This window comes from Malaya genurostris, chromosome 1 (genome assembly GCF_030247185.1).
Source record: "Malaya genurostris strain Urasoe2022 chromosome 1, Malgen_1.1, whole genome shotgun sequence".
NCBI lineage: Eukaryota > Metazoa > Arthropoda > Insecta > Diptera > Culicidae > Malaya > Malaya genurostris.
The window spans coordinates 92,451,249-92,517,544 of record NC_080570.1 but is presented as its reverse complement, the minus strand read 5'-3'; the positions used below and the strand labels follow the sequence as shown (position 1 = coordinate 92,517,544).

At 37.0% G+C, this 66,296-nt stretch overlaps 1 protein-coding gene across 3 annotated transcripts; it reads left to right on the top strand.

The window, feature by feature from the left end:
- The first annotated feature begins 6,005 nt into the window (after positions 1-6,005).
- Positions 6,006-48,917, top strand: LOC131440733 (phosphatidylinositide phosphatase SAC2). 3 transcript variants are annotated; one of them, XM_058612262.1, is made up of 11 exons: positions 6,015-6,225; positions 6,281-6,383; positions 6,567-7,484; positions 7,542-7,734; positions 8,620-8,947; positions 9,006-9,076; positions 31,714-31,941; positions 32,030-32,269; positions 43,208-44,272; positions 44,335-44,476; positions 47,352-48,917. In XM_058612262.1, exons 2-11 carry the CDS (start codon positions 6,284-6,286, stop codon positions 47,457-47,459), a joined length of 3,393 nt encoding a protein of 1,130 aa, XP_058468245.1. In that variant the 5' UTR covers positions 6,015-6,225; positions 6,281-6,283; the 3' UTR covers positions 47,460-48,917. The 3 variants fall into 3 exon arrangements, with proteins under 3 accessions (XP_058468247.1, XP_058468245.1, XP_058468246.1); XM_058612263.1 differs by lacking the exon at positions 31,714-31,941 and having other exon boundaries at positions 6,016-6,225; XM_058612264.1 differs by lacking the exons at positions 43,208-44,272; positions 44,335-44,476; positions 47,352-48,917 and adding an exon at positions 32,339-34,533 and having other exon boundaries at positions 6,006-6,225.
- The last annotated feature ends 17,379 nt before the right edge of the window (positions 48,918-66,296 follow it).

Here is a 66,296-nt window from a genome sequence, read left to right as displayed (position 1 = left end):
CGTCGATGTATCCGTCTTTATTCTGTAGAATCCGGTTATACAGTTTTCGCGCTCTTCGCCCTTATTCTGAATAACGACGTATTGATTTTTCGATCGAATGTGGTTCGATCGAATCATAGCTACCTTTGATTTTGCTAGCGTTATGGGGAATACAAATGAAATACGAGTGAAAAAACGATACGACGTTATTCAAAATAAGGGCGCTTGTTTTGGCCTGAACTTGCTGTACCAGGGACTTTTTCGGCACCTTCTGTTTCTTGTACGTTTTCAGGGAGTTCCGAACTTTGATCCGTTGAATCATCCCGATGCTGGTTTTGAACTGCTTGGCCAAATCCCGCGTCGACGTCGATGGGTTTTTCCTGATGTACTCAACCACTTTTAAGTCCCGACCGGGCTGACTGGGACCCGTTTTCCTACCGGATCGGCGCAAATCCTTCATGGAAAGGGTCTTACCGAACTTCTCGATAATATTTTTGACACTGGTGTGGTGCACTTTCACGCGTTTCTGAGCACCAAGTGTGCAGAATTTTCTTTCGCGTTTCCGGATCAATTCGACTCATCATTGAAACGATAAACCGTACCGAAACCAATCGACGGCGCAGCTGTTATTGACATGTAAACAAACAAGTCACTGCAAAAAATTAAGCCGTTTCAGAGTAATAACTGTTTGAATGTTGCTAACTACTTATCGATACACTCCTTATTATCAACGTAATCCAATAATTTATTGTGACGATTCATTTTCAAATATTTTTATGAAATCAGGCATCTCCATGTTATGTCGTTTCGCCTGAGAAATTGACAACTACCCCATGGTAAATTTGGAGTGCATTAGATTAATTTCCAATTTATATAAAATGAACTCGATTGATAATAAGAAACTCGCTTCAACCGAAATCGCAGAATGGTTGCAATGGTAGAGAAACGCTATAAAAATAACTGCTTGCATACAAAACTTGAACACAAGTTTGGCGAAGAGAAGCTTAAATATCGATATCCGTATCGCAAGCTTAAATATCGATATCCGTATCGTGTACAAACATATAATTGCATACATTTGGGCTATTGGTTTAATTTTGTCGGCTACAAAACAAATACAAATCACGACAAATGAAGTTTATATTCTGGGTTCGCGTGTTCGGTTTTGGTTCCTAATAAAGTTCAATCTAAGCAGACTCTCATGTATTTGCGAATTCAAAAGTGCGACGATTGATTGAACTGTTTGATTGCAGATTATTAGAAATTTTGGTTGCCTTGTTCCACATCAATGGTTCGAACAACCCCACCCAAGTAACATTTTTAATATTATTAAATACTTGTAGCTGTCTTCAATGCTACATAATAAATCTTGCAATAAAACTTTAAACTCCACGAAAGTCTACTGAAAACCTCTATAAGAGCATGTTCCTGCAAAGTGGACCATTCTTCATAAGGTTTATAAATCAAAATGAAGAATCAGCATAAACCTGCTTTAAAACTCCAAATTCAAGAAAATTTTGAAAACAGGTTTACGATCAACATGAAATTTCTTTGGATGGAATGAATTCCGCTATGAATAAACTGTCGTTTTGATGATATTTTTCTTGACTATGTGTGTCATGTCTACTTTGAATGCAATCAGTAAGAATATATTATATTTTAATTACGAGTTTGAGAAATTTTCCGAACGTAAAAACTTCATGCGCTTTTATTTTTATCGTAAATGCAAGGATAAAAATAAGAATTATAACTAATCGCCTTGAAATAAATGCGGTTTTTGCGAAAGTCTCCATGATTTATGAAAATTATTTTTTGTGATTCATCGTCATTTTTGTATAAAACTATTCTGTGGCGATAAAATATGTGCATACGATCTGAAAATGAATCATGAAAGTCCAACATATTTCCTCGTTTTTGCATTTCGAAGTTTATTTGATGTCAATAAATGCTACGGTATGGAACATCATAATGGCGGCCATAAAATTTCTTTTAATGCAAATTACACTTAACCTAAGAAGCAATAAATCGAATAGCCTACAACTAATGTGTCATAAATGTACTTTAGAACCCTCAAAATTACTCTGAGTGAAATTGTCATAGAATGAACACGCACACACACAAAACTAGATTTATGAAAGAATTTAACGGACAATAATGTTTTAAAGAAAATGTTTGAAAGCAATATTAAGAGTGTTTGCATGGTTTTATTCTAGTGCAAATTGTTTTATTTTTATTTTATTTTTAGTGTAGGTAAAGGGTTTTATAGAAGCTTTAAAAACTATGATATTACTGGTTAAAAGAGATACTTATTATAGTTGTCATAAAACCGGTAGTGATGGAGAAATCAATTACAAAACTCCTATAAATTATAATCAAAACCATAAGGCATTCGAATTGTTACTTGGGCATGGGGCTGATCCTTGTAGTTTTTTTTTTTTCTAAATTTTGGATTGCTGGCTTTTATTTCTTAGAATATTTAGCCTTCTGGTTAGCAGCAAACAGAGATCGCCTTAAACATTTTCTTATTTACAATCTATTTCAGTCTTCGAGTCTTCGAAAAACAACAGTTTTCGGTCTGGGTTGCTATTTTCAAACTATCTTCAAACGACGACATTAGCAGTTACTGAAGGGTAGTTAAATTTACGATACAGTTCTGATGGACGAGAGGCAGGTAGACCTGTGCCCCGCCGCCACCGATAATTTCGACACCGCCAATTTAAGAAAACGATGATCAACGTGACGGCTGACACATTTTTATCATGCCGCCGAAAAATCTTATCAATGTGGAAAATTGTGTAGTTTTCATGAAAATTTATTGAAATAGTGAATACTATTCATTACTAATTTTCAAATAATCACACTCATATTCATCTCAATTTCTCCTCTAATTCGCTGCTTTCGAAACCATTTACCATCTCTAATCGCTACGTTGGCTTAAGTATCCATAAACATTGGGATCGTTGATTGTAGGTCGAGTAAATAATGGAATAGAAAAATTGTCCTGTGTGAATCAATATCAACATTAATAATATGCTTATAATTGATTACATTGAATTGCGCCGTCGATATTCTAAGGAAATGGCGTCACGCCGATAGCCGCCGATGTTGACAATTTTAATCGGTGCACAGGTCTAGTGGCAGGTCGTATCGTCGATAAAATGATGATTTGCATAGAACTGATAGATTGAGAATCATTAGTTTCATCATAACATTTCATAAACCCACCTAATGAAAAAGATATAGTGTTCTTTAAACGGGATTTTTGGTAAACTCTTGAAACAAATCAATAAAAAGCTTATCGGTCCCTTGTGGTTAAAATCATAATGCAAAATAATGAGTATCGCAATTTTTTTGTCTGAATGTAGAATACCACCAGATCATTACATACTTCTTTTTGTGGGTATATTTTCGATTAATATATAAAATTACGGCTGATATAACATTTACATTTGCGACTGATATAACCACAGACTAACAGACATGACAGTATGAGTAAATTCTTATAAATATTAATTTTTGTGATTTGCACTTGAAGCACAGACTAACAGACATGACAGTATGAGTAAATTCTAAAAATATTTTTTCGTGATGCACTAGTTCCACCTATATTGTACTGCGCGAACTATTTACTATCTGTACACCCCTTGTGTTATGTGAAGGTTTTTTAACTAGTTGGTTTCCCCTCGTTTGTCAACACCGATCAGCTGCTTGCAGGGATGCCTGATTTCATCAAAATATTTGAAAATGAATCGTCACAATAAATTATTGGATTACGTTGATAATATATTGAACTTTTTCGCGATGTTGAAAGGTAACCGTTTATTTGACTCAACGTTGTTCATCTAGACTATTTTTTATTGTGTTGGTAGTTTTCACTCGAAATTAAGTGGCGGCAGACCAGAAGCAAGTAAATATGGTAACAAAACGGGTTCGATTTTGTATTGCGTTGGAGGATGAGAAGTAGGCACAATTATGTATATAGTTTTGGCAATGTGTATTAAATCTGAATCCTGCATGAAATTCGCATGGACGTATACAAATCAATACATTACAGGTAATTCTGTTTGAACGGCAACTCTGTTGGTAAATGAAAAAAATAAACACAGTCTAGATGACAGACAGGATATTTTTGATAGGGTAAGGTGGCGCCATCATGACACATGTGAGTACTGTCCCAAATAAAGGAATATTCGAAATGACCGTTAAAATCATTGAAGAATCTAATTTGAGTGTCCTGTCTGTTAGTCTGTGCTTGAAGTTCCATCTACATTGTACTGCGCGAACTATTTACTATCGGTACAACCCTTGTGTTATGTTTTTTACTAGTAGGTTCCCCCTCGTTTATCAACACCGATCAGCTGCTTGCAGGGATGCCTGATTTAATCATAATATTTGAAAATGAATCGTCACAATAAATTATTGGATTACGTTGATAATATATTTAATTGTTTTAGCGATGTTGGAAGGTAACCATATATTTTTCTCAATGTTGTTCATCTAGACTATTTTCGATTGTGTTGATAATTTTCACCCGCAATTAAGTTGCGGTAGACCAGAAGCAAGTAAATATTGTAACACAACGGGTTCGATTTTGTATTGCAAATGAGAAGTAGGCACAATTCTGTATATAGCTTTGTCAATATGTATTAAATCTGCATCCTGTGTGAAATTCGCATGGACGTATACAAATCATTACATTACATGTAAATTATGTATGAATGGCAACTTTGTTGATGAATGAAAAAAATAAACACGGTCTAGATGCCAGATAGGATGTTTTTGATAGAGTAGCATGGTGCCATCATGACACATGCGAGTACTGTCCCAATTAAAGGAATATTCGAAATGACCGTTAAAATGATTAAAGAATCCAATTTGAGTGTCCTGTCTGTTAGTCTGTAATAGTTTCAACAGTGGTCACGACAACACTGGAAATCATTTTTATCTATTTTTGAGAAATCACTCATTGCCAAGCTCTTGTATAAACTACCCAAAAATTTGGTCGTTATCTACTCAAACTTTGACATAATCGTTAAAAATGGGTAGCGTGATTTGTTATGGTATAATACTTTGGGTAAACTTACATTTTCCTAAATTTTGAGGTCATCACTCTTTACCCATAATAGAGGAGATGCACTTTAGTTGATTTGATCCAAAATTAGGCTGGTAAGAGTGATTTTTTCTGGAATAAGGAGCCAGATGTCAGCTCCTGCCGTTGGCGTTATCTGAATAAACATATAATAATTTTACCTATGACTTATCACATAACTTCTATGTGCCAATCAACTAGATTTATGAAAGATGAATATGATTGCATTTATTGGAACAATCACTTACATGTGAAATACATAACATTTACTGTTTTTTCTAATATTGTTTAGGTGAAAGAAAAGCAAAATCATGATGTTTATCAATATCATTTAAGTGACTATTCATTCATTATTCATTTTTCCTCAATTGAATAGATTTTTCTCATCAAACGAATTAATTTTCTTTTCTTTTATTTAATGCATCACAATTCAATCTACATGTAGTGTATGTTTTCTTCGTTTTAATTTCACGTTCCTCGTGCTTTGTACTAGAAATGTTGCAATACGTTTACTTTTGTGCTGTAGGTGAAATCTGAAAAGGTTACATCTTTTTCTGTTGCTGAAAGGCGAAGTCATAAGTTGATTCTAATATTTCATCTTACATTTTTATAGATTATATATTCTTATACTGCTAGAAAATCTTCGAACAATTCCATATCAGGAAGCGCAACCGTTTAAATTCGTCATATTGAGAGTGCTTGAACGTTACTGCTTTTTCATATGGGCAAAGTACATAACATTCATTTGATAAAATGGATAAAATAGATGTAAATCCTTTAATGTTATGTGTTTTGCACTTTATTTTTAACTGATACACTTGCTGATACACATAACTTGAGTGGGTTTGTAATTATATCGGGATCATGTGATTTTTAATGATATCTATATGATTACTTTTTTCAGTGTGTGATTCGTATCGAAGAAAATGACAGAATTTCTCTACTTTTCATCAATAATAGTTTCGAATCGGTTTGAAAGTTAACATGGTTGTAAAAATTTGACAAATTTAATCATTTTAAAATATTTTGTGTTTGTGTTGATGTGTTACTGTTCTTCGTGCTTGTCAGTCTATTTGTAATCATTTTTCGTGTTTGAGAAGTACTGCAACATTGCATACTTCGATATAATTCTAGGTCTAGAAAAAAACTATTGATTGGTAATTTTTCAGATATTCATGAAATTTTCAACTTATTCAATATTGTATATTGCAGCATATGATGGAAGTCTTTCAAACTGATAGTTATTACATTTTTGTGCGAAAAGAAAAAAGTTTATGGTGGAATCGATTGACATCGGAATATGAGGTCAAGTCTGGTAAGGTTTTCTCCTATTTTTTGTGTGATGTTATGGCTAAGACCAGGGTCTGGTCCATCTCTCCAAAGTTTTCTCCTTTATGTTCTGATTATTTGCTAATTGCATGAACGTATTCAAATCTTTTAACTATAAACTTAGTGTAAATGCTAAACATCCTGTGAATATTTTTTTCAATCTTCGTAGGCTGGGATCTTTCATCAGTAGATGATATTGAATGTATCGGCATTACTCACGGAATTGTCGGAACAATATGTCTACAAGGAGTTCTCGATCCACATTTAATTATAATCAAAGAGGCAGTTCCGGTGGGAGTGTTATATGCACCACATTTGGTGTACAAAATCAAAAGCATTTGCATATTGGGTGCAGAAGATCCAGATACGATACTTCTCAATTGTACGAAGCACAATACTAATAGTATTAAAACAATGCCTAATACAGACCCGGTTCATGCAGGATCAGTTTCGGTTAATCCGTCCAGGAATCGTTTGTTCGAAAGTTCTGCATTGGTTAACAAAACATGGGGTGCTGTAAAAAGTGCTGGAAGTACAATAAAAAATACTACGGAAAAAGCGGCAGCTATTGCTTCGAGTCAAGTTAAGTCTACAGTCGGGATGGTGGTTAAAGGTCCAGTTCAAATAGAAAAGCGCGTCATGGACGAGTTACACCGCATTTTCGATGACAGTGATAGTTTCTACTACAGTTTAGACTGTGATATTACAAACAATCTACAACGACGTTCGGAAGCATCAGATGATCGATTTTATTGGAATCGTAACATGTTGAAAGATGTTATCCGGCTTAATGACAATGATTGGGTATTGCCTATCATACAAGGCTATGTGCAAGTTGAGCAGTGCGTTGTTGGCAATGAATGCTTTACATTAGCACTTGTTTCGCGGCGGTCAAGATATCGAGCAGGTACTCGGTACAAACGACGCGGTTGCGATGAGGCTGGCAATTGTGCAAACTACGTCGAAACAGAGCAAGTACTGTCACTGCGTCAGCATCAAATTTCATTCACGCAAGTGCGTGGATCCGTCCCAGTTTACTGGAGCCAACCGGGGTACAAGTATCGACCACCACCAAGATTAGACCGAGGTTCGTATTTCGATGTAATGTCAGACAACTTATTCTAATAATATCATCCATTCACAGATGAGAACGAAACTCATTTGGCATTCGAAAAACATTTCGAGCAAGAAATCAAAATTTACAAATCAATTTGTGTAATAAACCTAGTGGAGCAAACTGGCAAAGAGAAGGTCATAGGAGATGCGTATGCCAATCACATTCTTCGATTCAATTCTGAAAAACTTATCTATGTTACTTTTGATTTTCATGAGTATTGGTAAGTTTGCATAATTACAAGATTTTAGCAAATACTTGAGTCTTTTAAGGTTCCTCCTTGGCTCATCAGTGCGTCAGAAGTTTATGTTGAACTATTAATGTTATTTTCAAAATACAATGATTTGTGATGGATCGTTAATAGTTTCAATTAAATTTTTGACATGAACACGTCTTATTTTACTATGGGGGGCCTTTTCAAAATTTACCCAGTACAAGAGTGGGTAGAACTTAATCGTGAATATCTATTATTGTAGCGCAACACCATATTTTTTGCACCATATCATTGGAAATATGCTCAGCAATTTATGATAAAATTTTCAGTAGTATGAAATAACCGCACATTGCTCAACGCTTAAGTTTTCGAAAATGTTTTGTTTCAACGTGCATCGCAGAAAAAAAAAACTAGTGACACGTTGGCCTTTTCCGTGCTTTGGAGACGGTTTTGATGTGGAGATTCATTCCCACGTTTCCTATTGAGTTATCTACCTGAAGAAGAAAATTTGATCCTTTTTCATACGGGTTTATGTACCATGAATGTATTTTTATTTTCCTAATATGTTTTGTTAATCACACATACAAAATGATCATACTGATTTTGTAGTAATATTTCTATGATCATAATCGCCCAGATTCTTACATAAATTTTATGAACCCTTTCGCCCTTTCTCGCCGATCGTTCTAATACTCGAAATTATTGGTACCCTTGGATTACCGTTATGCGGGTATGAAAAGCCTAAAATTTGCTCTATTTCACTACAGTGTCTCTTCGTTGAACAAAAACAACTTTCGCGTAGAGTCAAAGTTATCACATATTGATTTATAGTGTTTATACTAATAGTAATAATCGATTTCATATAATTACCTTTTTATCATTCTAATGCGCTAGTCGTGGAATGCGTTTCGAGAATGTGTCGTCTTTAATTGAAGCGCTAGCACCAGAGGCAGGGTCAATGGGTTTTCATTGGAGGGATCATAATGGACCCATATGCAATCAGAAGAGCGTGTTTCGAGTAAACTGTATGGATTGTCTGGACCGGACCAACGTTGTACAGACTGCTATCGGTAAAGCAGTGCTCGAGTCACAGTTGGTAAAATTAGGACTAGCGCCACCATATTCTCAACTCCCAGACCAACTAAAAGGTCCCTTTATGACACTATGGGCAAATAATGGAGATGTGATCAGTAGGCAATATGCCGGAACTAACGCGTTGAAGGTTAGTATTTGTTAGAGTGCATAAAGTTGATTTTTTTCCCGTGACACTTGAATTTCAGGGTGATTATACGCGAACTGGTGAGCGTAAAATTAGTGGCATTATGAAAGATGGAATGAATTCGGCGAACCGGTATGTACTTTTTATTAATATATTTAAGAGGACTAACTCTGGAGGATTAGTTATTTAAATTGGTATCCAGATCAGTCAGATTTGTCCCAGATTGCTCTTTTCATCATTCAACTTGGTTGCTAGTTTTGAAGACTTCAACCATTAAAGCTGTAATAATCCACTGCAGCAACATCATTTTTGGAAGGAAGTTACTACCATTTTTTTAAATTTTCTATACCAAATACACGATTGATTTTGAATGGATGCGTAGAGTGTACATGTTGTGTAACGCAGTTTCTTCTTTTTTATCTATGAATTTTCTTGCTTGAATTACTTCCAATTTTTCCTGGCAACATTGCTGTAATGAATAAGACAGAATAAATTTAATCCTTCACTGAAATGAAAATCTTATTTATATTCATTAGATTTGTCATATGAATCATATGCAGAATATAATTCATAGAAATTATATGGAAACTTATAATCTTTATTTAATGTGTACGTCAAATCTAAATGGACGTTATCATAATGAAAGTTATAAAAATATCCCATATAATTTATATGGAAATCCGATGGAAGTCGTGAATCGTACTGCTTGAAGCTGAAGAAATAGTTGTGTCTCCGATATTCATCAACTGCTCCAGACCATTTTTTTTTGTCAGGAAGTTCCGCATATCAATGTAATTTTAAATCGCTGACACGACAGCTCATCCAACTTCGTTCAAGGATATGCGTTAACGGACCATGAAATATATATCTGGTACATTTCATTACTCTATCTGTCTAGTAAGATTCATTTTTATTTTCAGTCTCGGGATCTCACTTCTTTTTCGCAAATATCATGAGGTGCTCCCTTACCGAACGGAATACTAGTAAAGCTTGAATCCTCAAAAAAAGTAGTAGTTGGCGATTATCTGCTATTCGTATGAGCTCTATTGAAAGTTATATATATATATATATATATATATATATATATATATATATATATATATATATATATATATATATATATATATATATATATATATAATTTTTTTTTAAAACTAGTCATATGGTATATATGAACCTATCTAAATAAAATCGATGTGAATATTATATGCGCTTCATAAATTGTTCCCATGTATGTTGTGCGGATATCTAGTTATGGTTATAAGACGCGCCAATTAATTTGACTCAGACTGGAAATTTCATTCGTTATATGGAAATCCTGTAAAAATAACGTTAAGAAGAGTTTTATGTTTCATAAGATTATCTCATATATTTGACATGATGTTGAACACATCTTGTAACTATTATTGGAAATGCTAATAGTGCAAAATCATTAGAATATCATATGTGAAAAAGAAAATTTAGCTCAGTGTTGTGAAGAACGGACGTTAAGTTCGCAGTCCCAGTACTGAGCTATAGAATTATACATTTTGGTCCTTCGAACCAGATTTGGACGGTTCTCGCGATCGGTCGATTTTGAAAGTAGTGAAAATCGGTACCGCGTATTTAAGTTGGCCCAAAGCCGAACCAGTAAAGAAGGTGCGGAGCTCGAGGCTACGCCACCAGTTAAGGCAGTGTGCCCGTGGCACAAACAAATAAGGACGCCATTTTGTAAAACTGCTACGAGAGAGTGCGAATAAATGAAGACACCGTCTTGAAGGGAGCGGAGCATCGGAATAATCGCTATTGAAATCTTAAAGTCGAAAGTATAAAAAGTGTGTGAATGTCCGATACAGAAACACCACATCGAAGCGTGGAGGAGTTTACTTTAGTTTAGGAATATATTAGACGCATTAACGGGTGAAAAAAGTGCCACCATAAACAACCAAGTGCTTTAAATTGCGGACCAGAAAACTGCGAAAAAGAAGAAGGAAGAATGGTTTGCAATGGAACGAAACCTGGAAGTGTTGTACGATCGGCGTGATATGTTGGTGGATAAATTGCTACGGATGAACGAATCGATACGACAAGAAAATGTGAGCACGCATCTGCTCCAATTGCACTTGGAGACGTTCAGGTATCAGGTATCAGAATAAATTGGCTCATAACGGCACGTTCCCCATATTATCGGGGATTTGTGCCTTGCCGTGACTTTTCATCATTTACCTGAATGATGGTGGGAAATAGAAGAGGATGGAAAATAAAGGAACGGGAGGAATACGGAATGAAACACGCACACAACATAAATGTGTACAGAAACCAGTCGCAACTTACGAGACGTAGAAACCGCTTGCGAGAGTTATTAGAGCTCTTTTCCACATTGGGTTAAAAACCCAAGAATATCTCTGAGTTTCAGTTGCTTGAACATAGGTTCGTCAATGTAAAAGCAACCAAAAACCCGATACCGTAGTTGAGATACTGCAGGGCAGTTACATATTAGGTGATATGAAGTTCCGTAATCGGATTCACAGAGATCACATGAAAATGATTCAGCAAGATGTATGGTAGCCATGTGATAATTAAGTTTACAGTGGCCAGTCAGAGCCCTCACCAGAATACCACAATGGCGCTTCGAGAAATGTAAAAGATTCTTCGAAACTCCAGGGCATGGATTTTCCAAGAACACTTTTGTTTGACGACAAGTCTCAGAACTTCGCCAGTAGTTTGCATGCTCAGACGAAGCCCAAGACAGAGTTTTTTGTTTTATCCAGCATTTGGAAATTGGTAGTGCTGGTTCAGGACCTACAAGGTCGTTTTCTGCTCCCACTCTGGCCAGTTCATCCGCCCATTCATTTCCAATTATGTTGGAATGACCAGGTACCCAGACTAGATTTACAGCATTGAAAATGCTGAGTTCTTCGATCTGAGTACGGCAATCGATTACAAGTTTTGAACGTGAGTCACCCGAGCTAAGCGCTTTAATTGCAGCCTGACTGTCGGAGCAAAAATCTATTATTTTACCAGATATGCCTTGCCGGAGGGTACACTGTACTCCACACATGATTGCAAAGATCTCAGCCTGGAAAACGGTGCAATATCTACCAAGTGAGTACGATTGCTCCAACCCCAATTCACGACAGTAAACACCCGCACCAGCTCGACCCTCCATCAGTGAACCATCAGTGTAACAGACTACGTGCTCTTGCTGTAGTGTTTCCATAAATCCAGACAGCCACTCCTGTCTAGATGGAATTTTTATTTGAAAAGTTCTATACGGGAAACTACACGTGAGTGTTAAGTCGCTAGGGGCAAGAAAAACATCATCCCATGCAACCAATTGGGAACACAGACGTGTATGACCTATTACTGAATTTATTGATTTATCCTTCCATAGACCGGTAGCTTGAAGTCTATAGGCACAAGCGAGTGTTTCTTGCTTTAGATGCACATGAAGTGGTCTTATATTGAGAAGAGCTTCCAGAGCAGCGGTCGGAGTCGTTGTAAAAGCTGCAGTCATTGCCATGAGCGCCACTCTTTGCAAATGATTGAGCTTCGACTGAATTGTAACTACTTGCCCTCTCTGCCACCATACGAGGCATCCATATGCCAGTATTGGACGTATAATTGTAGTATAAATCCAATAGATATATTTCGGTTTCAAACCCCACGTTTTACCAAAAGTGCGTCTACATTGGCCAAAGGCCATGCATGCTCTTTTGATTCTAGACTCAATGTGAGCAGTCCAGTTAAGTTTGGAATCCAGGATTACTCCAACGTAATTGACCTGGTCGGTACACAACAGCACGCTCCCAAAAAACTGCAAAGGACGGGCCCCAGTTGTTGTTCGCTTCTTTGTGAAAAGAACCATTGAGGTTTTGTTTGGATTTACCGACAATCCAACCTGTTGACACCATTGTTCCACAACCCTTAAAGCCTGTTGCATCAGATCAAATAGCGTTGCAATTTGTATTAGATAATCATCTGCGAATCCGTACGTCGGAAACCCAAGTTCATTGAGTTTTTGCAGTAGACCATCAGCAACAAGGTTCCAGAGTAATGGTGACAAGACACCTCCTTGTGGACAGCCTCGAACACTCAACTTCCTCATCTCTGCCTGTCTTAATGATGAGCAGAGGATGCGATTGCTAAGCGCTGCGCTTATCCAGCCTGAGATACTTGATGATACTCCATGTCTGCTCATCGCTTGCACAATGGATTGGAAAGATACATTGTCAAAAGCACCTTCTATATCTAGAAAAGTTCCCAAGCTGGATTGTTTGAGCGAAAAGGCTTTTTTGATATTATATACAACATCGTGAAGTAGTGTGATCGTGGATTTTCCACGTTGATAAGCATGTTGTTTAGTATGAAGCGGTCGTTCAATTAGGCACTTATCTCTGATGTGATGATCGACAATTCGTTCCAAGGATTTTAAGCAAAAAGAGCTTAAGCTAATGGGTCTAAAGCTCTTGGCTTCCTCGTAACTCTGACGTCCGCCTTTTGGAATAAATTTGATGATTATTTCTCGCCATGCTTTCGGGATGTACCCAAGAGCAAGGCTGTTAAGTAGAATCTTTCTCAGGACATGTTTCGTAATATCAAAACCTTTCTGCAATAGAATAGGATAGACGCCATCTTTTCCAGGTGATTTGTATGGTGCAAAACTGTCAATTGCCCACTTTATCGATTCAAAAGTGATCAGCGATCTTGCTATTGCCCACGAATCAAGATTGTCTGTGCACGGTTCGTGAGCATTTAGAAAATCAGGATCAACAACCTTGCTACCTGGAAAGTGTGTCTCGAAGAGACAGTTAAGAACGTCCTCTTCGTTTGAAACCAGTTCACCATCCATGTTTTTTAGACAGTTAGCCTGGAAAACTTTTGATTTCGAGAGTATCTTGTTTAGCCTGCTCGTTTCATTTAGACTAGAGATATTTTTGCAAAGATTTTTCCACCCAGTTCGTTCGGCAGATCTAAGGCATTTTTTATACGCAGTTCGAGCAGTTTTAAAAGCTCTCGAGTTGTCATGCCCACGCCGGTTCCAAGCTCTTCGCATGTCCTTTTTCAGTTTCTCAAGCTCAGCCCTCCACCATGGAGTACCCCTTGTAGTTTTTACGGATCTGGGCGGACAAGCCTCTTCATATGATGACACTATGAATGAGTTCAAAGTGTTTACAGCCAAGTCCAAATCGTCGTGACATTCGATGGTGGGAAAATAGCCATGAAATTTTGTTGCCAAAGTTTCAGTATAAAGATCCCAATCGGTAGATTTCGGGTTCCGATATGTTGTGACAGTTAAGGTAACACCTAAGTGATCAAAAAATATAAATTTGTGGTCTGAGAGCGAAGGTTCAGTTTCATCTGACACCTTCCAGTTTCCCAGTTCGTGCTGAACTTCTTCAGAACAAAGTGTTATATCCAAGACCTCTTCCCTATCCATGAAATATATATCTGGTACATTTCATTACTCTATCTGTCTAGTAAGATTCATTTTTATTTTCAGTCTCGGGATCTCACTTCTTTTTCGCAAATATCATGAGGTGCTCCCTTACCGAACGGAATACTAGTAAAGCTTGAATCCTCAAAAAAAAGTAGTAGTTGGCGATTATGCTGCTATTGAAAGTTATATATATATATATATATATATATATATATATATATATATATATATATATATATATATATATATATATATATATATATATATATATATATATATATATAATTTTTTTTAAAACTAGTCATATGGTATATATGAACCTATCTAAATAAAATCGATGTGAATATTATATGCGCTTCATAAATTGTTCCCATGTATGTTGTGCGGATATCTAGTTATGGTTATAAGACGCGCCAATTAATTTGACTTAGACTGGAAATTTCATTCGTTATATGGAAATCCTGTAAAAATAACGTTAAGAAGAGTTTTATGTTTCATAAGATTATCTCATATATTTGACATGATGTTGAACACATCTTGTAACTATTATTGGAAATGCTAATAGTGCAAAATCATTAGAATATCATATGTGAAAAAGAAAATTTAGCTCAGTGTTGTGAAGAACGGACGTTAAGTTCGCAGTCCCAGTACTGAGCTATAGAATTATACATTTTGGTCCTTCGAACCGGATTTGGACGGTTCTCGCGATCGGTCGATTTTGAAAGTAGTGAAAATCGGTACCGCGTATTTAAGTTGGCCCAAAGCCGAACCAGTAAAGAAGGTGCGGAGCTCGAGGCTACGCCACCAGTTAAGGCAGTGTGCCCGTGGCACAAACAAATAAGGACGCCATTTTGTAAAACTGCTACGAGAGAGTGCGAATAAATGAAGACACCGTCTTGAAGGGAGCGGAGCATCGGAATAATCGCTATTGAAATCTTAACGTCGAAAGTATAAAAAGTGTGTGAATGTCCGATACAGAAACACCACATCGAAGCGTGGAGGAGTTTACTTTAGTTTAGGAATATATTAGACGCATTAACGGGTGAAAAAAGTGCCACCATAAACAACCAAGTGCTTTAAATTGCGGACCAGAAAACTGCGAAAAAGAAGAAGGAAGAATGGTTTGCAATGGAACGAAACCTGGAAGTGTTGTACGATCGGCGTGATATGTTGGTGGATAAATTGCTACGGATGAACGAATCGATACGACAAGAAAATGTGAGCACGCATCTGCTCCAATTGCACTTGGAGACGTTACAACGGTGTGTTCTCGATTATGAACAAACGTATGCGGGATATTGCTATGTTATTGCCAAAGGAGGAAAGAGCTGAGTTACGCAAAAACTATGCATCGTTTGAGGAATTACATAGTCAGCTCTATGTTTGCTTAAAAACGAAAATCAGTCATACCCTGTCGGCAGGTAGTCCGAATCATGTAGCTATGCAGCAGCAGCCGGTGTACGTGAATGCGCAAACACCACAGTTACATGCACATTTGATGGAAATCCAGAGAACTGGTATGCTTTCAAAAGTTTATTTACAAGCATTATGGCGAGATATGCTCATGAAACTCCGGCAATGAAAATCTTACATCTGCGAAATTCATTGCTCGGTGAAGCAAAGATAAAATTGATCAGGAAGTCGTAAATAGCAATGACTACAATATGGCCTGGAAGATTCTAACTGATGCATACGAAGACCGTCGGTTAATCATGGATATGCATATCGACGCTATTCTCAACATTCCTAAAGTTAGCAAAGATAGTCGCGGAATCTCGATTTCGAATTTAGTTGAAGTCAGTGTTAAGCACATCGACGCATTAAAAAATCATGGATACCCGGTGGATGAGCTGTCAGAGCTAATCATCGTAAATGTATTGTATAAAAAATTGGATAGAGACACTCAAGAACAGTGGGAGTTATGGCTTGGAACCGGTAACATGCCTGTTTTTATGGAATTTATGGATTTTCTAAGGGAGAAGTGACGAGTTTTGATTCGAACGACTCGTTTCCAGCAGCAATCGTCACAGCAATGCAGCGTACCCTATAAGCAACGACAAACTGTTAACCAGAAGCAACCAACACAAAGTGGATCAAGATCATTCGTTCAAACTACGAAAGAAATTTGCCCGTGCTGCAAGGAAGATCGCTGTATATATAAATGTGCTAAATTTCATGAACTTAGTGTTGAAGAACGTAAAACTGTTATTTCGAAGAAGAATTTATGCTATAATTGCTTGAAAGCCAAACATCGAGTGGCAAACTGTCCGTCTGATCAAGGATGCAAGATCCGAGGATGCGGTAAGAAGCACCATTCAATGCTTCATTCGAGCAACGTACATCAGAATTCTGATGAGCCAGAAAAACTAGATTCTTCAAAACCAGCGGAACTGGTAGCTGCCAACTAAAAAAGTGAGTCGGAGCCGAAGGCCACAACGTTGTGTGATAGTATAACCGGCAGAAAGCGGCAAGTACTCTTATCCACCGCCGAGCTGTTCCTGGTGGAAGGAGATGGAATGACAATAAAATCACGTGCATTATTAGATTCGGGATCTAATAGCAATATAATAACGGAAAAATTAGCAACCAAGCTAAAGTTGCAATTGCTAACCGTCGATCTACCCATCAGCGGTCTGAATGATATGCAGACACGAGTTAAGTAATCAATTCTCCTCGTTCATTTTAGACTTCCTGGTCGTATCGAAGGTGACATCGAACCTTCCAGTCACAGAAGTGGACTACCGATCATGGTCCCTTCCTTCTGAGCTCCTGCTTGCCGATCCATCATTCAACGTGCCGGGTGAAATTGACGTAATAATAGGAAACGAAATCTTTTTCGATCTCATAAAGCATGGCCGCCGGAAATTAGGCAACGATGCAACACTGACAGAAACGGATACTACGCATACTAACAGTTCGGCTGAAAAGTTCGTATCGTTTAATAGAAACACACATTTTTTTGCTAAAATTCGTTTTTATTATTCAACATAATTGCCATCAGAGGCGATACAGCGATTATAGCGATCTTCCAACTTTTCGATACCATTTTTGTAGTACGATTTGTCCTTTGCCTCAAAATAGGCCTCAGTTTCAGCGATTACCTCTTCATTGCTTCTAAATTTTTTACCAGCGAGCATTCTCTTGAGGTCTGAGAATAGGAAAAAGTCACTGGGGGCCAAATCTGGAGAATACGGTGGATGAGGGAGCAATTCGAAGCCCAATTCGTTCAATTTCAGCATGGTTTTCATCGACTTGTGACACGGTGCATTGTCTTGATGAAACAAAACTTTTTTCTTCAAATGAGGCCGTTTTTTGAAATTTCGTCCTTCAAACGCTCTAATAACGCTATATAATAGTCACTGTTGATGGTTTGTACCTTTTCAAGGTAGTCGATGAAAATTATACCATGCGAATCCCAAAATACAGACGCCATAACCTTACCGGCCGATTGTTGAGTCTTTCCACGCTTTGGGTTCGGTTCATCGCTGACTGTCGATTGGACTCCGGGGTGAAGTGATGGAGCCATGTTTCGTCCATTGTTATACATCGACGAAATAAATCGGTTTTATTTCGATATAACAGCTCCAAACACTGCTCAGAATCATCATTCATTCATTGTTGTTTTTGATCGATTGTGAGCTCACGCGGCACCCATTTTGCACAAACCTTTCTCATATCCAAATATTCGTGAATAATGTGTCCAACACGTTCCTTTGATATCTTTAGGGTGTCAGCTATCTCGATCAACTTCACTTTACGTTCATTGAAAATCATTTTGTGGATTTTTTTCACGTTTTCATCGGTAACAGCCTCTTTTGGACGTCTACTGCGTTCATCGTCTTCGGTGCTCATATGACTAGTACGAAATTTTGCAAACCACTTACGATTTGTTGCTTCGCCCGGTGCAGAGTCTGGATAACACTCATCAAGCCATTTTTTGGTATCGGCGGCACTTTTTTTCATCAAAAAGTAGTGTTTCATCAACACGCGAAATTCCTTTTTTTCCATATTTTTCACAATAACAAAAGTAGCTTCACTCAAAATGCAATATCTCACAAACTAATAATCAGATAGCTGTCAAATTTATACACGTATCTTTTGAAGGTTGGTACTAACTGAAAATGGTATGGATTTAATTCTAGTGGCGCCCTCTCATAGAAACGATACGAACTTTTCAGCCGATCTGTTAGAGAAAGAGATGGAAGATACACCGTTCGATTACCTTTTCATGAATCTAAACCTAAGCTGGGTGATTCGTACGAAACAGCAAGCAAGCGCCTAGATAGACTACTAATTGCATTGGCTAAGAATCCTTCCAAACGCGAACAGTACTTTCAGTTCATGGCTGAATATATATCGTTTTGTCACATGGAGGAAGTCAGCGACGGTAGCAAAAACGGATATTTCATTCCCCATCACGCAGTGTACAAAGCAACAAGTTCCACTACGAAAACTCGCGTGGTGTTTGATGTCTCGGCAAGCTCAAGCACAGGAGTGTCATTAAACGATATCGTAATGGTTGGACCGACAGTCCAGAGTGATTTGCAGTCTATCATTTTACGTTTCTGTTCCCACCCTATTGTCCTAACGGCAGATATATCAAAAATGTTCCGCCAGATTTGGATTCATACAGATGTTCACAAGTTTCAGAAAATATTGTGGGTGGATGGTAATGGAGACCGCAAGGTGTATGAGTTAAAGACGGTAACCTACGGAGTAGCCAGCTCTCCTCATCATTGGTACAGTTGGCGACAGACGGGCAAGGATTATCCGCTTGCCGAACAAGTGATTAGAAACGATAGTTATATCGACGACTTTCTAACAGGAGGAAAAAATGCTGATGTGGTAACCATCTAGAATGAGTTGTCAGCGCTACTGAAACGTGGTGGTTTCAGTGCTCATAAGTTTTGCTCTAATGACCAGACTGTATTAAGTGGAATTTCAACGGAGTTGCAAGAGACGTTCGTAAGTTTTGAACACACAGGAATAAATAACACTATTCGAACACTTGGCTTGATTTGGAATGAACGGCTTGATTTGGAATGAAAGAATGAACGAGCTATAGTTATTTTTTTCGAGAACGGTAGTTCCTCAGTTCAAAGTCGAGGGATCTTGTTTTTTTGTTTTTTGAGCTCGCTCAACCTTTTTTCAAGAACAATACTAATAAGAAAGTTTCGTTACGAAACCTCAGTTCTACTTCGAGGGACCTTTATTTCCTCGCTTAAGCTTACAAAAGTAAGTTCTCGTTTAGTCTTTGAACAAACAATGCAGAATCATTGCATGGCTAGTACTGACACTAAGAATCCTTCCAGGTCGGGGCTCGAACATACGACAACTGGCTTGTAAGACCAGCGTCCTATGCATTGAACCGCTAACCCGGGACATTTGAACAAACAAACCAACTATGAATAGAACGAACGAACGGCTCTGGAGAACTAGTTCTTTCAACAGAACTCTGCATCACTGAACGGTTCTTTGAAATGTACTGTTTTGCCCATCTCTACCCGTGATGATTTTTGCACGTTTTTTGTTCTACCAGTTAACGAAGAAATCTCAACTACTAAACGCAAGGTGCTATCTGACATCGGTCGTCTGTTCGATCCTCTCGATTTTCTTGGACCGATTATCACAACAGCCAAGTTAATTATGCAGGATATCTGGCGTCTTAGTTTCTAGAGGTGCTTTCCCTGAGGATTTATTCAACAACGAGCTGTGGTGGAATAGTTCACCGAAGTTACAATAACCGATACCAAGGGCAGATGAATCTGAAATTATAAGAGATTTACCAGAAATGAAACCAGTCAAAACGCTAACAGTCGTAAAGGGCAGTTCGATAATCTTAAACCGATTAAGCTATTACCGTAATTTGCAGAGAGCTTGGGTATACGTACTAAGGTTCATTGACCATGTCATTCGTAAAAAGCGTAACATTAGTGTTATTAATGCTTTAGAGATGACCAACGCTGAAAGGGCAATATTCGTGATAGTTCAAAGAGAAGTGTTCAACGATTTGTTAAGGGAACTACGAGCAAGTTCAACAAGGCGCCATTGTCTATTGAATCTGGCACCGTTTATTGGAAAAGATGGACTAATACGCTTAGGTGGACGATTGAAGTATTCAGCGATTCCGTATGATGGAAAGCATCAAAAACTGCTTCCGGAGCGACACCATGTCACGGAGACATTGATTCGACGACTTCATGAAGAGCACTACCACGTTGGTCAAGGAGGCTTGTTAGCGATCGTACGCGAACGTTACTGGCCACTGCAAGCTAAATCAGTTATCAGGAAAATTAATTCCAGATGTCTAAAGTGTGCCAAGCACCAACCCATTATTTGCACCCAGTTTATGGGTAACCTTCCGGCATCTCGTGTGAATCCTTCAGCGGTGTTTTTTAAGGTTGGGATCGATTATGCTGGTCCGTTTCTGTTGAAACCTGAAATGCGAAGTACGAAATCATTCAAGGCTTACGTAGTCGTCTTTGTGTGCATGGCGGTAAAGGCGATTCATTTTGAATTAGTTTCATCTGATAATTTCATCGCTGCACTACAACGTTTCGCAAGCCGACGTGGTATTCCTTCTGATGTCCGACAATGCAACGTGTTTTGTTGGAGCAAATCACCAGCTTGCTGCGTTGAACAATTTGTTTAAGGACCAGCACCATATAGAGAGGATGGATGAATTTTGTGCTGTGAAGGGTATCACTTGGGGGGGGGTGAATGAATGGATGCGTAGAGTGTACATGTTGTGTAACGCAGTTTCTTGATATAATTTTTATCTATGAATTTTCTTGCTTGAATTACTTCTAATTTTTCCTGGCAACATTGCTGTAATGAATAAGACAGAATAAATTTAACCCTTGTGAAGAACGGACGCTAAGTTGTTTTTTCACTCTCGAGAAAACCGCAGTTCCAGTACTGAGTTATAGAATTATACAGATTTAAATTTCCTCGAAACCTAGCTGATTTGAAATAAATGGCTGATATCTTACAACCGATTGGTCCTTCCAATTGGTTGGTGGGTTTGACGGTATTGCAAACATCATCATATACAATCAACTTGATAAAGATATGCGTTACATCTTTAAACTCTATAATTGAATCAAATGAATAAGATATGGAACGACTTCAATATAATGTTGATTGCATTACGCTCCAACATCCGGGGTTCGAGAGGCCGGTAGGGCTTAACTGAGCTCTTTTTTATGTTTTATTTTCATACTGGAGTGGAGTGGAGTGAACGTATCCCAATTGGGTTTCACACGATGTCAACAAATGAACAAGAAATGGAGTTCATCTTTGACGTTTATTGGTGGTTTGTGTACCATGGAATAATGCGGAATGAGATAGAATATTGTAGAATAGAATGAAATAACAATAACTTAACCTATGAGCAAACCACTGATAGCTGCCAAACGATGTTCATACAGTTTTTATTGTGAGAATGTGTCGTTTGGGACCTGATGGGTGAGATGATGTGTGAGTGAAATGTAAGAGTAAGTGCATGCAAGAACGGTAATAAAAGCCAACGTTTCAGCTCAGGACGAACGATCCACCAATAGAAGAGATAGAAATTGGGTAACGGTACCCCCATTAATCTCAAATCCATTAGTCATTTCATATACGAAAACCATTAGTTATAGTGAGATCTGTTATCGCTGTTTGATAGATTAACTTCAAGAGTAACATAAAATTTGGAGCATTTTGCTTCGCTAAAACAGCAGGATTGAACCATTTCCGAACTACTTCTATGCGCTATTGCTTGTTACAGTCGAGGCAAAGATTTTTTATTCGATTTTATCATAGTTCATTTATTGAAATTCGAGTAATCGGTTAAATAACATGGTGACTCTACTAATGACATGACTATTGGCAAACTAATTTTAGTTAGAATCTATTAGAATAGAAATAGTAACTCAATGTTGTGATACTTGCTTGTGAAATACATGTAGATATGTAAGCATGTGTGTATGCGTGTGTACCTTTGTGTATGTATGTGTTTTGTGTGTACAATATACATTATACCGTTCCCTCGGGTGCGTTGTGTCAAATTGGTCGTGATACATTTCGATTATGAGTCAGTGTACATCAGATGTTAAAAAGTACCTGAGCGGATGGTAACACTGTCAAGGATCAACCGAAGATAACGAAATGTGAACATGCTGCTGTAATACTAATAATTTATTACATATACTAGCTGACCCGTCGAACTTCGTCTCGCCCAAAAATTATTTGTTCGAATTTATGTTTTCGGAGAGCAGAACTGTCAAACGACTAAGTGGTTAACGTTTCTCTCCAATATTTTGCTGAATAATTAACCTACAATCAATCGAATTCGACACACATTCGCTTTAGTCCAAATATGTGAAAATGTGGAAAACTTCTGTTAAGTAAAAATAGAGCATGTTCATTTGCCTAACCGACTTTCATCCTTTGATTCAATGCACTGACCGGAGATCCCTCTCTAATGGCTTCAACATAATGGATATAAAGTGCCACGTTTTCCGTTCCAGATGTGACTCTTACTTCAGATAATCGATAAAAAAGCTCACTAACCATAATGTTGTATTGATAAACTTAGCACAATGTTGAAGAATTTCTAGAGTTGTTCATTCGGTAGAGCAGGATATATTTACAATTTGTATTTAGCCCAAGTAACCAAAAGTTCGTAAAAAAAGATTTGTCTTAAACAGCATACAAAGCATTCTGAACAGTCCGTTTTTAAGGAATTACTCACACTTGAACGTTCACCCGACGCAACAGAACAAACTTTGAAGCAGTTTCTTGTACAGCTTTTAAGCAGCGAGAAAGTTTTCTCAGAACTTATTCTGTATGTTCAAGTTGCAACAGTCTCAATCCATTATGATAATCATCTTGAACTATCAACTAATCATTGATATCTAATTGCCACTTATTCTGTGCGGTTAGTCTAATCTAAATCATTAGAAAGCAGAATGCAAGGAACATCTCTCTGATTCATTCAACATTTTCCTGAAATGTTAAGCTCGAGCCCGCGATGACTAATACTCTTCATTTGATTCCATTGAACACAATTCATCAACTTGTAAATGATATCAGAAGTTTTACTCCTGCCTACAGCGGTTTTCTAGAACCGTAATTCCGTCATTGAGTCATATGGCAAGCAATAATTTTTTGATACCCAATTTAGCACGTGGCTCGACATGAATAACTCGTAGCGCGCCAAGCGATTTTTTCAAAGATCTAGTATTCTTTTCTTCGACGGTCAAACACTTATGCAACTCGTTGCGCGCCAAACATCAATCGTAGATCTAGCAATCATTGACGACTTTTTCAGTGGAAAATTCCATTGTCCATACAAAATAATTTTATTGTTTTTTCCCACTTTTCCGGTAAGTTTTCCTAATTTTTTTGATGTACGAACCCGGTGGGGATAAAAACTAATCAAATAAAAAAAATCATCTCAATCCGTCCACCCGTTCTTACGTGATGCGATTACAAAGAATGATCTCTGCATTATATATATATATATATATATATATATATATATATATATATATATATATATATATATATATATATATATATATATATATATATATATATATATATATATATATATATATATATATATATATATATATATATATATATATATATATATATATATATATATATATATATAGAAATACTAACATAATATTGAAAAATATTAAAAATAAAAAAAATAGTGTTCTTATTTAAATAAAAACGCATGTCCTCAGTTCTTATCCTTCAAACAATCATGAGCGGCCTTACAAAGATGTCATTAAAAAAAACTCTAATCCTTTGTGTCCTCTTTTTTTCTTTTTTTTTCTGGGAATGGATGACAGAGCATGAATAAGAAATTAGGAATAAGGAATAAGAAATTCAAGAATAGCAAAACCAATATAAAAATATGATTAATGTGGAACTGAAAATTAGAAAATAATTTGATTAACACTATCTAAGACACGAAATGGAAGATTGAACACCACTGCATACAACTGACTTTTCCATTTAAGGAACCAAAATAATATGCCAGCAAAAGTACGGAGTGGAAATAAAGTAGAATGACAACAAAAGACACTTACGAAACACAGTTGAATAGAACCACCGGAATTAAGATAAAACAATACTATGACCAAAGGTAGGAAAACCAACATAAATTAGTATTAAAAACTTTTGGGTAACAATATGATTTCCTCATATTGAAAGAGGTGTTTATATGACGCGCATGCGCTAATTCGACCTGATACAATTTAACAGGGAGGGTATACATTTTGGACAGGGCTGTAAAGCTGATCTGAACCGTTTCCTCACCAAAATGTAATATAAGGAAACTATAAGGACATCTTTCAACCGATTGGTGAATCGACGCCTTCCTCATTAACAATTACAATAGAAATAATTGCATGTAAGAACACCAAATCTCCAAACAATTTGAATATTAAAACAGTTAGCCTTTGACAAGTTGGGGTCTAACAATTATGATAATTTGCAAATATTTTACAGTTTTTTCAACCATATTATTTACCTACGCGATTTTGTCAATAACATTAGCATGTTGGAAAAATTGTGAACCTTATTGTCATGGAGACAATAAGAGAAGGGCATAAACACCAACCTACTAATTATGCAAATAGCCCTATAGAGACGTATTGAGCAGTCCAGCAATCACTTATAGGTTCTTGCGTTCGAGCTTGCATACAATGGTGGTTTTGAACGAATTTTCACTTGTATCTTTGTAATAAACCAACGTCCAACGGAAGTCTTCCGTTAGTCCAATACGTTGGACTGTAGGTCCAATGAATTCGGGACTACCGACTTTCTAATGCATATTGACTGGGATGAAATTCTCGACAATGATGATGTCAACGCTGCTGTACAAACGTTCTCTAACGTCATGAGCTATGCGATTGACTTTTGGCATTAAAAATGCCTTACTCTTCACTATATGGGGCCGGGTGTCAATTAAAAGTTTCAAAAATAGTCGCGTAACTTTTTTGTGTCATAATTTTGAACGTTAATAACTCGGTCATTTATTGATGGATTGTTATAATTTAACAACCAATCGATTCGGAAACTTTTAACTTAAACATGTATGACGACGTCGTTTCAGTTTCCCATTGAAAAAATGGTTAGAATCGACCTATGTTTTCATCCACCAATCCCAGTTGTACAAAATGACGTCAACTTCTTGTTAGGCATAGGAGGCTTTGCGTCATGCATAAAAAACACTGCATCGTTATGCGTAGTATGAAGAGAAATCTATAAATATATGCTGCAAAATATTTCTTTGTCTAGTCGATGCTTGACTGTGTATGAAACAAGTAGCCTGTCCAGTGAGCTGATGACTGGATTGATTCACTTGCTGGATTGTCGTTTTTGCATTATGTGTTGGTGAAATTTCCTGTTGTCTACACAACACCGTGTTAGCTTTAGTATCTTATATATCATCTTGCTATTGAAGAACCGAATCAGCGTGGTTATCGATTCTTTTGAAATATCCCATGTATTTAGCAAAGTTTTGGTCGAATTTGCCATTAAAAATGCCTTACTTCGCTTTCCGAGGCTGGGTGTCAATGCAAAACTAATCGCGTAACATTTTTCTGTCATAATTTTGAACGCTTATAAATCAGTCATTTGTTGATGGATTTATATAGTTCAACAAATAATCGATTCGGAAACATTTAACCTAAACTTATGAGACAACGTCATTAACTATCAGGCCAATTTAGAATAATCGGGGATAGATTTTTCGGACCTATTTTGTAGCGCTTGTTCCTCGATAATTTGTTAATGGATTTTCATCATTTAAATGATTCCAAAGCTTCAATGTTGTAAGCTTAAAAAGGTTTTAATTTGTCAACGGATCGGTTTGCATACTTAAATCTCCATTCCCATACGAACAAAACCCTAGAAATGTTCCATTTCTAATGTTATTGTGCTCGGTCGTGTCTTGAATACAACCCTCTAATTTTTTGTACCAAAACGATCCAAACGGCTGTCCCTGCATCCACCATGGCAGACCACCGTAGTGAGACAACTGAAAACGACTAAAAGAGCTGCCCTAAAACGGTGTTCAAAGCATGGAGGATACGCACTGCGTAATCAATATATGCATATTAATCAATTATACAGGAAAACTGTCAAGCGTTGCCATGTCAACTACTTGAAAAATGTACAACGGAAATTGAAATCCAATCCGAAGGCGTTTTGGAAACACGTGAACGAGCAAAGAAAGGAGTCTGAGTTACCTTCTATAATGAAGTTTGGAGAGTTTACTGGTTCGTGTAAGCGGGAAATCTGCCAGCTTTTTTCGGGAAAATTTTCTCGTGCTCTTACAAACGAAACCTTAAGCCCGCAACAAATCAACGAATCTAATAATTCATTAAATCTCATTCATATTGACGAGAATCCGATTCGGACGGCAAACGCTTGCATGAAGTCTTCTACCTCCTCTGGCCCTGACGGCTTACCGGCCTCGGGGTGTGGTTTGATTCCAAATGCACGTGGGGAGGACACATTAGGTATCTGATAACAAAATGCCATCAAAGAGTAAATTTTCTTCGAACAATAACAATAACAATAACATAATAATCTTGGTGGGGTGCTAATCCGGCAGATCTAATAAAATTGTATTATACAACGATCCTTTCAGTGATGGAATATGGATGCGTTTGCTTTCGATCCGCTGCAAACTCTCATACTATCAAACTTGAGCGAATTCAGTATCGTTGTTTGCGAATTGCTTTAGGCTGCATGCATTCGACACATACAATGAGTCCGGAAGTTCTGGCGGGAGTTCTTCCATTGAAAGATCGTTTTTGGGAGCTTAAAAAATTGATGGGCAAAATAAAACAGTGCCTGAACGTCATATTGAATAATAATTATCAAATCACAATAGTTTGGGTCCCTGCTCATTACTCCATTCCAGGCAATGAAAGAACAGATAGTTTAGCCAAACGTGGTGCTATTGAGGGTGAAATTTATGAGAGACCGATTGCTTTCAACGAATTCTATAGCGCGTCTCGCCAAAGAACACTTGCCAGCAGGCAAGCTTCTTGAGATAAAGATGATCTGGGTCGGTGGATGCACTCAATTATTCCTAAAATATCGACAAAGGCATGGTTCAGGGGACTGGATGTGAGTAGGGACGTTAGATACACATCTCCTTCGAATTGGACTTTCCGAGACTAATCATTGTGCTTGTGGCGAAGGTTATCGCGATATTGATCATGTCGTTTGGACATGCGTGGAGTATCGGGATGTCAGATCTCAACTAATAAATTTCTTGCGTAACCAAGGTAGAATATCCAATGTCCCAGTTCGCGACATTTCTGCTTGTCATGACCTTCCTTACATGAAACTTCTTTATCATTTCATTAAGTGCATTGGAGTTTCAATTTAAATTTTATTTTATGTTAGACTATTTTCTCCTCCATGAGTTCAACCAATAGCCAACTATATGATATTGAATAAAAGTTATGACCTGATACAAACAAACCTGAAATAGTTATAAGATCATGTACAAAATAAATGTATTTTATTTAATGTAATTTATAATAGCAACTCGCCATCAATCCTTCTGGTCACTACTTGAGAAATGTGTGATTTTCAATATCACACATAAATTCATTTTCATAATAATATACTGTGCGCATCAAAATGGTATGAACATAGCGTGTGTATGTATGGTATGTTGACAACAACGCCAAAGCGTTAGCTTCTTGTACCAGCATTCATAGCAGGGAGTTGCAATGTTCTGCTTTAAGCAGTAATTCAGTTGAAACTCTTTGGTTATTGCTATTGAGTGACAGGTAATTCGTGGTCTGAGATATCACTTCTAATCATGATGCAATTCATTATGTGACCTTCGGGATTATGGTCACAATAAATCCCTGGTTATTGGGCCAGCTTAATCCAGACTACATATATTTTTTGTATTTTTTTATATAATTAAGAAACAGTGTGAGGTCAAAGGGAGAGTCGCTCAACACAAACAATGTTGTGCCTCTAAAAAATACGTGTTATACTGTGAGCCTAAGTGTGCCACTCTGTGCCCCTATTAAAAACGAAAAAAAATTGGAAACACTGTTTTGACACAGCTAGTTTATGTCAAAATATATGAAAAGGAGTTTGATTACAATAATTGGAATATCATAAGATGCTGCCTCTCGTTCTTGGCTCAAACCATGAATGCGTTCTTGAGAAATTTGATATGATTTTTCTCAGCTCCGGGTTATCATGTAGACTACAAGACTGATATAAACTGAATTCCGATTTCAATGAACCTGGCTTAAAATCGTTTCGGATTCAGCATGCATCTTTCAAAATCACCATCGAGCAAGTAAAGCACCTGCGGAAGCCCGCCGCCGTCGATCGATTCAGTTAGTCTGGATCACAGTGATGTGTCAAACTGACACAATAAAAACAAACGAATTCGAGAAGTTTTGAACTGTTTATATTCTTTTATTCAAGTTTAGTGGAAAAATTTTTAAAAACAAAATAATTGCCTTAGATAAAAGACGCGAATACTGCATGGACAAAAGGGGCCTATAACTTTAGCACGGAACTTTCCGTTGCCATTGGTAAAGATGCTGATTTTAATCTTTTTTAATTGATCCAGAAATTGATCGTAATTTGGATCATTGATTCCCCTAAAAGAAATTTATTTGATTTGTCAACTTCTGTTGACTTTTTGATTTTCGACTTTAAGAAATTGAGACTCACTGTGAAGCGAAATGCAGCAATTTTTTTCATTTAATCTACTAGAGTGTTCATCCGCATCTATTTCATTGAGCGCTATGCAAACGACATGAGTGGATTTCTTTGCCTTGAGAAAATACTTGATTCCTTTTCTTTTCATTACTTCTGCTAAATCAAGTAAACATAACATTTCCCCTTTCAAAAATCAAAACTTTTCGGGATCATTTGCAAAAGTTGGACCATAAATATCAAGAAGAAGCAATCCGCCACTTGAAGCTTCCTCGCGTAAACTAGCGGCCATGGTTTGCATGTCCATTTCTATTTCACGAATTACTTCGCAGTTTAATTTGGCAAGGGACTGGCTACAGAGATTATTTTTCTTGAGAATATTCCGAATATGTATGTTGATTGGTACATGTTCAGATTCCAACTGACTCCAAAAATAGGCCTGTAATGAAATCAAAAATGTGATATACGGACTATTTTTTTGATAAAATTTACCTCATCCATTGCAAATTCAACAGCAAGAAGAGAAAAAATGTCAATTCAATTATGTTTATTTTACCGTTGGCATACCAATGATAAGCAGCACAGGTAATGCGATGGAAACAGCTACTTGTGAGCCTGTGTGTGCCGCAACTTGTGCAACTGAATAAAAACGAATGTGCCCATATTGAAAAATGCACTAGTGCATTGTGTTAATGTGTGATTGGCACACTGTTCCAAGCGACCCGCCCCTTGGTGAGGTCCACTTTCAGTGTTTGACATTCCTGTTCCTCGATTGTATCTAAACATTGTCAGTAAATGTCTAAATATGAAATAAATGTCAAGTCTTCCATGTTTACATGTTTGAAGGATGTTTATTTTATGTTTAATAGCCTCGATTGGTGCCCTAAAACAGTTATTCAATTATATTTATTTATTTATTCCCTCATTCAGACGATTAATTATTTATGTATTTATTCATTCATTTTTTTATTTGCCATTTATTTACTTATACACTATTACATTATTTACACATTATTTATTGATTTATATTTATCTATTTATTTATTTATTTATTCATTTGTGTATATGGTGTTTTTCTTTGAGACAATTAAATCAATGTTAAGGTTTCGCATGTAACCAAGCCGTAAAAATTAAAAAAAAAAGTAAACAAACAGTCTTTTTATCGGGGCACCAATCTAAACATACAATATTGTATATCGTTTTCGCCTGCAAGTTCCTGCGTCCTACCAACTGTCATCGATCTACAATAATATTGTTGTTTCCGGGGTAGACAAAATAAAAGGAAGAGCGTCGAGAAAGAAGAGAGAAGTTGGTGATTCCGGTCCGAGGAGTGAAGTTCCCGTCGCCATTTTGGGACTCTTCCAATAAGTTTACGGTTCTAGAAGCCGAAAAGTGGGGTCCTAGAGACCCGAAGCACGATTCACCAGAAGCACTACACAGGCGTTAATTCCTGGTAGGATCAGTCGAGTGGGGTAGTAGTGTAGTGTTCCGCCATAGAAACTAGCCCAGTCCTAGAAGATTTGAACACTAGTGTGATCCGCGAGTGTGACAGGTGGTCGAACGTTAATTCAGTTGTTAAACGAGTATGGACTGGTGCTAGCAAGAAAAATACCCGACCCGAAAAGATAAAAACCTCACTCGACGGTGCTAAGTCGCTCGCGGTTATTTGTGCACACGGTACCACTCCCGGACCATTTTCGGAAGCGAAGGCCATCCGTTACAAGGCCGAGTTGCCGCCGCAACTGGATTTAGACCGACGGAAGTACCCGGTCTGTAAGCAGAGTTCCTGTCTCCAGTCGTCATCAGTTCTACCCCCGGAAACTCATCGAAGTCGACCAACGTTCATCTCGGCCGCTACATTGTGTGAAAGCAAAATAAAAGTTTAATGCGCAAGTATTCGTTTAGATTTTAGTTCCGAAAATAAAATGTGGGTCTGTCTGAATTAAGCGTATAAATTTTCGTTACATCCTTGAGGTGAATGTGTCCTCTTTGCTTTTGATAAAACATCCATGATAAATGCTCAGTGACCAGTGGTGTATGTTAAGGCAAAACAATAGTTTGCGTGTGGTGAATTTTTTCCGGAGACTCTTGAAACGACCCTAAAGCTGGTGTGTATAGAGTGGCCCCACAACCACAAAACAGAATAGTAACAATTATAAAAAGAATTCTCTTTCAAAATGTTACAATCTTTGTATACTCGGTCCAGAAACATTAGTGATATACGTTGTTTATTCATTGTACCCTTGGAAGTCCATGGGAACCTTTTAGGTATTCGGAGGTATATGTACCCGAAACCCGACCCGAACCCGAACCCGACGGGTACGGGTCGGGTTCAGGTTCATAAAAATTACTTGTCGGATTCGGGTCGAGTAGGGGTAACGATTTTTTCATTTTATACGGGTAAGGGTCGGATTCGGATTCATAAATTTGGTCGAGCTTCGGGTATTCGAACCCGACTACCAATGTTTTTTCGGGTCATTTCTCTCTAATGTTTGCTACACATTTTTCTTTCGAAGAAAACATCTTTAATAACGCATTTGCTTAAAGAATTCTAACAGAAACTTTTCATTATTGATTTCCTTGTTCTATTTTTTCATGCTGCAAACAACTATTAAAACACAACATAATCCAGTTACTTCATACAACATTTCACCGATTCATTTCGCCAGAGCTGTATTGATTTGATGTTGGGCAATTTAGTAGCCTATGAACCTATCCTAGAAGATGATATTAACACAGCATTGGTTGGTGTCACTATAAACGCTATCACACCATCTCGTCATGCTCCTTTGGAGTACTACAACCACGGTCTAATGGGTGTCGAACACATGATACTGGAAGAGTTGTTTGTTAGTGCCAGGTTAATCCTCTTGAATTTTTTTTAAGTCCAGATCGGTTATACACTTGTTTTCTATGAGAAAAATTGACTTAAAGTGTATTTGTTACAGTTACTACTTAGCTCGTTTTAAGGACACGTATCGTCAAGCAACAATTGATATGATGTTAGGTAACACTGTCTCAGCTGAATCAGTTAATGCTCTCGGTGGCCAAGCTGGAGTGGTAGATGAAACGGATGCCTTAGAAGGTGCGGAACATGCACGATTATTGGTTGAGGACTGTCGTCGATTGCTACTTGGTACTACTCAGTTGCCTGTTGGCGCCTGGGGCCTTATCGATGCTGACCCAAGGTAAGTATATGTGATACTTGGATGTTATTAGGTTATTAATGTTTGTAATTTCTCTGTCATTCCAATAAGTTCAACGAGTTCCAGTAGAGTAGAAGAAAAGTGACTAAGTATTTAGTGTATTATTTTGTTCAATGTATCATTCTACAATTAGAAACTGTATACGAAGAGTCGCACCTAGAGTGGAATTAGTTCTACTAATTAGCCATACACACAAATATATATTTTTTCTAGTTATGGAGCAGTAGTATTATAATTTCAAATTCTATTCTTGATTATCCAAATAAAACAAAATCGTGTTATTGTAAATTACATCGAACTGTTGTTGAACACTTGAATAGATGTAACTAAATTAATGATTACAACATATGAAGTATGGAAATATGATATTATTATGCAGTGTTGCACGCTCTGTATATACAGTTTCTATTTTAGATTATTATTTCGATTGTTTCACCATCAACTGCAAGTTTTGTTATTACATTCCAGATTTCTGTTTTGTGTCTTAGATATGATAGCTTCTCGATTACCTAAAAGAATTATTACTGACCAAATAAAAAACGCTAAGTATTCTCCGAATACAAAGTTTCAAAACGATAAAAATTGTTTATTGCAATGAAAATAATGATCTACATCTGATGTTTCATTATTACACGCTTTGTTTTTTTCTTCAGTGGCGTACCGAGGAAATTTGGTGCCCGGGGAAAAATAAGATATTTGCCGCCTCCATTGTTGGTGAGCAAAAACAAAACTAAGCTGAACTCCATCCATGACTTCTTTTCTTTTCGAAACACATCTTTGAGGATCAAATGTAAACCTAGTTTGTGTACTACGTACGTTTTATTTAGTACGTATGTCGTAGATCTATTTCCAACACCACAGAAATGCAGATTGTACGAATGCTTGAACTTACAGTATTGATATCGATGGGTTAATAGTTGATTTTGGCGTGACGTAGGCAGTGCGGTAATATTTCATTTTCAATCGAATAATATAAGATGAAAATGAATTTTTATGGCCGCTGACCGTCAGCATATCCCTACTAATTCATTTGACTTTGGCTGCCATTTTCAAGTGAAGCTCCCGGAATTCATCGTCAGTTGATTAATCGTACCTAGTCATTTGAAGTTTTGCTTGCTCAATTTCGAGTGCCAAGTAGTGTAGCTCCTTCATTGCCTTCGCTCTTGGTAGTAAGCAAGTTCGAACGAATAGAATTATAAATGGAGTAAAGTATTAAAAATGAAAACTGAAGGAGAAAACAATTAAATTATGTGTATTCTGTGATTGATATTTCAGCTATCTGGTTTGTCTTTCATCTGTTATCTTGAACCAATTCGAATGTTTACATGGACCTCATTTGAAGGCCGCTCTCACACTATTGAACGAGTGAAGAACTGAATGCTGCCAGCTCGGGCCGTCAGCAAACATTGTGTGTGTCAGAGAGTGAAGTTTACTGCATTAGAGAGATCGTCAATGTGTTCCACGTTCAGTTTCAATTGAATTGAATGAAGTTTTACAGCACTGCACGTAGGCAAAGGCTATTTGTATCAACTGTCCTATAGCTTATTCCGAACAACGCTTTAATCCACCGTCTCATATCTTCACAAAAAATTTCGATTCGTGAAAGAATAACAGAAATCGGTTAGTTTGATCATCTACGGATCGTCAGATCCGGATGAAATTTTGAAGTTTTGCATGGGACCATAAGACCATTCATTTGAAATTAAAAATTAGTCTCGCCATCTGCAAGAAAAATGAGTTATCAATTTGAAATTGGAATTTCTACCCTAATTACCCTATAATTCCTTAACCGAAAGTTGGATCAAGACGAAATTCAGACGTTATGTAAAGGAGCATAGCAGTTATGTAAAGGAGCATTCATTTGAATCTGAGTATGTAAACATCGGTCACGCTATCTCTGGTAAAGGGGAGCGGGTATAGCGTGATGGGTAAGTCGATGCCTTTCACGCTGCCCACCTGGGTTCGATTCCCAATCCCGCACATTGGGTCAGAAAACTTTTCTAGTCCGAAGAGGTGAATGACCCCAATATTAAAACATCTATAACCAAAAACAAAAAAAAATCTCTGGTAAAAGCTAGTAAACATATTTTCATTTTTTGCACATTTTACTTCATGGCTCTGGAACCGAAAGTTAGATGTGAAATTCAATTCACAACTATAACACCTTTCATTTGAATCTAAGTTTGTGAAAATTGGTTCAGCTATCTCCGAGAAAAGTTGTTAGTGCAAAAAACACTAACATACACACATACACATATATATATATATATATATATATATATATATATATATATATATATATATATATATATATATATATATATATATATATATATATATATATATATATATATATACATATATATATATATATATATATATATATATATATATATATATATATATATATATATATATATATATATATATATATATATATATATATATATATATATATATATATATATATATATATATATATATATATATATATATATATATATATATATATATATATATATATATATATATATATATATATATATATATATATATATATATATATATATATATATATTAAAATAAGGTATTGCTGTCTTCTAGCGTGTTTAAACTAATTCAGATGCATAATCGGGAAGATGGAGTACACTCACGTTGGTTGTTACTCTATTCGATAATGCTATTACAGGATCACACGTTAAAAGAATTCGTTTGAATACATGCTCAAGATTCACTAAACGATTGAATTTCTGCGGATGGAACTGCCTATACTTGCGAATTGATTTATTTCGACTCTATTGCGCTTCCTTACTGTACATACCAATAGGAAGCAAAGCATGTTTTATAATTGCAGTCCCATGCACCAGAAGTTTATGCACGGTTGGCGACAGAGCATACCATCCATACAGCTCCACAAAACGAATTCTTGTTTGTTCAGCAAACTCCTGGAAAGCAGGTACCGAAATACATTGCTGTTTATCAACGTTAAGATTATAAAAAAACCGTTCAAGTATATTTCCATTTACCTCGATGATTTGCGCTACTGTGTTATATTCTTTGAAAAATCTACGGGCCCAGATACCATCATTCGAGTTGCCGCCTCCAGGTAATGGTTCACCAATGCCAGACCCTGTCAGCTTGGAGCGAAATCAATCTTCAGTATAGGAACGCCATCGCACGGCATCACATTCAACATATCATGTCAACTAAAACCGTTAGAGATACTACAATAGTGTTTTCGGCAAAGTTGCTTGATATAAGTTTTCCTACAATTTTGCCGCAGGATGCAGTCCTCTATCTCAACACATACGGAAAATAATTTTTGAATCACCCTAATAATTAGAACCACCCTAATACCATATACTTCAAAATATGGCTTATCTTTCACTGATCATTTGTTCTGAAGACATCATAGCTCTAAAGTATAAGGCTAAGCCACAAATGTTTTTGTCCCCCTAAATTGTGAATCCGGACCACTGTGCAGTGCAAACTTATTGCTAGGGCTTGATGGAAAACCAATTTTTGCCAGTGCTAGATGGAAAACGTTTCGAAATTGCATACATTTTCCATATTTTGATTTAAAATTACCTAGTAAAATTTTTAGCATCACTTCTCCGTTGCATCTGTATTAGATTGCGCTATACGGAATAAAGCCAATTATTTTAGTATTGTAAAATCAGTTTTCCAAAAAGAGTTTTCGACAACCGGCCATATCCTTTGTCTTTTGTTTAATAAAACAAGACTTTCTATTTCATTTGAACGCAAATAGAAGGTAAGTATTTTTTTATTTTTGTATTTTCGGAAGCATTCGGAACTCGAAATTGTCCTATGGTTCACTACTTTCAATTTTTATTATCTTGACCGTAGGCAACTTGTGACTGTATATTCTCTGGGATACGTACATAAAAGTTCATACTACTCGAAATGTTCATCAATATACACTTATTGAAACAATTTAGTTTGCAACATAGATGAAGATTCTCAATTATGTACATTGTATTGTATATCCCGGCTTTAACCTATCGTGGTCGCTCACCGGGTGTTGTATCGAAATAGGGATAAGGGTTAGGGATATGGGGAGGGGAGAGGGATTCGTTTACAATGTAATAATTATAACACATCATTCAAATTCAATGTGCGATCTGTGCTGGTTTGACTGTTCAGGATTGTGGAGAACATTCCTGGGGGCGCCGCCTCGGGGGATGGTTGCTCGCTTTGTTGATGTCCGGGATTCCTGTTTGTTTTCGGTTGTATTCCTGGGTGGCCCGGCAGATGGCCGCTTGCTTGGTTGATGGGTGGTGTTTCTTCTTGTCGATAGTGTTCTAGGGCCGTGGTGAGCATACAAGGGGGTGTCTGTCGCTCTGCAGATGTCCCACCGGTTTAATGATCGTTCCGATGATCCTTGTGCTGCGTTGTTCGTCGCGGATGCCTCGGATAAAGGAGAATGTGTTAGGTTATTCTTTTAATGTGTGAGGGAGGTTTGATGGGGAGGGGTTTTAAGCTGTGGTGTTTATTGGTAGATAGGGGGAGTTTCGGTGAGTTTTAGTGCGCTAATAAAAAAAGATCTTGTTAGTGCTGCGGCCAAGGTGGTGAATCCGAAGTGTGGGAACTCGGGCGGATGTTATTTGTGAACGACATTGAGCGGCGAGGCGTTCGTCTGTTTTAACGGTCAGTTAGGTTGTTAGGATGGGTCTTTTGGGGAAGCGGTGTTTCTTGGTGAGGGGGGAGTTTAGGTTTGATGGGTTTGGTTTGATTTACATTTGATTTCTGCTGGGATTAGGTTCTGTTGGTAGGGGATCTAAGGCAGGTTTTAGATCTGTTTCAGTAGGCAGGCGTCTTTTAACATCAGGATCATTGTAGTCTCCGCGACAGAGTCGTTTGCTAGCGCGTCCCGTAACGAGAGGCTGATGTTGTATTGTTTTTTGAGGTTGTCGTATTCTGGGCAATTTATTAGGACATGCTCAACTGTGAGTCTCTCGTTGTAGGTGTGACAGACGGGGGGGATGATCGGGATATGTAGTGCAGTTGCGTGTGTCGAGTGTTTCCTGTCCGTAGGCGGGACAGCGCTCGTTGTTCGATCCGGTCCGGTCGATCCGTCCATTTGGACAGGTCTCCCTTGATTCAATTATGTACACTTTTTGAAACATCAATCGATCATTTCTTTCTAAAATTTAAGAAAGGACATTATTTCATTGTACCCAAACATTTTCAGAACAAATACTATTCTGTTATGGAGTTTCAAATTTTACACAAAGATATATGTTAAATTATTTAACATATGCTCAAAAGTTTTCTGTCATAACTAACACCTTTTTGAACATCAGTGAAATATTTTCATATGAAGAATGCAATTCTATACTACTTATAGTGCTATGTTTTACATTATTTTCTGAAAAAAATGACTGTGTTCGAAAAAAAAATTTTATAATTCAACTAGTGGGATAGTGCCTATTTCTTGTCATTTCAACAGTCTTTAAATAACACTTATTTTATGGAGGGTACAAAAATTTTGACACACATATAAACATTTTCTGTAAATTTGCTTCTTTATTTTCATGCACATATTTGGAGTACGAAGTTTAATACCGAACTGTTTCAAAGTTTTTCATATTTCAACTAATTTAACAGAAATATTTAGTGTTAAATTTACAGTATCATTGAATCGCATATAAAAAAATTACAGTTTCACATCGATGATGTTTTTCAATCACATTTTCAATTCTAGTAATGGTTATTTCATTATATCATAAATTTACAGAGCACGTAAATTTAATTATTTTATGAAAATGCCAATAAATCCAGATTTATTCAGTGCTTACATCGAATAGTAGTGATCAGGTTGTAGAAATATATTCAGTCATCTCCGAAAAAAATTGAGCAGATAGATAAAGTGTCGAAAGTTGCACGTGCATACCACACAGACAGGACCGGGCTGAGTCGAATGGTATATAACACTAGTAATCAGCAATTTTAAAAACCTGTTTTAATCCACCTAGTGGTGTAATGATGCCTTTCTCATGTACATATAATATTGTTATATTCTATTCTAATTTTCTCTTCGATTTTTGAAAGAAAACAAGTGATTGTTTGTGCATAACATACAGAATAAAACAGTGCTTTGATTGCGTAAGCCAATTACGGTTTTTGTTTCGCCGGTTTAAGGACGGTGTACAATATTGAACACACTTTACCCTATAATTCCGGAACCGGAAGTTGAATCCGGATGAAATTCAGGAATTCCGTATGGGACCGGAAGGCCTTTCATTTGAATCTAAGTTTGTGGAAATCGGTCAAACCATCGCTGAGAAAAGTGAATGAGATCCATTTTGGTATATATGACCACTATTTCCGGTACTTCCGGTACCGGATACCGGGAACCAGGATAGCCGGAATCGGTTTAATTAGTGGCCTACTGATAATGACTATCGATTTGTGTAGTTTTGAGACCAGTTTAGAAAATTTTTTACGTGTTTTGTTTCGCCGGTTTAAGTGACGGTGTACAATATTGAACACACTTTACCCTATAATTCCGGAACCGGAAGTCGGATCCGGATGAAATTCAGGAATTTCGAAAAGGACCGGAAGACCTTTCATTTGAATCTAAGTTTGTGGAAATCGGTCAAACCATCGCTGAGAAAAGTGAGTGAGATCCATTTTGGTATATATGACCACTATTTCTGGTACTTCCGGTACCGGATACCGGGAACCAGGATAGCCGGAATCGGTTTAATTAGTTGCCTACTGATAATGACTATCAATTTGTGTAGTTTTGAGACCAGTTTAGAAAATTTTTTACGTGTTTTGTTTCGCCGGTTTAAGTGACGGTGTACAATATTGAACACACTTTACCCTATAATTCCGGAACCGGAAGTCGGATCCGGATGAAATTCAGGAATTCCGTATGGTACCACGAGACCTTTCATTTAAATCCTAGTTTGTTCAGCCATCTCCGAGAAAACCTAGTGAGATTATTTGACACATACACACATACACACACACACACACAGACATTGCTCAGCTCGATGAACTGAGTCGAATGGTATATGACACTTGGCCCTCCAGGCCAATTTTCACTGGTCGGTTTTTCAAGTGATTGCATAACCTTTCTATATGAGAAAGGCAAAAACGGCGTCTTGTCGGTTTGACGCATTTTAAACTTGATCAGTGTTTCTTTAGTAGCTTTCAAACGCGCCTAAGTTTATTGAAATTGGTTCGACCATCGCCAAAAAAATTGGAACCGTCTTCATTGATAACTCAAATAAAATCTGTAACATCATGCGGTTTCAGTCACATCAATCTGAAACCCTGTTAATGTCCATCTCCTGACCACAATAATCCAAAAGACTTGTGATGATGTCATAGCTTTTGAGATCACCTACATACACTACTTTAAATGATAATTAACTGCATAGATCATAAACGAATAAGACGAAAAGAAGTGGTCTGAAATCTGAATCAGCCGATGTAACGTTGAAGGACTCTGAGAATTCAGTTTCGACTAGTACGGAGGCACTACGTCCCGTGAGATACGACAATATTCAATTAATTATCTGAGAATCCGATCGCTTCGATTTTTTTTCGCAGCAAGCTGATACACAGAACACGGTCGAAAGCTTAAAAAATAATCAACATAAACAACTTGGATTTGTTGTCGATTTTCACTTTTGTCGATTAGTATACTGCCCATACTTGCATATAGGGATGTTGTAATGTAGATCGATTATTCGAGTAATCGATTATTAACCCAGATAATCGAGTAATATTTAATCGAATAGCCAAAAACTGAATGAATAATCGAGTAATCGATTAATAACCCAGATAATCGAGTAAATTCTAATCGATTATCGATTATGGAATAATCGAGTAATTTGAAATTTCCGGCATCCCTACTTTCCATATGGAAAATCGGCATGTCGATAAAAAGACGATTAAAATTTTTTTTTCGAATTTTTTGATTTATTGTGCTACTTGATGCTAAATCGTGATATTATTACATGAAATATCGGTACTACACCTTTGCTATTCCAATATTGCAACAAATGAAATTATTGATATTTGCACTGAATGGGACTGATATGCGGGTACTTTGCATATGGGACAGACATAAGTTGATATTTTTTTCACATTTTTCTGAACAAACCATAAACTTTTATTGCAATTTCTGAGAGTATATTAAGGATAGATTGCATTCCTGAAGCTAACTCAATATTAGTGAAAATCGATATGGGACTGATATGCGAGTATGGACAGTATAAAACCATAGCTCATTAAGCTCGTGGTAGTAGACCGTTATCTAACAAACCTGTGCTGATCAGTGAAGATTAAAGCTTGCTTCAGATATAATTGGAACAAAGACAATTGCCTGTATTTCAGTTATTTATTATTGAATTCAAGATCTTTTTTTATACAAATTTAGCGATTTCTTCATACTTAAAAAAAAATACGGATAAAATTGTTCGTCACGGTTTCGAAGGAATTCTCGAATTTTTCCTGTAACACGGCTCATTAGGCGGCGCACACCTTCTTCGTTTATTGTTTTAGCTATCTTATTCCACCAGGTCGTCATCTGATTGATGTGTTTGACAATCTTTCCCTTTCCCTTGAGTCTCCTCTTCATGATTGCTCAGTATTTCCCAATAGGGCGGAACTGGGGGCAGTTGGGTGGGTTAAGGTTTTTCGGAACTGGGGGCAAAATGAACGGCAAAATTCGTTTTTGGATACACTTTTTGGTATAGTTTCGATGTCATTGTCTTATTTGTAACGAAAACTTTCATTTTTTTTTGCCACAGCTGCAAATGCCCTACCAAATCAAAAATTTTCTTGCAAATTTGTGAAACATCCCCCCGAGCCGTGGCCAAGTAAAATTTTTGACCTGGGATTTGCTCGAAGTCAGCCTTGACATAGGTTTCATCATCCTTTTGAAGGCACCCGTCGAACTTGGTCAGCACCTGGTCAAATAGTTTCGGAGCACGAATTTTGACCACACTATTCTGTTTTATAGTCCGATTTGGCTGTTTGCTAGCTCGATACGACTTGATTCCTTCCCGGAGTTGAGTTCTCCTCACGGTACTATGGGCAGCACCGAATTTTCTGGCCAAATCACGGTCCGACAGATTAGGATTCCTCTTAATCGTCTTCAAAATCTTACCACGCAGTTTCCGGTCGACAGTTCCACTCCGACGATTGGCTTGAGGCTTCAGAATCGTCGTCAATATTTCCTTATAACGTTTGATAACGCGCCATACAGTATTTCTGGGCAATTTCAGATGTTTTGCTAGCCTAGATGCAGACCACAATGGATTTTCCAAATAACTGCACAATTTTTTCCCTTCTTTCGGCTTCCATGTTGATTGTTTACAAAGTACAGTCGATTTGCGGAATGTCAAAAATCATACGTGAAACTGATAAAATTCCCGACACGTGGGCGCCAAGAACTTCCAAATCCGTCCACCAGGGGCGCCACAATATGAGCAAAAGTTTGTTCCAATTCTAAATTAAGCAAGCTTTATATGAGGGGTAAAAGGATCTTTAAACTTGATCGATGGCCCAATAGTAGCTTCCAAATGAGCCAGGTTGTTGAAATCGGTTCAACCGTATCCAGGATATGAAGCGTTGAAACATATACATTGGAAAACTGAATGTGAAACTTCTAAAAAAAAGTTATCAATCCACCTAAAGATGTGGTAATGCCTATCTCTTGCCATTTAAATAATCTCATTAAAACATTCATAAGATTCTATCGTCGGCCAATAGTATTGTAAGCTTATCAAATAAACTAATAGTAGCTTTCAAATTAGTTCAAATTTGTTGAAACTGATTCTCTCTTCTCCGAGAAACTTTGGTGTATTAAAAAGCACTGAAATTTTTCGATTCGTCACATATAAGTTTACATCTGTCGAACCGGAAATGTTTATTCTATCACTACCAAATTTGATCAACATGGTTAGCTTTCGAATAAGCCTAAGTTTATCAGAATTCGTTAAATCATCTTTGAGAAAATTCAGCCGATGAAGAATGTGTTGTTAGTCGGTTACGTCATTTATACTATTATATCTCCAGAACCGAAAGTGACGAACATTTGATTTTCGAATTTGATCATTCGATCAATAGTAGTTTTCAAACGAACCTTGACTTGAAAATTGAAAATTGAGCGGTAAACAACGGAAGTGACAGTCATTTGATTTTAGAGCTTGATCAATAGTTCAATACTAGTTTTCAAACGAGCATAAGTTTGTTGAAATCGGTTCAGCCATCTCCGGACAAAATGGACGGTAAAAAATTCACGGAAAGATGCACACACGCATACAAACACGCACACATACATTTACAAATCTATAGAGAAAGGCAACACTTTAAAAAAAATTCGAAATACGATTTACGCGATGCAGATCAAAATCACGAAGTGATAGATTGTTATATCAAAATTAGTACAATATGCACAGTGCACATTATGAAAATTACAGATTTGATTCTGCATAAAACTATTAATCTTGTAAATCATCCATACAATTTTATTGAAGTAAGTATCTTGTTCGTAAATCAGAATTTCGCGAGTTAATGTTTTGAAAGTAAATTGTTTGAGGTGCTTTGAATTTTCCGCTGCTTCTTTTTTTTCTGTTTTGTTTATTGTATTGTTAATATTGATCCAGTAATGTAGATTTTTTGATGGTGCAAAATGTTTCATTACGGTTGGGGCTTATTTATTTTCTGTTTGCGATGGTTTTCCGTTATTATGCAACAACATTGCTTGTTATTGTTATTGATGCCGTATATTCTTGTAAAAACACTCATGAATAAAAATTTGGGAAAAAGTTAAATGCAAAAACACAGTCAATAGCATTACTTTTCTGCAAATTTTCATTTTTGATCTTCGAATCATTTATTTATAAAAATAATAAAATTATGTACTCTACTAATTAGTTCTGGCGATCCGAACGAAACCGAAGTGGATACTATTCTTATTCTCACGGACGACTGCTATATAGTTGCTGAGTACGATTCTCATTTGGATAAAATTGTTCGCTTCGAGAATGTATTATTGGATAATATAGTGTTGATTGAACTAGGTCTATTTCAACATAAAAAAATGTTCCAAGGGCCAGCCTTAGCTCATTTGTGCATTCGTCTGAATTATACTGTGGATAACGTAGATGGATATTTTCACATGTTTCGTTCTCCAAATATTCGCTTCTTCAACAACGTAGCAGTAGTCATCAGAAAATCGGAAGAAATCACTGAATCTCTCACTGCAATTATTGACCTGTTTCGTATTACACTAGCAAATCGCGGACGAGATAATGTTCCTTTCCAATGTGGAGGAAGTTTACAGAGAAGAAAAAGTCGTACGCTCCTTTCTGTACCACAAGGTATTCCTAGAAATCTCTCAGAATCTCAATTGGTTCAAATGGGCTCGAAAGCTCTGAGTAATGTAGCAGGTCAATTTTCAAAAATTGGGCAAAGTTTGAATCCGGTGAAAATAGGGCGATCATCTGCAGGTAAAAAACTCAATGCTGCAACTCCACTACCATACGTATATACTGCGCAGATTGCCGATGAAGCAGAACGGGGAAAATTCACTGTCGGGTCACGTAGTTCTAGCTTAAAAAAATTGGAAGGTTCGAGCTCAGAATCAGAAGAGGCAGATGCTAGCATTTATGAGCCTGACGATAGGGATTTAGTGGAAGAGAATCCATTGTACAATGAAAATGTATTCCTCCCCTCAGTTGGAATAGTTATGAGTGGTTCAGGAGGAGGTACTGAGGACAATTTCAGTTCAATGTTGACTGAGAAGGATTGTACTGCCAAGATGTCCTCAGACGTTTCGACTATGTCGATATCTTCTGTTACAGACCACATTAATATGCCAGTAGGAATGCTGGAATGTGCTTCGCCGATCCGAAGCCGAAGCCCAATGCCTGATATTCGAGTAGACGATGACGACGTAACCGGTAATTTGGAGAAAACTTGCGACGGGAAAATTGGAAGGTGAGTTTACGGAGAAATTCGATGAGGTTACAAATCAACTAATTATGAACATTATTCAACAGAGATCTAACACTGAACCTTTCCGGTAAGCAAGGTGAAAATGCATTGAACCAATTGAAAAGGTTAACAAGTCCCCTTTCCAATATCGGCAAAGGACTTCAAACGTTGAGCGCAAATCTAGATCCAAGGAAAATTGCTGTTAAGGTAAGAATATTTGTTAATAATTGTAAATAATATCTTTAATAATATTTCAATGGAGAATGTTGTATAAACATTACAAAAGAAATAAATGTGAAAAAATCGAAATTATTGAGGAATGAATATCTTATATATAAAAATTGATGTAAGTTTGTATGTTTGTAACGCCATAACTTCGGAACTACTGAACGGATTGTCACCAAACTTGGCACAGGTACTACTCGCATTTCAGAGATGGTTTAGGGAGCATTTTTATAGGAGAGGGAGCGTAGCAAGTGTAATTAACAGAAGGGGGTCATGGAAAAATTCATATAACTTGACGAGAGTCGATACGTTTTGAAGACCATAGGAACATTTTGCATACATTAGATACGACTTTACGAGGGGTGGATGTAGCAAGTGGCTTTAAAAAGGAGGGTGTAATGTTTAAAACGGCACAATTCCGAAACTATTGAACAGATTGCCACCAAACTTGGCACAGATACTTCTTGCTCTTCTGAGAAGGTCATAAGAGTATTTTAATGGGGGTGGGAGCGTAGTAAGTGTCCTTAACCCCCCCTGGTCATGCAAAAATTTGTCAAATTAGACGAGAATCGATACTATTTTTAGACCATAGAAACAGTTTGCAAATATTAGATATGATTATATGGGTGGTGGATGTAGCAAGTGCCTTCAAAAAGGGGGGGGGGTGTAATGTTTGTAATGTAATAACTCCGGAACTCATTAACGGATTGCTATCAAACTTGTTACAAATACTTATTGCTCTTAAGAGATGGTCATAAGGGTATTTTTGTGGGGAAGGGAACGTAGCAAGTGCTCTTAACAGAGAGGGGGGGGGGGGGGGGCATGAAAAAAATTGTCTAATTTGACGAGAATCGATACTTTTTGAAAACCATAGAAACATTTTGCATTCCGTAGGTATGATTATATGGGGGTTGGATTTATCTTTAAAAGAGGGGTGTAATGCTTTTAACGGCATAACTCGAAAACTACTGAACGTATTGCAATCAAACTTGGCATAGGTACTTCTTGCTCTTCAGAGATGATCATTAGGACATTCTCAGGGGAGAGAGTGTGTAGCAAAAAGCAAAGTCTTGGCATTACATTCCTTTCGTGGAATTTGGCCTTTCTGTTTAAACAGACTTCGCAGCCGATTCTTAGCGTACAGAAAGAATTATTGCATGGCTAGTACTATGGATCCTACTGACACTAAGAATCCTTCCAGGTCGGGGCTCGAACATTCGACAACTGGCTTGTAAGACCAGCGTCCTATGCATTGAACCACCAACCCGGGCTAGAGAGTGTGTAGCAAGCGTTCTTAATTTAAGGAGGCCATGTCGAAATTTATCTTATTTAAAGAGAATTGATACTTTTTAAAACCATACATACATTTTGAAAAACTCAAATATGATTTTAAGGATATTTGTGGAGGGTGGATATAATGAGTGCTTCTAAAAAAGGAAGTTTAATGTGAAGTTTTTAGAATTTTCCATAAAACGATAATTCTTGCTGAGTACAGATATTATTTGCGCTTCAGATGATCCTAAGAGCAAAGTTCCATAACAACTCAGTAAATTATCGCCAAACTTGGCACAGGTACTTTTTACTATTCAGAGATGGTCATGACAAGCTTAGATATTCATGACAAAGGTTTATTGTAACACTTTCTTATTCGTCGTCAAACAAGATAGGGGGCGGATTCAGACTAGTAGAAGGGGATCTTGAAAATCAATTTTCATCTTGAATTTTTTATAAAATAAGAGAGGGGCAAGAATGTCAAGATTGTGCTAGATAGTATTGCTATGGTTAATTTGAATTAAGTAGAACTGCTATTGTTAATTTTAATGAATTAATCGATACTTTTTGAAGAGCACAGATACTTCGTACACTACTAAGAGGTGGTCATAAGGGTTATCATGGAGGAGAGCTGTAAGTTCACTAATAAAAAAGGAGTTCAATATAAAATGCATTCTACGAGAAACGATGCATCTTGACAAATATAGATACTACTTTTATGTCAATGTAGATTAAAAGGTTATTTTTAGGGAGAGGGAGTGCAGCAAGTGCCCCAAACATGGGAAGTGTAAGGTAAAATTGATTGAATAGCAACATAAAACTGCTCAGAGTATTACACTAAGTAGGACAGCTTCGGGAATTTTGTTCGGCCTTTTCTTCCCGAAACATTTCCGAGCAACGCCGGGTCATTCAGCTAGTATATGATAATAGAGATCTGAGGTAAATCTATGCAGAAATAATGTTATAATAAATTGATGAAAGGATGACAGAATCGGAAGTTGATAGAATTATTTTTAGAAATCGAGTGACAAAAATATTTTGAATCAAACCGCAGATTTTTTAAACTATACAACTTTTGTTATATATTAAAATAAATGGCATATGTTCTGAATTACGATTCTTTCAAAGTTTCGTATTCCACTTATAATTCGCTATTATGTGTGTATTATTTTTTCTCAATAAAAGTGAATGCGGAAATGGAAATTCGTTGTCATTATTGCGAATTGACTTCATTTCTTCCATGTTTTAGGGCACTCTCCGGCGCGCCGTGTCGTTCTTGATGTATTCTACCAATTTAATGCGCGTTCTTCGGAACAGCAATTTCAGTATCGAGAAAAGTGAATGAGGTTTTGTGCACGATACTTGTTGGGAGTTTAACCCAACTCTCGATCTCAAGCTCATAGTGCGTACGCTCACTTGTGACTTTCCTAATTCATTAGCGATTTGTTCTAAGCTACGACGTTTGTTTACCGGGCAAGCCATTAGGTTTGCACCAACAACCTGTCTTTGTCGGCAGTACACATGTTCAATCCGGAAGGTTTCTTGGAAATATAAATAAGTTATGAATATATGTTTTCAATTGCAGACACCAACTCTCCCGACTCGCAACTCCGAAACGCCAACTGCTGAAATTAAGCGTCTGGAGGAGAAATGGGAAAAAGCTCAATGTCGCAGCAAACTCATTGCACTTTAAACGGTCAACTAAAAATCTAGCACTACGTTGTTGCACATGAAAGGAAATTATGGCTTCGCTAAATTAGCCGTTTCGCATCTAAATGATTACTCAGTTAGAATTTATGCTACATAATGTGATTTTGTTATAATGAACGGGGTTAGAGTAGAAATGCTATAAACAACCTCATGCACCAATGAAAACATTATCTTAGACATTCCAATACGGAACATGATATTGTGTTTCGGCAGACTTTATTTTGATCTTTGATCTGAAACAAATATTATTTTCTATCACATTCATTAAAATTTTGGAAAATATTTGTGTTATCCCTTATTAATATTACTTGAGGTATTGTGAAATCTATAGTATGTTAGTATGAGGTATTATGAATACGATAGTATGTTAGTTCAGTCGAAATAGTCAAAAAGTGCACAAATGAAGTCAGAGATTTTTTTTCCAATTATGTAAATAGGTAATTTTAAAGTAAAGCATTGGTGCTCAATTCCGAATACAGTAATACATACAGTAATAGAAAAATTAGATTCACTTATCTGAATATTACAAGTGAGTTCACCAAAGCAGCTTTCATCGTTTTAGGCCAAAGATCATAATTAAAGTTACATCATGAATACGACTGTATGGATCTATAGATTTAAAGATTTGTCACCAATACTAGTATTACTGTATGAATAAGGCATTGGCTAAACTAAAATCTGTCTCTTTTTATCCAACTTAGTCTAAGTAAATTTTAGTTTTAAATATTATGTTGTACGTGTTATGTATATTATAAATGATCTTCCAATTCAATCTGATGACTTAACTTTGCATTGATAATAGAAAAAAAATCATTCATTTTCATAAATCGATAACTTGTGAAATTTTGATTAATTCAATATTTGCTATCCTTGGCGATGCTTCCTTTTTGTAATTTTTAATTTCTTTTCAACATACACTCGAATATACCATTTTTCAAATTAGCTTCGTTTTATCTCAATACTACTCTGTCAAACCATTGCAAGCGATTTTTTGAGTTATTTTTGTGTCTGTCTAATAAAGAAAGTTAAATGGGATTTAACTATAAAACATATAACCAGAGCAACAAGGTCACATAAGCCAAGAGTGTCATCAGAGTCAATTAAATGAATACATTAACATACAACAATTTAATATAAATATATTTGCTAGATATAAAATATGATACTGATGTTATTTTATGCTGTTATTAAAAAGGTTTCTGTTTTGAAGAAATTTGCAAATTAACAGTAAATAGGCATATTCCCTATACATTGGTATTTTATCCCAGGCCTAAAAGTCAGCTTATAAAATTCTGATGCTGAATTTGATATGTTTTCCTCCATACGAGGAATTTATTCACTGTATAAGAATATTCAACAGCTTTGTTCTCAAATATGAGAATCGTATATATTGTAGAAAATATGGAAACACTCAAGAGCAATATTCCAAACATAGCTTCAATGAATTTGTTTCATTCTTATCCTAAGCATTCCGAAACTCCCTAAACTGTGAAATACTCAATCAATATTGAATATCATCAAAATAAATTAATATTCACCCCGATTCTGTATTTTGGTTGAATCGAATGTTTCGTTCGAATGTGAATTTTACATTCTGTATTCCGATTGAATGACGTTTTTTGTATGAAAAAATCTAAATCGATTGAAATACAGGATGTAAATTTTCTCAGTCGATTGAACTAGCTTTGTTTGATCTAAAAATGAATTAGTTGAGAACACAATAGCTTACTAACCTTACCTAAAAGCTATACTCCTGGGATGTTCTTTGCTGTATCAAGCATACGTCTCTACATAACTCGGTCCATGGCTGCTCGTCGCCAGCCACTCAAGGCACGGATGCTTCGTAGGTCACCTTCCACTTGATCGATCCACCTTGCTCACTGCGCTCCTCTTCTTATACCAGTCGGATTAGATTCAAGAACCATTTTCACTAGACTTTCGTCAGAGATCCTTATGACATGCCCAGCCCATCGTAGACGTCCGATTTTAGCTGTCCGTACGATGGGTGGTTCTCATAGCAGCTTTTGCAATTCATACGCCGTCTCCACGTTCCGTCTTCTATCTGCACTCCGCCATAGATGGTCCTCAGTACGTTTCTTTCGACCACTAAGAGCGCGTTGGTTCTCTGCCAACATAGTCCAGGTTTCGTGGCCATAGAGCCGATCTAATGAGCGTTTTGTAGCGTTCTCTAGAGCCTCTTCCTATCATTTATTATATTGTTGACGCATTAATGACCAGTCCGATACGCCTAGCTGCTGCTTTCAGTCCGACTTCACGACTCTTCTGGAGTACTTGTGCTATCGCGAATATGTCATTCATAGTGGCGCGGGCTCTAGTAAATCCAGCTTGGTACGGCCCTACGAATTCCTTAGCTATTGGTGATAGACTACGGCAAAGGATTAGGGAAAGTACCTTGTAGGCGGCGTTCAGCAATGTGATTGCGCGGTAATTGCAACAATCTAGCTTATCACTCTTTTTATAGACGGGACATATCATTTCTTCCATCCATTCCTGCGGTAGAATCTCCTCCTCCCAAATCTTACAAACCATCCAGTGCAGCGCTCTAGCCAGTGCCTCTCCTCCTTGTTCGAGCAGCTCGCCTGGTAACTTTTCACTTATAGCTAATATGAAAAAGCTTGGTTCAGCAAAATTGTGCGCAATAATTAGTTCAACAACTCTTCTGAACTTATAACTTTACATATAACGTTTCACAAAAAAGTTAGAACATTAAAAAATGGTTTTTCCAGGAGTCACCCAACTTTTACTCGAGAAAATTGATGTAACTCGATCAAATGAAAAGCAAGAGAGGTGCTTTTATAGCAAAGTTGCTCAAAATGAAATTACTTACAACTTTATCGTACAACGAAATCATTTTTGAGTTCAATTAAGAAAGCTAGATTTCAGATTTCAATCAAAATAAGGACCACCCAAGTAACTTTTTTCATCAAAAAGAGCGCCATTTGATTATAAACAACTTTTGTAAAGCCGCCAACTACAAAAAACTAATATTTAATAGTGAAAATATTTTTGTCACGCTAATTTCTCATTTCGGACCACCGTGCACTGGTATCTCTGTATATTTCGGCGTGTAGCCTCTGCGTGAGCGGCCTTCATTCTCATAGAACCTCCGTGTGTCATTTGCGCGGTACAGATGTTCCATCGCTTCACGATCTTGGTCGTCCTGGTGGCGCCTTTTCCTCCGGAAACCCGCACACCAAAAAGCGTGCAGACGACACAAAACACATCTGCTCGCAGTGGCGATTGAATCCAAACTGATTGAATTTTTGTTAAGAGATTTCCTTTTACGTGAATTCGTTTGTAGCTTTTTCACTAATGGGCGGTCCGAACGGCTATAAAAATAGCCGCATACAGAATTTTATTGTCGATTATTTCATTTCGGATTTGCATAATTTATTGAAAGAAACTATCAATATGCTGTAGGGATTCGTTTCTAGCATTCACAAGGACCAAATTGAGGAACTCACTGCGATATTCACCACTTTTCGGAACATTTTTGCCGGACGATTTGTTGTACAACAGCAGATATTTTGTTCTCTTACTTAGAACGCGTTCGGATTGGCTGGTGTTGACATGGAGCAAATGAGACAGGTTTTTCAATAGTGTACTATTGAAATACTTCAATGCTTTTGCTATACACGTTTAAATTGAAAAATTTCGATTCTATTGGTAGTTAGATTATATAAATCCTTTCACAGATCACTGAGCTATGAGCTTTAAAAATACGAGAAAGGCAAACGCGCCTTATGAATTATCCTCTTTGATACTCGTTTATACCAAACATTTCAGAAAAGTTTAATTTTGAATTATTTGAGACTATGTCACAAAACTGAAAATTTTATCATAAAATTGTGATCATATTTCCATGTCGGCATGTCGCAAGTATTATGTTGATTCATTAGATACAACAATAGATATTCACGATCAGAAACTTATCACTCTCTCAGAGGGTAAATTTTGAAAAGGCGCCCCATAGTAAAGTAAGTCGTATTCACGACAAAAATGGGTTGTGTAGAGGTACAGTAAAGTAAATTCCGCATAATTCTTTAGGAGTATTATTATGGTTTTAAGAAGAACCGAATAGAAGTCTGGAATAGAGAACTGGACCCTGAGTTCAAGACCTAAATTTAGATCCAATAACAGACTCAGAATCCAGTTTCAGTCGCTGCTGGTTCTCGCCTTGATGGCCAGCAAGCGATTGAGAGATGCGACCTGAGCGTTTGAGGTTTTTAACCACGCAGAAGGTGCATTCTCCGTCGCTGCTGGTTGATGATTCCACTCCCACGACGTCTGCTTCCATCGAACGCACGAAAAGAAATGATCGATTTTCGACCACGGTTCCCCTTTTATACGCATTCAGTTGAAGATATGTGCCTGACTACCTCAAAATCGTCGTCCTTGCGCGAAAAACCCAAGCGAAAGTAAAGAGTTTTCCGCGTTGTTTCCAAATTTTAAGAAAACTTAATTTTTGAGTTGTTTGTGGTTATCGCACACTGTTCAAAATATTATCCTGAATTCCTGATCATATTTTTGATGAAATGGTGAAATAATTATGTTGCTACCATTAATACGAGTCGAGATATTCACGATTAAGTTCTGCCCATTCTTCCATATGGCTAATTTTGAAAAGGCGCCCCATAGTAAAGTAAGTCGTATTCACGACAAAAAATTTGAATTTTACTGGTGACTTAATCCCTCATACGATGTATTTCATAAAGACCTAATTTGTCAAATGACGGAAAATCTCATTTGTAATGACTTAATGTTATATGAGCTTGAATTTTACTGGTTTCGACTGTAACTTATGTTCTGCTGGCAGGTGCGACTGTATGAATTTAAATGCACCTTTTACCAATCAAGCAGATACATGCTTCTGTGGCTCAGTCGATTAACAGACGTACTTACGATCCAATGATTCTCGGTTCAAGTCGCGACGGTTGCTCTTAGTATTCTTTTTTTTATTTCAATGAATTTCATGTATGGAGTTTTAGACACAATATTAAATGTTCTTCCACGTAAATTTGCGTGAGCTTCGACGCTCCATTTATGTACATCTAATAAGATGTAAAATCACAGGGTTTTTTTTAAGTGTGCGTGTTCTGTCGGTTCCGCACCTGTCTGAATCGTTCCTCGTTCGTTCTTGCTACATTCTTCGACCAACTGCTGACATTCGTCGTCAAACCACTCATTTCCTCGATTCGATAACCTTGTACCTAGAACGCTTGCAGCAGTACTACTCACGACGGACCTTATATTCCTCCAGCCGTCTTCAAGAGTCGCCGCGCCAAGCTACTCTTCAGTTGGTAGCACTAGCTCCAGTTGTTGCGCGCATTCCTCTGCAGTACGAACGCTACGTAGCTGCTCGAGATTGAGTTCCGGCGTTCCTGTGCACCGTCGATAGTTTTGAGCGCATACAAACCGCGACAGGTAGTGGTCAGAATCAATGTTGGCACTGCGGTAAGTGCGGACATTGATGACGTCGGAGAAGAATCGCCCGTCCATGAGAACGTGGTCGATTTGATTTTCCGTGTGTTGACCAGGTGATTTCCAGGTGGCTTTGTAGATATCTTTGTGGGGGAAGAAGGTGTTTCGAACTACCATTTCTCAGGAGTCTGCAAAGTTTACGCATCGTTGGCCATTGTCGTTTGTTGCCAGCCCGATCACGGGCCTGTACATTGCCTCTCGGCCTACCTGACCATGCATGCCGCCGATGACGAGTTTTACATCCCGCCGCGGACAGCTGTCGTAGATTCGTTCCAACTGCGCGTAAAATGATTCCTTCTCGTCATAGGGTATCGTCTCATGTGGGCAGTGCACGTTGATGATAATATAATTGAAGAAACGACCCTTGATCTTCAATATGCACAATATCACTGATTCGCTGCCACCCAATCACGCGCTGACCCATCTTGCCTAACACTATAAATCCCGTTCCTAGAACGCTGGTTGTGCCAGAGTTCTGGTAGAAGATAGTCGCCCACTTTTCCACACCTTCTGTCCCATCCAACAAAGTTCCTGCAGTGCTACGATATCGAAGCCGAGGATTTGAAGCTCATCATGCAGCATTCGGACGTATGCTGGAAGGCCAAGCGATTTGCAGTTCCATGTGCCAAACTTCCAATCGTTGTCCTTTGTTCGTCGCGTAGGTCTATGCCGATTATTCCGAGTCGTATTTCTTGTTTGATTGTGCATAACATGTGCTTTCCGGGCGGCTTGTGGGCCTGCACCAACCTCCTGTCTCGCCGGAGGGCCATCGTGTCAGCACTGTTTAGAGTCCCACACTGACACAAGGAAGAAGAAGAGAAGGCAAAGTTTGAAATGCGTTTCTTCTAAACCACGGCTTCAGAACACGATAAAAACTAAATCGATCGACATCGAATCTACTGATCAATTTGACTGTTTGCATATATCACTTTTTAATTCCGAAACTGTGAGATCTAATCGAAAATCGAAAAAAATAAGGGAAAATGAAACCTATCTTTTGAATTGATACTCCTTTCTCCGAGAAAATCAAGTGCACATTTGTGTTACACACGCATACTTACATACACACACATACATACATATACTTAAAGCATGAAAGTTTGCTTAAGTAGCAAATGTAAAATTAATTGCATTTTCCGCAATTGAACAAGACAAATCATGTTTTTTACATTCAGTTCTATAATAATTTGCAAGCAATTCAATTCACTTAAGCAAGTAAAACAACATGCAACATGTGTAGTAATATTTTTTTATTTCAATTATAGAGGTTTAAACCTTATATTGTGAATCAAGTTCAAAGATCAAACGGCTGTCGCTTGAGGTTTCAGAGATATAATGGTATGAGTGACGTAAGCGATACAACGCGTTGTTTTTTACCACTTATTTTTATCAGAGATGACAGAGCTGATTTTAACTAGCCTAGGCTTGTTTGCTACCATTGTATTGTATGTCAAGCTCGAAGATCAAATGGCTTTCCCTTAGGGTTCCGGAGATATAGTGATATGTGATGTAACCGACAAAACTCGTTGGTTTTTTACCGCTCAATTTTCTCAGATTGATGTCAGAGTGCGAGCGTCACACGAAGTGTCAAGGCGCACTTGTGAGCTAGTTACATTCGATCAAAGCAAACCTGCCAGAGCGGAAACGGTAGCAAACCTGCGGAAACGGTACATCGCATTGAATCTCTTCGCTCCGCAATGCGTTCTGCGCTCAGCTGATTTTAGCAAGTCTAGCTCGTTTGAAAGCTTTTATTTTATTGTGGATCATTTTCGAAGATCAAATAGCTGTCACTTCGGAGATATAATGTTATAAGTTACGGTACCTACAAAACGCGTTTTTTACCGCTCAATTTTCTCAAAACAGCTGAGCCTAGACTCGTTCGAAAGCTACTATTAAGCCATTGATCTAGTTCGAAAATCAAATGGCTGTCGCATCTGGTTCCGGAGATATAATGGTATAAGTTACGTAACCGGCTACCCGATAATTTTTAATGGGTTAATTTTTCTCGCAGATGACTAAGCGGATTTCGATAAACTTAGGCTTATTCCAAAGCTACTATGTTACATATTTCAAAATTTTCAAAATTCTGTTCATTGCGCTAAGACCTGTGTTAAACTGGACAAGAAGACATCTACACCCAAGACCAACGACACTTCCTCTTCTCCTGTCCCAAACAATTCCGGTAGATCTGAGGCAGAACTAAAAAACGATAAAACACTGGCATCAATGAAACCACCAAATGCATCGATCAATACCATATCTTGTAGCTTCGGAACAGGAAATCGCCGACCGGTGACGTGATCGATGGTCTTTAATTCGTTTAACTGCTTCAATTTGGCCGTGCCTCTTTTGAAAAGTGAATCAAGTGTAAAGCATCTCTGCACGTGTGAATATCTTCCTCTCGGCTTTTAATCCGATGAACTGCGATAGCCGGTTTACCAATATCGGACAAGATGTTCATCTGTGGATCTTCGCTGATTAACAGGAGTCCTCTCAGCACAACTTTGTACGGTTCTTCACTCGGTTTGTCATGAGTGAAAAATTCAGCTTTCGTTTCCTGGAGAAATTTCGTGATTTGATCGTATTCATCCTGCAAGTGACAAAGCAGCTTGGTCTCAAAACTGCAAAGCTTGAACGTTGGATCCGGATCAGTATCTGGATTTTTGTCAACATCTAGCGACGCGAACGAGTTCATCGTAGCCACCGATACAGGGCTGGCAATCGATCTGCTGGAATCAGTAGATTTCATACAGGTTCTATGTTGAACATTCCATTGGAAATTGGGCAAACACCCCATGTCATGTAAGCACCCTTAAAAATGGTTTAACAGTAGTTTTGAATCAATCAGGAAGCATCAGATCTTTTTTAGTTATTATCAATAACAGCACAATGAAAGCTTATTTTGAATAATAATAATTTGGATGCTTCTGTTGGATTTTTAATAAGTTTAAGAATAAGTATTCAACACATTTTTAAAATTGATGACAAAGTCATGAGGTAATATCATGAAAATTTTTCAGAAAATTATGAAAAATTCTTAGCATCCTTCATGTTTTTAATTTTGCTAATGACTGCCCTTATTTCATCATAATTTGTCTCAGTAATGTCATCTTGAGACAATACTTGTGTTATGCTCATATTTGTGTGAGATGTCAACAGGATTTACAAAATTGGAAGAGTTGTCGACTTTGATCTTATTCACCGTTTGCATTGCACCGTATTTGAATTCCTTATTTGAAAGCTGAAACTGGTTTCTGAGGACCAGTATAAAATTTCAGAAAGATTTAGAATATGGATTTATTTACTCAGTGAATCTTTGTTTAATTTTCTTTTAAACGTCTTCAACTATTCCATTGTAGGATCACCATAACGTTGACATTGATGTAGATGAAGGAGGACTGAATTTTTGTTAAGCTTTTGAAACTGATAGTCTCCTAACTTCAATCATGTAATGATTTAAATTATGTATGGCTGTAACGATATTTCCCGAAACAATTTCAGGGTTTACATTGCTTTCGATATGAGATCTGAACCCTTGCTTATTAGTTCCAACTAAATGAACTAATCATTGCTTAATTTGAAGCCCTAAACGCCAGTTCACTACGAATGTTACAGTGATCTGCTGGATTCAGATCAATTGTTAACGTTCTCAAAATCAAAAACATGACCTTCATTTATACAGTGTTGAACTAAACCATTATTGCCTATGCTTTTTGACTTTACATCCCTTTTATGCTGCTCTATACGTTTTTTTTAAATTGGCTAGTTTGGCCAATATATGACTTTCCTTACATATCCCGCACGGTATTTCATAAACAACAATTTTAGATGAAGTACAAAGAACTGACACACGTTTAACAGCTGAGATGTTTTATATAAAAATTAGAGGAGAGTCGAACACGTTTAACCTTCAATGAGATTCGATAAAGTTTAGATCAGCATACATCGGACAAAACCTCTATACAATCAAAACAGATAAGAGACAGAGAGAGCGCAAAAGACAAGACAGTTGAAAATGTGAAGTGTTGTAGTGTAGACGTCATTAGCATGTAAGTTAAGTGTTAAAATTCAATGTTTAGAATTAGCTTACTTGACAAATATATGTTTTTAGATAGCTGCTGAGGATGACCGAACACCTTAGTAGGTCGAAACGTCCGGTTAAATGCAACGATCAGTTATTATTTTCATCGAAAAAAATCGATGACCGTCCATATCAGTTTGTTTGCGGTGATGACCATAAAACAACAACATTCAGGAGTTTTGTATGGGACCTCAAGACCTTTCATTTGAATCTAAGTTTGTTAAAATCAGTTCAGCCATCTCAGAGAAAAGTTAGTGCAAAAAGCATCGTTACATTCGCACACTCACACACACAGACATTTTCCGTAATCGACGAACTGAGTCGAATGGTATATGACACTCGGCCCTCCGGGCCTCGGTTCAAAAGTCGGGTTTCACAGTGATTGCATAACCTTTCGATATGAGAAAGCAAAATTAGATTGATATGTCCATATGACAAGCGTGACAATTTGTTGTACCATGACCGAAGCCCTGACAATGACGATATTGCGTTAGCTTCACTGTGCTATCATGCCGTTTCTAATTTTCCCGCCGAGCTGAGATTTTCACTTTCACTTCCGGAAGGAACGAAGAGAGGTCTGTACAAAATGCTTTGAAATTGCAGGCATAGATTGTTGTTGGTTTTCCAGAGTTGCAAGCGTCCATTTTTGGGATTGTTGTTCCTTATTGATTTATTTTCAATCATATGTATGTAAAAAATAAAACGTGTTTAATCCACCTAGCAGTGAGATGATACCTTTTTTTATCAATACGCATGTGTTTTTGCATGGATATTCTTAGGTGTTTTAGTTCTCATGACATTATTTTAATTATCGTCGTTTTAAACGGCAAATTGAGATTTTAATCACTCATTACCCTGTTATGTCGAAACTGCAAAACATATCGAATTTCAATCTTAACGTGTGACAATCGATTGAACATTCCATGAGATGTCGAAGTAAGTTCCACTTTAGAGTTTTACGTCATTATTTATGGTACTTCCAGAGCTGGTATTCAAGAACTAGCATAACCCAAAATGATTCGAATGGCCATAAATTAATACGCCAAACAATTTACATGAAATTTATAAACTCATCATCTGTAATTCCAGAATCGGATAAAATTAACCAATTTTGTATGGGACCTTAAGTCCTGTAATATTTGTTTTTGAAGTTCGATTTGGTCTTTTTTGAGAAAATGATTGAGCTTTTCGGTGTAGCCGAAATCAGTTAAATTCACCTGAGCAGTGTGTAGACATCTTTGAGAAATTGTAGTGCGAATTAAAATTTAGGGGTACATTCCGAATCCAAAAACGAATACCGCTCAAATTGAAATAAATTTATTTGGTAATCGACTATCCAAATCTGCAAACCCGATAAACCTGATTAATTTATGTGAAATGGACATTTTTATACTAATCACCCTGCATTTTCTAAACCAGAAGTCGGATCTGACTAAAAAGTAAGAGGTTTTATAGGATTTTAAGACCTCTCATTTGAATCATAGATGATTTTTAGATTTTATTTGAATCTTAGATCGGTTCAGCCATCTACGAGAAAAAATAATTGCATTATTTTAATTTCGTTTCACATATCATCCTGTGGTTCCGCAATCAGAAGTCGGATCCAAACGTAATTCAGGAACCTTGTTTGGGAGTATACGACTTTTCATATGAATCTGAGTTTGTAGAAAACGGTTTAACCATCTCCGAGAAAATTGAGTGAAATTATTTGTCACACACGCATTTGCTGATCTCGACGAACTGAGTCGTATGGTATATGGAAGTCATGTTCTTCCAGCATTTATTGCTGTAAATAGTTTAAATCAATATAATTATGGAATTACTTCCAACTCGATAATGCTGGTATCATCTGGTTTACATATGCCATATTCGAAAGATAATGTTGCCAAAAATGAACCGTGCTAAAATTGGTCCAAGGCAAATTGTCATAAAAAAGGATGCTGTACAGTCTTTTTGGTACTTAGAAACAATTATATGTAACAGTATAAAAAATCGTGTTTCATGTTGCTCCCAAGCATTGCTTTTTCATACAGCGCTCAAAATTCCTTCTACTGGAATAAGGCTTACACAAAAATATCGATATCTCCGTTAAAAATGGACGGATTTTAACAATCTATGGCTTGTTGGATAGATATTACCGAGCGAAATCTAAGTCTGGAAACATATTCTGTTTTCAAGGTCAAATGTGACAGATACTGTCAAAAAACTGAAAATTTTGACATAAAACTTCGTATAACTCAAAAAGTAAACATCCGATCTCAAAACCATTCAATAGCGTTCTGGGTGACGGGGAGACCTTTCATTTGCGACTAGTTTGATCAAAATCGGTCCAGCCATCTCTGAGATCTCGACCTCTTAGTTGACAACACACATACGGACACACACACATACACACACACAGACATTTGCTCAGTTCGTCGAGCTGAATCGATTGGTATATGTCATTCGGCCCTCCGGGCCTCGGAAAAATTTTCGAAAGTTTGAGCGAATTCTATACCTATTTTTTATATATATAAAAAAAGGTAATAAAAACAGTCATGGGCGCTCGGAAAAAATCGGCTACGTGTAGCCAAAACCCCTAGCGGACTAGAAAAAGGCTTTATGCTTTTCTTATATGCACTAGTTATAATAAATATATCCTATTTATACATAGAGACACCTGAAAAGTACAACAATCCTCAATTAGCGAGCCTATTATAATATTCTTTTTCGGTCGTGGGATATCTGTTTAAAGTATGAATCAAAGGAATAAACAAACAGGGCGATTTGAGCCTGTTCCAAAATCCAGGAATTTTTATCTCGCAAACCGGGATAAACTGGGAAATTTAAATCGGCGATTCACTTGCCTCCCTCCAAATTCAGCGTACTGAATATGGACATAACCATTCACTGAATGTATGTCTATTTATTGAAGTTTACGACAAATTCGATTTTATTGTATCTAAAAATATGTTTAGATTAGGTATTAGTATTCAAGTGTCTATGGGATTTAAATTCGCTTTTGAAAGCAATCATATACACATTTTCAAATTTTTCAGTGGAATTTGCAGTTAAGTAGTTCAAAACAATAATTTGTTTCGGTTATTGAACATTTTGCATAAAATTGAAATAATAATAATTAATACATCATCTTCAATTCAATTAACTATTAAATTGAGATTTTATGAAAAGTTGCCTTGTTTCAAAATAATTGGCTTGTATTCTGGTAAACGTTTAGGAATGCCAGGATCTTATTTGTACTAGATTAATTTAATCTTTTTTTCCGAATGCCTTGAACGTTTTCCCTCGCTCACATGCATTGGTTGTAAAATCGTGCACCAAAAAAAATACAACTTTCACTGAGCCTTGAAATCGATTAGGGTTTATAGACTCCAATCACAATGGTGTCTGTAGAAATCTTTTTACGGCGTCATTTCATTACGTCCAACGCCAAACCCTTGGCAAAAAATAGACGAAGTCAAAATGAGATAAATGTTTCCCTTCAAGCGGGTGGAATAAGAAAGCTTGTGATATCCGGCAAAGGGGGTCGAGATTAGCTGGCGATAAATTTTCAAAGCAGTTTATTTCACGCTTCTTTAACCAACAATTTGCTCTCGCAAAACAGGCAACCTTTCGCACTTATAAGGAATGACCATTGCTAAGAAACGGATTATAGAGATAAAGACACCAAGTTAATGATAGTATGATGTGAAATTCAAAAAGATCCCATCTATCTGCCAACACACTCTCATATTTGACTAGGGTTGTTTGTGCAGAAATTGTGTTTTTATTAGAACATTCACATAACAACTTAAATGCAAATCCGAGGAGATTTCTCTTAAAAGGTAAATTTTAATAAGATGAAAAAAAATTATATTTATATATATATATATATATATATATATATATATATATATATATATATATATATATATATATATATATATATATATATATATATATATCTAATTTTCTAATTTAAAACTTTTAAGAGAGTGTTAAGATTTTGATCGTGAATATCTCTTGTTGCCTCTAACGTTTCAACATAATTATTGCTATATGCGATTGGAAATATGATCATAATTTTATGATTAAATATTCAGTTGTATGACATAACCTCAAATAACTCAAAATTAAACTTTGCTGAGATGTTTGGTATCAACGAGTATCAAAGAGGAGAACTCATGACGCGTGTTAGCCTTTGTGGAAGGATTTATATAACTCAACTACCAATAGATTTGCAATTATTCAACTTCAACGTGTATTGTAACAACATACACCCACACGCCTAGTAGTTTGATGGCATGTTAAATGTAGCTCTCTTTTAGATTGCGTTATAGAATGCTTGGTACTTTCTCTGGCATTCGTTACTTTCACTCAGTTCTACACTAATGCTACACTCACTCATCCATCATCATTCATGTCCTACTACGCGGATGCAAAAAATACAAAAAAAATCGACAAAGATCGAAACAATCAGAGCAGATTAGAAAAGTTAATGTTAGTAGACGGATCATTTCGATATCGTTTCTAGATAATTAAACCAATAATTGTATGCACCGCTTCAGGCATTAAAGATCATTTAGGAAAACATGGCCAATTCCGAAGCGGATACAATACGCAATTCTCCAAAGTTGCATTATCGAAGACATTAAAAACACAGAAGTAGTTGGTAGGATGACAAAATACCGATACGATACAGATGTGTCTAATTCTATGGTGGATTTAGAATAGAAGATACTCGTATCTTTCGTTGCAAATTGGCTACCGCAAAAAAAAAACAAAATGTCGTTTGGATTGCTGGAAGGTTTCCTCTTTTGTTACTAGTGTTCATTTGGGCACCATAGCCTAGTTTGTCCTGCATAAAAAGTGTGGACCCTTGCAACCTCTACCCTGGGCATTTATTTTCGTTTGCCACATTTTATTCGACATTTATTTTCGTTTGTAAAATTTTAATATATATCCTGTCACAAAAATAAAGGCGAAAGCGTAATGTCAGAGACATCACTGTATGACGTGAATACGAATAAAGCTGACATGCTATTTACACACATCTGAAAATCGATAATCGCTCGTACTAGTTGATTGAATGCAAACTCTCAATACTTCACTTGCATAATAGTATAGTAACAGATCGGCTGAAAAGCTCGTATCGTTTCTATGAGAGGGCTCCACTAGAATTAAATCCATACCATTTTCAGTTAGTACCAACCTTCAAAAGATACGTGTATAAATTTGACAGCTGTCTGATTATTAGTTTGTGCGGTATTGCATTTTGAGTGAAGCTACTTTTGTTATTGTGAAAAAAATGGAAAAAAAGGAATTTCGTGTGTTGATGAAACACTACTTTTTGATGAAAAAAAGTGCCGCCGATACCAAAAAATGGCTTGATGAGTGTTATTCAGACTCTGCACCGGGCGAAGCAACAATTCGTAAGTGGTTTGCAAAATTTCGTACTGGTCATATGAGCACCGAAGACGATGAACGCAGTGGACGTCCAAAAGAGGCTGTTACCGATGAAAACGTGAAAAAAATCCACAAAATGATTTTCAATTACCGTAAAGTGAAGTTGATCGAGATAGCTGACACCCTAAAAATATCAAAGGAACGTGTTGGACATATTATTCACGAATATTTGTATATGAGAAAGCTTTGTGCAAAATGGGTGCCGCGTGAGCTCACAATCGATCAAAAACAACAACGAAAAACCATGCTGAAATTGAACGAATTGGGCTTCGAATTGCTCCCTCATCCACCGTATTCTCCAGATTTGGCCCCCAGTGACTTTTTCCTGTTCTCAGACCTCAAGAGAATGGTCGCTGGTAAAAAATTTAGAAGCAATGAAGAGGTAATCGCTGAAACTGAGGCCTGTTTTGAGGAAAAGAACAAATCGTACTACAAAAATGGTATCGAAAAGTTGGAAGATCGCTATAATCACTGTATCGCCTCTGATGGCAATTATTTGAATAATAAAAACGAATTTTGGCAAAAAAATGTGTGTTGCTATTAAACGATACGAATTTTTCAGCCGAACTGTTATGTGTAAGGCAAAACATACGAGCGCAAAAATTTTAGGGTTGTTTAGGGGACAAGACCGATTAATTTGAAAATGCAATGTTCAATTTCATTCATAAATTGAAAAACCCACAACAAATCGTTTTCAGCCATCCAGGACTTCTAAATTTAAGTTTATAATTAATATGACATTCATTTCAATAACTTACTTGTCAAACCCGTCTTTAAATTACAAATTGTATAGCGATTTGATTTAAAAGAATATCCACACACCGAATTTAAAAATTGTTAAATATAAAATAATTAATATCCGCTCTTCAAGCGTAGACAAAACGTAATTATAATTCCTTCAAAAATTCATGAGAAATGGTAAGATTTTATTCACTTATATACTGATATGATATGCTCTTCACTAACTGGCTATTTTTATTGAACATCTTACAAGCCAGTTGTAATTCCATATGAAAAGGAACTTGTTTGATTATGGGGGCCGGGTATAGCGTGATTGGTAAGTCGATGCTTTTCACGCAGCCCGCCTGGGTTCGATTCCCAACCCCGCACATAGGGTCAGAAAGTTTGCTGGCCCGAAGAGGCAAATGACCTCAAGGTTAAAACCTCTATAGTCGAAACAAAAAAAAACATGTTTGAATATTATACAGTTCCTTTAAAAAATCATACATAGTTGGAATCAGCTAGGTGAAGTATTGTCATCATGTCAATGATTTTGATCTGTAACAAAGAATGAACAATTTGGCAATTGGTGAGAAAATTAATTAAAAGAGCATTTTGGTTATAAATTGAATGACTAAATTGACCATCTTGGACAATATGCGAGTGACGATAACTTGTGCATATATTGTGCCGAAACAAATTGTGATAAATTTATGTGGAATAAATTACTTTTCGTGAAGAATTTAGTGCAACATTAATTGCGAGACTGTATTTTATTCAGATTAGTAGAGTGCATTTTATGTGCATGCCTATATTTGGTGCTATTTCGATTTCGTCTGAACGGAAGGCGTCGTTTCGGGTGAATTGAATGATATGTGTATTGTTTTTGCATTTTGTTTATTTGTCCTTCTGCTGTCTCGGACCGTTTGGTTTGCGAAGGAATGATAGGTGAATGTGGCAAATGCAAAGAAAGGCTAATAGTATCGGATCGGATAGTATGTTCTTTTTGTGATAATGGTTTTCATCAGAAGTGTTCAATCCTTACAAAGGCAATTGTGAACTGGCTTTCCGAAACTCCGATGCTTTTGTATAAATGTGGAGAATATTTTTCAGGTGCATCTAATGTGGAAAGAGCTGAGCTGAGTTGAGCTGAGCTGAAGTAGATCGCCTGTAGTTGCACTTCGTGATTGACCGAATGAGTGGAAATGTACAATGAACCAAGAAGATGAAGCTTGGGATTCATTCAGAGGTCATTTTCACTTTACATATCCACTCACTCCTAACTTTTATTTAATGATCAATAACGACACTGGCTACGACCAAAGGCAGTGCTACTGAGGGAAAGGAAGGAATGTTAGTCCGATACTCGTTGTTTCTAGAGACCGTGGGTACCACTGTATCTCCACGAGCATCACGGGGTAGGAGATTTGCTAGTAGGGAGGGAAAGAGATCCGGATATGTTTTGGTAAACAATATGATCTCAACAAAACTTGATTTTCGATACTCAGGAGAAATATAATAAGTAAGAAAAATATAATATATCTCCAAGGAACGATCTCACCAGTATTCCTTTTCTCCTGCTCGCTCTGCTGTCAGTAACCCGAGATGAAGCACGACCACTGAAAGAATAAAATAAAAACACTCGCGAATGGGTCCGCTGCAGTCCAACCCTAGACCTTCAGTCTGAATGACACGATCGACTTGTAAACTTTCACACATTCCATAGAAATCCGACCGATAATGACATGCAGACGGCGCTTCGATTAACAGGTTAACATCGTTGAAATTTGGGCGGTAAATTCTCAGTCTCTGCCGCTTGAGCATCTTTAGTTTCGCAGATCAATAAATAGTACTCTCACTACTAAACACACATTTGTCACACCTGCACTAACACTCAAAATAACTATTTCAACCAAATTTTTAACTATACGGATCAAACAACACATTGTAATTATACTTTTTAGAAAGCAACACCAGGATACCGCATTGCACTCCCAGTGATGCCAACTCTCTCCTCATCAGCGATATGAGGAAAGAGGTGGATAAACTAACATCTACTGGTGAGCGCCAGAGCATCATATCGCAGATGAACATCGCATTGGAGAACGGAATCGAGAGACTAATCAAATCCTACAATGATACTCTTGAGATTGAAATGACATGCTTGGAAAACAGTGTGGCCAGAAAGTTGGAGGATTTGAAAGGTTTCTTCATTTCGAGTATTAAGCGAAATGATAATGAATTGGTTGTAATGATCAGAAACAAGTTGTTGTAGGAAAAAAGACTTACTCTGAGTCTGATGGTAATCCTAGACGAAAAATAAAGTTAATGACTGATAATGAAGACAGGTATAGACATTAACGATTTAAAAAAAAATAGGTTTTTAATAAAAACAATGAAATATGCGAATGTTCTGTCTGGAAAATTTACAAATAAGAACAAAGGTATTAAAAATAGTCAGACTCGTTCGGTCATTATGATAAAACCAGTCGAGTCATCACAAACGAGTGATGATACAAAGAAAATTTTTAAAAGATAAGCTAGATCCAAGAGCACATAAGATTAGTAACTTCAAAAACGGCAAAGATGGCTCGATTATTGTTGAGTGTGCAGCCGGGGAAGATATTAAATTAGTGAAAGAGAACATTGAAAGTAATTTGGGTGCCAACTACAGTGCTGTTATACCCACACCAGGGAAACCAAAAATTAAAAAAGTGGGGATGAGTGATCGATATTATTCTGATGTCTTCATCGATCTTTTGAGAAGTCAGAACGAGGGCGTTGCGGTCGAAGATGTGAAAGTTGTTGCTAATTTGAAAATCCACGCTTCAGATGTAATAAATATATTGTAATAATAGAGGTTGATAAAAACACTTATAGCAGTCTGATGGCAGCCCAAACGGTTAGTATTGGATGCGATAAGTGTTCTGTTTACGAGACCTTTAATGTACTGAGATGTTTCAAATGTGGAGAGTTTGGTCACAAGAGTACAAATTGTGCGAATAAAGAGACCTGTCATAGATGTAATGCACCACATAGAACTTCTGAGTGTTGTTCAACTGATTTCAAATG

Excerpts from the sequence above, each read along its gene's own strand:
- LOC131440733 (XM_058612262.1), top strand. The coding sequence starts at position 6,284 with ATGATGGAAGTCTTTCAAACTGATAGTTATTACATTTTTGTGCGAAAA. Across the intron at positions 8,948-9,005 it reads CCGGAACTAACGCGTTGAAG|GGTGATTATACGCGAACTGG; the intron begins GTTAGTATTTGT and ends CTTGAATTTCAG. Across the intron at positions 44,273-44,334 it reads TGCGACGGGAAAATTGGAAG|AGATCTAACACTGAACCTTT; the intron begins GTGAGTTTACGG and ends ATTATTCAACAG.